The following is a 72,089-nucleotide window of genomic DNA, read 5'->3' on the forward strand; positions in this document are numbered from 1 at the left end:
TTTCTCGAGATAACGAGATAAATTAACCCGTTATCTCGAGAAAACAAGCTTTGTTATCGCGAGATAACGGCATTAAAAAAATAGTGGTTAAAAGATTGTTAGCAAAAAGCCAGGAATAAGTATCTGATCTGATGAAGACATGACATGAAAAAAAGTGATGGTCATGAATTACAACTGAAACGTTTTCTGTTGTGCACTTTTTGTGGTTTTGCACTTTTTGGTCACTGTGAAATGTCAGTCCTTTTTGCAGCACTCGGCCTCTCTTCCTTGTTTTTTTTTATCAGTGTGTAAATTCTTGTTGGGTTGTTTTTGAGATGACATTGAGAAATGTATTGGGCGAAAAGATCCATTCTGTAAAAATGTTGCAATTTCTGATAACCAAGTACTTACATTATTGCATAGCCTACTCTGTTTAGGGTAACATGTTGTTTTCATTTTGTGCTATCAAACTTGTCACTTTTTTTCAGTTCAGTATCAGTTTGGAGCAAAAGTGTTCACATGCTCCACTATTGAAACAAAGGGAATTTGTGAATTGGAGGCTTTGGCTAATTGATCAATTACATTACATATGAGCCAAACAACCCATCAACAGTAACTACAACAGCCTATTTTAAATCTTAACCGCAAACTCTTGCTCTACAAACATTCATTTCGGTTTGCCCTGGGGATACAAAGATAGCCTAAATCCTTTTACAAACAAATAAGTTAACCATCTGCCCTGGAGGACAGAACATAAAATGATTCAGCAAGGTGAAAGTTTCACCTGATGTTTTATATTGCATGATCATGTGATTATCATCCTGCAGACCTAATTTCAAGCCACTTTCCCCTTTTCTGAAATATTATCATGTGACAGATTCATCACATGACGGACAATAACCTAGTAACTGTGGTTTCCCCGTTGAAACTGGTTTTACAAGAACTCTCGCCTGTGATTGGCTGTAAGTTATGGTTGAGCCGGCAGCTCTCTTTCTGATTGGCCAGGAGCATTTCGGTGAACCGCTGCTTCCTGGTTGTCTGCAAATGCGAGAAATAAACTTGTTTTTAAAACTTATGCTACGGTGGGAAACTCTGGCTTGACTGAACTGGGAACCAAAATGTCACTCAGGAACGGCTGCGGTGTCGTTTTGGTCGTCGTGTTCTGTCTTGTTGTAACGGTACATTGCAAATTTTCCACTCTAGACCACCTAAAACCGAAAGCCAGCGACAAGACACAGGGAAGAGCAGTGGTCGAGCTACTGAAACGCCTGCTGGGGAACAGATCTACGGAGTTCATAGTATCAGTCAACAAGAGCCTTTCCAACGACAGCCTGGATGTGTGTGAGCTCCGGTCCACTAAAAACAATAAGATAGTCGCCACCGGCAGCAGCGGGGTGGCAGTAGCATCTGGCATTTATAACTACTTGAAGTATTTCTGCAACTGCCATGTCTCTTGGTCCGGCGACCAGCTGGATTTGCCCCGTCCTTTGCCCCAGCTCACCGGCGTCCTGCGCATCAACACCCAGCACAAGTGAGTGAAGGAGTCCGTTTTCTTATGTGTCACCAAACTCCATTCAAAAACTGTCAATTTCTGTGTTGTTGCATATCGGCGAAGGTACATACATCCTACAGCACGATTTAAGACTGTTTTAGGAGCCATTAGCATTCACTCTTAAATTCGGCATACATTCAACACAGCATTCAGCGCTTATTTAATTAAAATTGTCAACTTCTGCAATTGTTCCCGTTATTGTCTACGTTAGTCTTCTCCGCCAAAATAACGGTGATGAGCGGAAGCGAGCCGTGTGAATTAATTCAAACAGCTGTGATTTTATTTTAATTAAGCGCTGCTTGGTGGATCACTTATATGCCGAATTTTTCAGAAGACCCTAAATATACGTTAACGGTTTTAAGTCGCATTCTACGATGTGGGTAAGGTTGCCGAGCAAGCAAGGTCATATTAAACTGCCATTTTTTTTAAATGGCCGTTGGCGTGAACTTCTACCCTTGCAAGAGAGAGCGGAATGTATGGGGCTTTCCTGGATTCTAAGAGTGGCTCTCATAGTGGGTTCTCCCGGGGGGACTCTCAGGGGTCCTTGAAGGGAGCTCCATGGGGTCCACAAAAATGAGGAATAGATTAATTTTACTTATTTCACTCCCTGGAAGTTATCACAATGAGAGAATGTATAAGGGTGACTGTTTTGTTCATAGCTTTCACTGCCCCTCTCTGCTATTATCACCCCCACAGACATGTATCACACATAGACATTTCTATAGTTCTAAGTCATATCCAACAGCAAACATCTTCTCAGATGGGGTTCCTTGGAGTAAAATTTGAACAAATGAGTGTCAGTGATTTAATGTGGATCTGCTTGGGGGAGACTATTGATATGAAATGATTTGGGTCTAGGTCAGTGGTTCCCGGAGTGGGTTTTGGGGGTCCCCGGGGGGTTTGTGAGGGAGTTCCAGGGGGTCCTTCAGCAAAATGAGTAGTAGTAGTAGTATGGCTTCATTATTATTTCATAGTGTAGTATCAACACAATCTCAATTTTAGTATGAGCCATAAAAACAAGATTAGATGCCAGCCTTTGAGAAATTAAAAACAACTAAACCAAACACTATTGTCTTCTTTAGTCATCTGATTCAGTTCCTCCTTCCTGGTTTCATGTCCTTGATGTGTCACACTAGAACACTCCTTATCATGCCTCACCTTTTTCTGCACATCTCTGAAGAGGCAGGTGACTCCACAGGCTGGTGTTGTTGCATTTTTTTTATACCCCCTGTGTGTGTGTGTGTGTGTGTGTGTGTGTGTGTGGGCTTGTGTATATGCCCTGTGGAACTCCATAATTGTGCAACCCATTGACAAGCCGATTTCACTGACATCAGCAAAACGGCTTCTTTGAAAATGTTGTTCTCCCACCAAATGCATTTCACGCTGGTGTACATCGGATGCGTGCCAACTTCCCGCCGCGGTACCCGTAGAACTGGACTAGATAGAAGAGCCATTCCTCTTCAAATCAACATTACAGAATGGTCATTTGGTATATAGAAGCTGTCCAATAAATGAAGCAGTGTCTATTTTCATGACAGGATCATCAAACCTTCTCGTGTGCCACCAGATTGCCACGCTACACCAAATAACACCCACTCTGTCCCTTCTAATTCTACGGTGGCAGCATTTGGGGGTGCGTACAACCCCCCTCCAAAAGTGTCCCGGCCCCCTCTGCTGCGTTACAGCACAGCCACAGCTAGGAACCCATGGGCGCGTGACAAATGGAGCATTGTCACACATTACTTTTCATTGTTTACTGTGAGCGCTATGGACACTTGTGCGGCGGCAGGGCCCTTTAAAGGACCCTTCCTTTCAATTATCTGTTGTGCATTAGGCTCGCATCAGCTCACCCCAGTTATCTCATGTGCACACTGGTGAGATTGTAGAATCCATGGCGAGCATGGCACAGTTTTTTTTTTTTTTCCCATGACTACTCTACCTTTATTGCCGAAGAGCAAGTCATGGTCCAAAGGTGTACTTTTCTGTATGCTTGTGTTTTCCACTTGCGGGTAATTTAGGCTCATTTATGCAGTGGTGTATAACAGTATCTGTGTTTTTGTCATATATATAACGTTGATATATGTTATTAATTTTCTGATTGTATAAGTTATAGATGATAAATGTGCACAAGTAAGCGCAAGTAAAAGATGTCAGCGCTCTAAGGAGAAGTCCTATGATATAGGAGGTTTATCTCAGGTGCCTGGGTTCAAAATTTAAAAAAATTATAGGCAAAAACAAGCTCACATATTGATTTCAAAAATGGAAGAAATCCAAAATAGGCCAACTGATGCAAAAAAAGCACTGATATTTATTTACACAAAGTTCAAAAGTACATCACAAAAAACATTTTTGCACTTCAATTATGGCTGGGTGATATGGTTGAAATCAATATCATGATAATCATAAGGATTTTTCTCGATATGAGTATATATCAAGATATGGTTCATGTATGCAAAATCACGTTAAATAATCAAATTAATGTTCATCTCATTGAACCGAATGGTAATGTTAGGTGTGGTGTCAAACAAAACAGAAAATTTCAAGTAATATTCCTACCATACCTCATTTTATGAGAGTTTTTAAGTAAAATTTAGACAGCAGAAATGTGTGTCACGATATCAAAATATCTTCATATCATCACGATATGATTCCACTGAAAGACGATAAACGATAATATCGAATTATCACCCAGCCCTAACTTCAATGTTACTGAAACGCATTGCAAGTTTTTTCTTTACCATAACTATTCACATTTGTGTACATGACAAATTGCACTTTAAAGCCTGATGGTAACAAAAGCATGTTAGTTTCTGTTATCCGATTCAGCTGTCTTTGCTTTGCATCTTGATTTGCTTTGCTTGATGGTTTTGTTTCTTTTGAGGTGAGGTGATTTCTAGAAACGCCTTGTTTATTTATTTATTTTTTTTATCTCACTTGCACACATTTCTCTCATTTTTCTTCTTTCTGCATTTCATCACTTGACTGTGTGTTTTATTACTTTCAGAATAAAATAAACCAACTAAACTAAGCATGTTATTTTTGTGTCGTCGTCCAGATTCCGGTATTATCAGAACGTATGCACTGCAAGCTATTCCTCTGTGTGGTGGGACTGGCCACGATGGGAGAGAGAGATCGACTGGATGGCGCTCAATGGCATCAATCTGCCACTGGCCTTCACTGGCCAAGAGGCCCTGTGGCAAGAGGTAAACAGCAAAAGATACACTGTTAAAAAATATCTATTGACAATGTACCTTGCATTTCTGGGTGCATTTTGTTGTTTGGTGGTGTATTTTTCTTATTCCTGTGGATAACTGGCCAATTGTAGACAACGTGACATCACGTCCACATATTTCCAGTGCAGCTAAAATGGACTTTAATAGCAGAAAATGTTTCAAACATTTCAAAATTATAGTAAAGCATCAGCGGTAAACGTCAGATTTTGGTTCAGTCCCTCAGAATCAAAGAGCAAGGGCTTCTTTTTAGAGCCGCCATTTTGCACTGACATTCAACAATTGTACAGGGAGAAATCATCATAGAAGAGGCAGAGAGACCAATTTCTCCACCGGCAGCAGCCTCAATAGACCAGAATGCAATGCAGCTACAAGACGTGTGAGCTGATTATCAAATCCAAGAATGCCAAGTCGATACTTGTGACCTTGTGGAGAACGTTTTTCCCAAGTTGTCTTGGAGAGAACGATCTTCTTATGAAAATCAGCACAGAGACGCTTCCTTACAGTTTGCGTTGGACTGTGTGCTTCACGTTGTGCATGCGATCAATTAAAATACATGGCTGTTTTTCCCAGCTGTTTCAATCGGCTCTGTATTGTAGACTACAGTGCTCCTCTGACATGATGCGTTGTTCGCGCAATGAATCTTAGGGTTTCCCATTCGTTCTTCTCGGTCAAGTCACCAGCCGGTGCTTCCTCGAATGTAAACTTCCGGGATCTTTATCCAATCTCCTTCCTCTCAATCGTTTGTGTTGGAATTGTGCTTCGGCGGTTAAATATTACACAAGAATGCGTATTGATAAAGAGCCATGGTATTTGGAGTAATGGTTGAGGCTGCGATCACAGACGCTTCAATGTTCATGAACTGGGTGACTAGCTAGCTAACAAGTGACGCCCTTACACCCCTTTGATTGGAAGCAACAAGTTAGTGCCCCTTCTCTAAGGGTTACTGAAAGGCATTCAGCGAAACGTAGGAAATTACTAAGTGAAGTAGAAGTATTACAAGCAATCAATAGTAATGGGTGCAAGGGTCAGAGCTTTGGGGCCTGCTAAAATGATCATGTATGATAGAGAAGTGCTAGATATACAGAGTGGGAGCAAAGGAGATGAGGTAGATATTTGTTTCTTTAACAAAGAAGACAGGTGGATTATTTTCAGAGAAAGTCAAGGGAGAGGATGAGAGAGAGGGGATAAGTGATTCAGAAGGAAGAGGAGGACATGAAGACAGTATTACAAGCTATGAAGAATGAATTTCAGAAGCAGGAAAGAAGAGAAACTTTTTTAACAAATCTAACTTGCCTCATTGACCATTAAAACAATTTCTTAGTTTCAAACTCGGAAGCAGATACATGATACTCCACTACTATGCTGATGCCTACCTCGATATACGCAGCAGCATGTAAACATCAAATTCATATCTCTCTACAGGTTTACCGCGCTCTTGGTTTGAACCAGTCGGAGATTGAAGAGTTCTTCTCCGGCCCTGCCTTTCTTTCCTGGAACCGCATGGGGAACATGTTCGAGTTTGGCGGGCCTCTACCGCAGTCCTGGCATGTGAAGCAGCTCTACCTCCAAGTACTGGCAATTCCTCGCTTGTCATGCAATTTAAATTTAACATTTAAAACGAAATATCTAAATATTTGCTGGCATGAAAGTAAAGCACATTGTGTCTTAAGGACTTTTACGTTACGTTTTTGAGGATAAAATCATCTGTGTTTGCAGTTTAAAATCTTGGAGCGAATGAGATCCTTCGGCATGATTCCCGTCTTGCCGGCCTTCTCCGGGAATATTCCCAAAGGAATACTCAGGTGAATCTAATCACTCACTGGATATTGCTACCTGTCCCTTATGGTTGTCAACATTTTACAATTTACATCTTTCTATTGTATACAGACAACTATGCATGAGATTATATACAAGTCAGCATCTTGAAACTCTAAACTCAAGGTATTCCCTGTTTAATAAGTTTAATTTCCTCCGAGATGTGTCCATTTCAGATACCCACTCTGTGAGGATATGGCTACTAATAACTGCCAGCATCACTCCTTACGTTAAACTTCAGTCCATACAGACAAGCCAAGCAGAACACAAAGCACAAGTCGATGTTGAAACCAAAACCTGTGCATCATTTAAGTATTCCTTGTCTTTCAGGTTGTATCCGAAAGCGAATGTAACCCAACTGGGGCCTTGGGCTCAGTTCAACTGCAGCTACTCCTGCGCCTACGTCTTAGACCCCCGTGACCCCCTCTTCCTTCAGATCGGTTCCCTCTATCTGTCCCAGGTGGTGAAACAGTTCGGGACGGATCACATCTACAACACGGACACCTTTAACGAGATGACCCCTCCCTCCTCCGACCCCGCCTATCTGTCCGCAGTCAGTCGTTCTGTCTTTGCCTCAATGACCGCAGGTGAGTTCTGGGTGTCCATTCAGTTAGCATTGCAAGTTATAAGTGTGGTAGTTGCTGTCATTTCTTTCAATGCTGACTATTTTGCACAGATTTTGGGTAACAAGTACAATAATTGCCCTAGTTTCATAACCCATGGTTGACCTACTGCCCAATTGTCTTACACAGACAGCCCCCCTCGACCCCACTAATGTTTTCCGGCCATGTTCAAGAACTGTCCCTTTCTTCTCCCTCATCCGAATCTAATTTTTTCTCCCCAGTCGATCCTCAGGCAATTTGGCTGATGCAAGGCTGGCTGTTCTTTAGTAGCGCAGCGTTCTGGCAGCCGGCCCAGATTAAGGCCCTTCTGCATGGAGTGCCCCTTGGCCGTATGATTGTGCTGGACTTGTTTGCCGAGACCGAGCCAATTTTCTCCTACACCGAGTCCTTCTACGGACAGCCCTTCATCTGGTGCATGCTGAACAACTTCGGCGGCAACAGCGGTTTCTTTGGCACAGTGGAGAGCATCAATTCCGGGCCGTTCAAAGCCCTGAATTTCCCCAACTCCACCCTGGTGGGCTTAGGCATGACGCCCGAGGGCATCGAGCAGAATCCCGTGATGTACGAGTTGATGAGCGAACTGGCTTGGCGCAAGGAGCCGGTGAACTTGGCGAAGTGGGCGTCGCTCTACGCTATCCGGCGCTACGGCAGCACACATGACAACCTGACCGCTGCGTGGAGGCTTCTGTTTACCAGCGTCTACAACTGCACTGTGCCGCATTACCGAAACCACAACCACAGCCCACTGGTGCGCCGGCCTTCGTTTCGCATGAACACCGGCCTCTGGTATGACCCGGCCGACTTGTACAAAGCCTGGAAACTGATTATTGATGTGGCACCATCTCTGGTGTCCAAGGAAACGTTCCGGTACGATCTCGTGGATGTGACGCGGCAGGTCTTGCAAGTACTCACATCAGCGTTTTACCTCGATATCGCAGAGGCCTTCCAGACCCAAAAACTGCCAGAGCTGCTGACCGCAGGCGGGGTGCTGGTCTATGACCTTTTGCCCGAGCTCAACCGCTTGCTGTCTAGCGACCGCAACTTCCTCCTGGGGACATGGCTGGAGCAGGCACGATCCTTGGGTCTGGACGAGAAAGAGGCGCAGCTCTACGACATGAACGCCAGAAACCAGATCACTTTATGGGGTCCCAGTGGTGAGATCCTGGACTACGCCAGCAAAGAGTGGGGAGGCCTGATGGAGGACTATTATGCCCAGCGCTGGAGCCTGTTCGTCAGCACATTGGTGGGGTGCCTGGACAGCGGACGGCCGTTTAAGCAGGACGCCTTCAACCAGGCCGCCTTTCAGGTGGAAAAGGGCTTCGTTTACAACGGCAGAAAGTACCCGACCAAACCTCAGGGAGACACTTACGAGATCGCCCACAGGATCTTCCTGAAGTACTACCCACAGGCCTTGAAGAGACTATAGTGAGTGGAAACTCCTTTGGAGAAAGACTCATCTCAAGTCACAGCAAGAAGAATGTCTCCATCCACCTCCAGTTGTCCACCCCATCCCAAAACATTTTCACAGTAGAAAACAGTAACGGCCTGAATTATCAGGAAAAAAAACAATCTGTTTTTGCACATATAGTAAAACCGGTAGTGGATAGTTTGCATATTCTAGAAAAAATTGATTTGATGTTCAAATTTGCAATGATCAAATATCCAGTCAATCTTTATGAAAGAGGAGAAGGGAAATGTAGGACATGAAGACATGTTAACGGCTCATTGTAGATGACTATATGAAGTTTGTTTGATTGATTAGTCAATCGACAGAAAATTAATCAATTATAATTTTGATAAGCGATTTAATCGTTCTAGTCATTTATTAAGTAAAAATACCAAACATTTGCTGGTTACAGCTTCACAAATGCTAAGATTTGCTTGCTTTTTTCTGTTTCATATCACTATAAAAGGAATACTTTGGGTTTTTTTTGGTAGGAAGCCATTTTAAGACCTGTGGTAAGTTGCAATGGCCATTTGTCATTATCTTTGACATTTTATAGACAAAATGATTAATCGGTGAATTGGCAAAATAATCGATAGATTAATCGATAATGAAAATAACCATAAGCAGCCCTAATAAGGTGTGTATGTGTGTCTTTACTGTGTTTCTTTTTTTTTTTCCTTTTGATCAGTCTCGAATTATGGGTAGCACAGTATCGAACTACAGATAGCACTGGGCCATCAAAAGGTTTGGCATTTAAGGAACTTGTATTCATTAATGACATTGCATTTTTTTAAACTCATAGGATCGTGCCTGTCAATGGGAAGATAATTTAATATCTTGTGCCTTATTTTATGCTACAGAGACTATGATGGATGGATGAATGGTTTTGATCTCGCACCCAAATTTTCTACTTAATTTACAATTTCATGCTTATATGGTCAGTGAAATTGGATCATAACACAATCTGTTTTCGATATAAGTTTTGAGAACAGAGGGATTTGCCTTGTTTAACGCTGAGTAATCGCTCTGATAAATTGGCTCGCGATGCGCCTTTGCTGTAACTTTATATCCCTTGGTATCCCTTCAGGGATTTTCTTTTTATTACAAAATATATTTTTATATGATAAATACAGATATAAATCTAAGATGTTTCGCATGCACAGCAAACAATTTGTGAAAATCATGTCTGTATCATTCAAGATTTTTTTTAATGAAAACTGCATTTGCTTTATTTTGGATTACTAATGTAGATAATAGTATGTGTTTTAAATTTTGTTCACCAACTTTGAATTTGTTTAATTTAGTCTCAACTGTGAACCATTTTTGTACATTTTGGGAGCTAAATTAGTGTTTTAGCGATCACTATATCAGCACAGCTCAAAAACATACTGTGCCAACAAACTCTAGGTGTAGCGGAAGAGAACACATTCTATGTTAAGAACGTTTAGGTTTGATATAAATGATATTTTTGTATTTTGATGAATAAAACTATTGTTGTGATTCCTCAACTCAGGCAGGTCATAAAAGTCTTAAGGCTTTGTGACTAGTATTACAAGTTAATCCATTCTCCACCACAACTTGTGTGTGTTTTCAGTGTTTGTTTTGTACTGCTTACTGAAAGGCTGAAGTAACATTATTGTTTTTGCTATTAGGGTTTGACCAATATGGGTTTTGCCAAGGCTGATACCGATATTTTTAGATGGAAGATAGTCACAGCTGATATTTTATGATGTTCAGTACTTTTGAATTTGACCATTTTCATATAAAAAAAAAAATCACTCCAGGCTAAGGGCTTCCCATAGACAACCAGTGTAGTACTGATCAATTCCATAATACATTATCAATCAAACTGCATCATCATATCAGAGGTTAACCACACTGACTGACTGATATCTGATTTTTAATCTTCGGTCTAACCCTAATAACCCTAACAACTTTTATTTATGATACGCACTGCTTACAAATGTAAAAAGCTGATCCATAAACAGTAATGGAGCGATTGTGTGATGGTACTGTATTAAATATGATCCCGTTGTCATGAATTCTTTATAGCTTTATACCCCCTCTGATGTCTTTATATCCAAGACTGGTCTAAGGCACTTAATCTTTATCTGACAATAAAGTCATAAAGTTATCATAAGGTCCTGTTGGCGGAGTGATGACAGAAGACAAGATGCAGCTCAGTCACTGGGAATACATTTTATTAGTAATAATAGTTATTCATCTGCCAAATATACAGCTTGTTATTGAATCTTCTACATATTGTACAGTTCATAATACAATGTACAAAAAAGTCATAATTAGTAAAATCCCGTTCCGATTGTGATATGAGACTTCCAGATGTGTTTAAATAGGGACGACACTATTTAAACGTGTTGTTTTTTTTAGTGTCATCAGCAGACGTGTGGCATACTTTTCACCCCGCTTTGTTCCAAAATGATGTATTTCATAACATCACTGTTTGGAAAATGTGACATCTCCTGACACCTACACTCAAAATGATCCAAAGTACAAAATGATACAGTATGGTATGGTAGGAAACTGAGTCCACAGTAGACAACATAACACACATTTCGCAGATGTTGAATGATTCTTTCCAAGGTTTTTTTTGTTTGTTATCGAAGCGTATATATAGCATTTTGGGTTATATATTTAGATATATGGGAGGCGATTTGAGGCAGCACTAAGTTGGGGGGGGGAAATGTGAGTTAGTTTACCTGTAAGATGTGTAACTTCTCACCTGACTGCTATGCCACTTGAACTTTAGATTCAATTTACCGGTGTTAAGACTAATCTAACCACCCTCTGTAAGTGTGTGTGCATGTGTGTATCTTTCAAGTTTTGGCTACTCGGATTAGAAGAGAAAAACTGAATATGATGTAGTATTATCACTCTCCGGCATTTCTTTGAGATACTCAAATTGGGGCAAATCTGATATTTTTGCAGTGTCTGTCCTAACACAACAAGAAGTCTGTTGAAAGAAAAGCCTGAAAACAACACTCTTTGAGTTAAACCTCAATGGGCGGAGCCAAACCACATTTATTCAGTCTAAGTATCATTATTGTGCATTCATGTGCTACCGGATATATCGGAAATTTCACATTAAACGCCCTCCAAAGTCGGAAACTGACAAAATATAGCTACAGGGGTTTACGAGTTATGATGCAATGGTGACCTTTAACCTTCTCAACAAGGTGTTTTGTGTCAGTCAATAGTAACAAAACACATACACGTTAGCTTGTACAGCAACTTTGCTGTTAAGCTACAAGTCTGTCATGTCATGTCTGTTTTTTTGTCTAGCCCAGTGAAAAAGACAAGGCGTAAGAGAGGAGCTAGCTAGTATTATGAAGCTTAGTGCTCTGCTACTAACTTGAAAAAATGCAAACTAGCCATACTAAGTTATCTAGGTTAGCTAGTTAGCCTAGCTGACCTTCAAGTTCAAACTAGCCATACTAGCATTTAGCTATCTAGGAAGCTAGTTAGCTAGCTGCTGACTTTCAACATCATGAATGTCATGGTCATGAATGAAAACAAGAAGTCACTGACATTCAGATTTCAGTTCTTTCTTTGTCATTCAAGTTTGCCAGTTAGCTAACTTGTGCTCTGAAAAAATATGTTTTCATGGCTCCACCTATTGAGGTTTAATTTACCAATGAGATTATTCCCAAGAAATGTTTCCATGCCACGTCCCAGACCAAAGAGAAAAATCAAGATAAACAGAAGATGACTGGCAGTCACCAACAGTTGGTGAAACACAACCAGTTTCAGACTGCATGGCTATGATTACCTGCTTTTTTTAAAATGAAAAATTCACATAAATAGATTCTGTAGTCCCAAAAATCCTGAGGCTACCATAGCCTAGAGGAAATATGCACTAACCAACTTAGACCTAAACACTGCCCCACTTGTTTGCCCCCAGTTCAAAATACATACCAGTATCCAGACAAGCCCCACTGAGATTAAGTGTTACTTTTCAAAATAAATGTCTCATTTTCAGGGAAAAAAATGGTTCATCTGGGCTCAACAAACATTAAGGTTGGTGTATGGAGTTAAATCTATGCTGGGAGAGAATATGTGCTTTATGGGAGAAGGCATCTGGACAAACGGGATATGAAACACACTCAAATGAAACACAAACAAAAAAAATACAAAAATGATCATTCCAGCAATCAACCAATTCATTCATCAAACATTTTGATTAATATTTTTATTGTTGAAAAAATAATGAATATAAGGTTTGTAGTACTAGTAGAGGATTTCTTTTGAATATTTGAGTTCCTCTCCTTATGTACACTGATGATATTCTCTGCTTCAGGCTCATTTGTCAGATATATTAAATCCAGTCTATGGAAATGAAAACACTAAAAAAAAAGCCACAATGAGGAACTGAACAGCTTTGCTTCCATTGCAAGGGTCGACCAATCATCCCAGGAGGGAAGTATGCATATGTTCAGCTTTTTTTACACGTTACTGTTAACAGCTTCGGCAATTCCCGACTGTGGCTTTTACACCTGAACGTTGCAGTCAGGCATTAACATGAAGACACTTAAGTGGATAAAAAGAGGAAGTTCTCACCCAGAAGAAAAATGCCGGTGGATATCATGGCCATTCAGAATTAGGGATTTTTTTTTTTCTTTATAAATAATGTTTTTTTTTTATATATACCAAATGGATAGTAATTTTTGAACCACTAGTCTTTTGCTAAAGTACATTCCTACACTGTTTCTTTTTACCTCTACTTGAGTACAGATGCTATGCTGCGTTCATGTCCCGTGGGAAAGAAAGATTAGTGAGTTCTCATGTTCAGGTGACCAGTCAAATGTATGGAATGATGTACTGAACAAAATTAGTATCCTACAATGTCATGACAGGACACTACTTGTTGGATTTTTGCTTTGTGGTTGACATTACAATGTTGAAATGCAGAAGAGGGGATGCAAAATGGCTTCTATGATTCTCTATTGAAAGCGAGGGATTCTGATTGGCCGTCGTCCCTCCCTGCATTTTTCTTCTCGGCCTCCGTTAAGGGAGAGCGACCGCTTGGTTAGTCATTTTTGTTCACAGCAAACGGAAATAAAAACAAGATGTTACATATCGGCTATTCCATTAGTCTTCAGTGCATCACAGACCAATAAAAATGAGAAGAAAAAAAAAAAGAAAAAAAAAAAAAGTCCACCAAACAAACAAACAAAAATCATAAAGTCCTGGCCTTATTGAATGTAAAGATAACTCATTTTATGTCAAACTAACTTCCTGGCCATGAGAAGAGAGAGAAAATATCAAATTGAGATGTAAACAAATTATGTCATTTTTGTCTTTTACATCCTAATCATAACTCGTGAAACAGCAGAAAAGGATGCACCGATACTGACTTAGATATTGTCCTTTTATTAAATATCAGATCTGGTCCAGTCAGTATCATCCACCTCTGATATGATGGATATGATGCAGGTTGATTGATTACATATTTATTGTAGAATTGATGGTTGTGTTATGCGACATTCTGATCAGTCTCCACACAAGTATGCATGAATATGTTTTCATTCTTATTATTATCATGGGTTTCAGTGGAGAGTTTCTCATGATCTAGATGCTGTTTCAGAGGCTTTTCCACCCTGATAAGAATTTAAGGGGGAAAGCAATGAATACTTGTCATTTTTTGGTCAAATTTAAAGATGCTGAGTCTCATTCTTCTTTAACATTCTTCTATATGTGCAAAAGACTGTCACTGACATATTACCAAGGCTCTTGGTGTCAGATTTTAGGCTTAGGGAAAGTCTCTGACAGTGATAGTGACACTGTATCAGATTCCAGTATTGGTAACGGTGCATCCAGACATTACGCTCGCAACATTTTGAGGCGAAGGAGGTGGGCGGTGTTACTCAGACTGTTTTGTCGGACTTCCACATTTTAGACAATTCATGTTTCCATTGGCTTAAGAATCTCTCTAACTCATAAATCGACAAGAATTAACTAAACCCCAAACCCGAATCTGTGTAAAAGCCTGACCTCAAATGGTTCAAACCATTGCTACTGAGTTTGCCATCTGCTATTGGCTGATCTTTGGTGCCAGGTGATGTCACCTTCTATAGAGTACAGGTGGTGACATCACCTGGCACCAAAGATCAGCCAATAGCAGATGGGAATTTAGCTTTTTTGGTCGTAGCTGTTGGTAAAACTGCCCACCTTCTTCATGGCCTGATTTGCGGATCACTTACACTGATAAAATGAATTTACTTCCAACTGTTGCATCAGTCTGAAATTTGATCAATCAATCAATCAATCAATCAATCATCAAACCAATTACATCAACAATGCCCTGTACAAAAATGCACAATATGGTTTTTCTTAGTAAGCAATGATACAACCAGCTAGAAACACAGGGTGGAGTTTCCAATGAGTGTAGATTCACAAAGCTGCCAGAATGAGCAATAATCAATAATCAGTATTCAAAACATTTGACAACACGGAGACGACGACAACAGAAATAAGGCAGTGATAAAAGAAATCGGGCAAAAAAAAAACAGAATTTCTTCTCCAATTCTTGTAAACATCTTTCAGTCCCCCCCTTGATTATTCCAAATATGTAGCAAGTTATCAAGTTTATTAACAAGAAAGAATGTTTAAAGAAAATAATATACTCTAATAGTTCGCAGTCTCTTTTGGTTCCGATCGGATGGAAATCGTAACGCGACGAATCTAGTTCATTTACACTTTGCAAAAGATCAGGATTTTCATATTGTTCGTTATATCCATATATTACAAGCTACATAAACTGAAGAGGCGAGTGCATATTATTGTTTAAAAAAAAAAAAAAAAAAAAAATTGAAGTCGGTTTGTGGCGAACCGGGGCAGTGAGATTTCAAAGACCACAAAGTAAAAAAAGCAGATACGATGTCATGGAAATCTGTACAAGGGCAGAACGCATTGGAACAACCTGGAGACCCTTTTTTTAGTTTTAGTATTATGGGATAGGTAAAGTGAGGAAGTTTTACATAACGTTCGACAAAGATCTTCTCTTGACAACTCCTTAGAAAATTTCAACCCGTCACCTGCGTGCGTCTTATACCTGCTGCTCCGCGCATTTGTCCTAGTGTGTCAAAGATGTAATAGAGAAAAAAAATGCATTTCACACTGGAAAATAGGATTAGACCGATATATTGGGCCATTCAATAGAACTGATATTGGCCGGTCAGTGTCGTCCACTGCCGATATGAACAGTGGAGAGTTTTAGTGTCCCATGATGCTCTAAATGAAGTTTCAGAGGCTTTTCCACCCTGATAAGAATAACATTTTGCGGGGAAATGCTGAATATTAAACTGAAATATACAGAATATCGGCAGCTTCGGTCCAACTCCCTACTGGAAAACCGAACAAATGCAAGTGACGGTTCAAAAGTTGCTAACAGATTGCAGAGGAGATCTGCAGCTGTACTTAGTGTATCCGACATTTGTATACATTTTCGTAAAATGACACACGGACTTCTGTTCCCCTATAGTAACCACTACTTTGGCATTTCTGCTCATCTGACCCAAGCAAAAAAAAAAAAAGAAAGCAAAAAAAACCCCCAAAACATTCAGTCAAGCTAACAGACAACTTTCAAAAGCTTAAATCAAGGCTTTGTCTCTCTCCTGTCTTTCTCTCTTTAGCATTCTGGTCAGTTTTGTTAGTCCTTAGTCATCAAAGCAGCGCATTGCAATTTTTGCTTTTTACAATCTTACAGTCCTTATGACATGTCATATCATATTAGATGACATCATGTCACCTAATCACACCATGTCATGTGTCATATAACATATCGCTCCTGTCGGGTGAAAACCTAAAAAAAAAAAAAGCAAAAAAAAAAAAAAAAAAAGGAAAAATTTTCAAGGATTTTTTGATTTTCATATCGATGCCCGTTTTTAAACTGATTCATTCTTTAATAATATAATAATTAATGGTTTCATTGATACTAGGGTGATGGTGCTTCCAACTTACTCGGGATCAACGTAACCTTTCGATTAAAGTAAAAAAAAAAAAAAAAAATTTACCAAAAATTTGGGGTCACAGGGTTTTCGCATGATAACAGCGATATAATCCCATCCCGCTAACAAGGGCGACACCAATCGAAATTATCTGAGGAAACATCGACCACAAAACACCGCAAAGAGCACAGGTTTCTGGAAGGGAGGGGCCATTTGGCAGCCGACAACGTACATCAACGATTAAACAGTCATGTTAAAATACCACACACTGTCTGTGGAATCACTGCTAAAGGTAAGAGGTCCATAAAATGATTCGGTAAGGTCAAAACAGATGAGATAAGGTATTAAAACAAAAGCATGAACATCTAGTAAAATTAGGTATAAAACAATAGCTCGGAACAACCGGACAGGATGAGGATCGTCTCGATGAGAGAGAATAATAATAGTAGTAATATTAATAACGAAAGTATTTTTGATTACAGTAAATTTACCTGAGTTAGATACCTGTAGACAGTGGTTCAAAACAACAAAACACACAAAACAAACGACATGTCTAAGAGTTATGCCAAAACAACGACCCAATTTAAAACTGGACATACTCCGACTGCTTGGTTTACCGGAGGCTCAGCAAATCTGCGTCAATAAAAACCTTCTAGAGGCCGTCTTCAACCCAACCCAGGTTCATTTTTTACAGAACTCAGTTGCATGTCAATGTTGTTGCAAATCAACAAATCAGTTCGTTGAGTTAGTAGTGACGAATACACAACAGAAAATAGAGCAATTTCAAAAAATCCGAATTCTGAACTGGACTGATGCTCATATACTCATACATCTCTTCATGTGTGCAGTCAAGTCCATCATGCTTAGCTAAAGTCACAGGGACTGGAATCAGATTGGTTTTGACTCTCTAACCTGGCAGGATGACAGGTCACCAAAACTCTGGTGACCTGCCCGACTCACAAAAACTTTTGTTTACTGATTCGATTGTAATTGGGTGGACTGAATACAAAAAACACAACAAAGTCAACTTTTCCTCTACGGTTTGGACCAAAGAAAAGCATAGGTGTGTAAATGTAGGTGTGATCACACCTTTAAGTGTTGGTGGTTAGAGAGTTCATGCCTTAACCAAACCGCTAGTTATTCCAGGCAGCTTTCTAGACCGACTCTAGAGCCTGAGTGTTGTTGACAATTGATTTGATGAGAACGCGACACCTAATCTTAGCTGAAAAGTCTGAGAAATAAACACCTATCCACTGCTTCACTTTGCATTCAGTCGAAACAAAAGGCGGCTTTTGTTATTGGTCGAAAAGTAGTGACTAGTAGTGCCTTCGCATTAGCCAATGATCTTGGGTTTCTGTTTCTATTCGGGTGAGACCAATATACAGAGCCAATAGTGTCCTTTTATTAAAAATCGAATATGGCCCAGTATCAGTATCGCCCACCTCCAATATAATGGATATGATGCAGTTTGACTGATTACACATTTATTGTAGAATTGAACAATACTACACTGGTTGAAGATGTTGAAGATATTGAATGAGAGTCAAACCCCATTTTCAAGTTGGCTTGTTTTGAATGGACTGAAGTGAGGCTCAGGTGAAAATGTGGATGTTTGCTTGAGCGTCAGTAAACCAAAGCAGCTGGAGCCGTGTCCCTGTTTTACGGTCGCAATGCCTTCATGGGTATGATTAGTGCATATAGTGCTGCTGATCACAAGGAAAAAGAGAGTGGCCAGCTGTTATCACCTCCACTCTGGTTGCATGGAACACACACACACACACACACACACACGCATACACACACACAACCGACAAGACCATCAAACTCATAGGTGAGATGACTTCGACGTTTTCACGTTTCACTTCTTTTGATTCCTCCCTCTCTCCTCCGAGGGTTTTTTTTTTTTTTTTTTGAGACGAATGTAAGCGAAACTGCCCAAAAAGAAAAAAAAAGAAAAAAAAAAGAGTGTCGAGAGAGGGGGAGGGGGGGGAAGGAGACAGGCGGTGCAGCTTTTAGAATTGGCAGCAGCTGACGGGAGCGAGAGAGAGAGAGAGAGAGAGAGAGAGGAGGAGGTAAAGGCTTAAGGAGGAAGAGAGAGAGAGAGAGAGAGAGAGAGGGCCTAGGAGGCTTCGTGGAGGATCTGCTCCAGCACTGTCAGCAGGTGTTTCAGGCCGTAGACGTAGCCGTGGTCGCGGCTGCCGCTCGGGAACACGTGGGCAAAGTCGATCATGCGCACCTCCACGTCTCCGTCTCCCCCCCCCACGCCCGCGTCGCTCCTCTGTCCCCCTCTCTCCTCCTCCTCCTCCCCCTCCTCCCCCTCTCCGTCCTCCCCCTCCCCTTCCAGTTGCGATTTGATTCCGTTTCCGTTCGGTTGCTGCTGCTGCTGCGGCGGCGTCTCGGCCGTCAGCTTCCACGCCGAGTTGTCCTCCTCGCTGTCGCCGGTTGCCGCGGCGTCCGTGCCGCCGCCGTTGCCGTGGAGATGCTCCTTGCCGCAGTGGTGGTGGTGGTGGTGGTGGCCGCCCTTCCGGTGGTTGGCGTACATGGTAGCCAGGCTGTAGTCCCAGGGCGCCGCCACCCGGATGTTGTTGTTGTTGTACTCCGCCACTTCCTCTCCCCGCTCCTTCGCCTCCTCGCCTCCTCTTCCTCCGCCGGCGTCCGCGGACAGGGTGCCGAGGAGAGAGGAAGGGGAGGAGGAGGAGGAGGAAGAGGAGGAGGAGGAGGAGGAGGAGGAGGAGGAGGAGGAGGGGGGCAGGCCCTCGTAGACGAAGAGCAGGGAGCTGGCGTAGAAGGCGAGCTGGCGCTGCGACTCGAACCAGCGGAGGATGCGCTGCACCCGGCGGAGGCTGGAGGACACCGCGTCCCGCCTCAGGCCCACGCCGTTGTGGAAGAATTTGGACAGGCCTGGAGGAGAGGAGGAGGAGAGGAGAGGAGGAGAGGAGGGGAGGGGAGGGGAGAGGAGAGGAGAGGAGATGAAAGGACAAGAGAAGAGAGGAGGAGAGGAAAGACAGGAGAGGAGAGGAGGGGAGAGGAGATGAAGGGAGAAGAGAGTAGAGGGCAGAGGAGAGGAGTAAAGAGAGTAGAGGAGAGAAGGCGAGGAGAGGAGAGGAGGGGAGGGGAGTGGAGAGGAGAGAAAAGAGAGGAGATGAAAGGACAAGAGAAGAGAGGAGAGGAGAGGAGGGGAGAGGAGATGAAAAGACAAGAGAAGAGAGGAGGAGAGGAAAGAGAGGAGAGGAGGGGAGAGGGGATGAAGGGAGAAGAGAAGAGAGGAGAGGAAAGACAGGAGAGGAAGGGAGAGGAGATGAATGGAGAAGAGAGTAGAGGAAAGAGAGGAGAGGAGAGAAGGTGAGGAGAGAAGAGGATGGGAGGGGAGAGGAGAGGAGGAGAGGAGAGAAAAGAGAGGAGAGGAGGGGAGAGGAGATGAAAGGACGAGAAGAGAGGAGGAGAGGAAAGACAGGAGAGGAGGGGAGAAGAGATGAAAGGAGAAGAGAGGAGAGGAAAGAGAGGAGAAGAGAAGAAAGGAGGAGAGGAAAGAGGGGAGAGGAGGGGAGAGGAGAGTAAAGAGAAAGAAAGAGAGAAGGAGATGAAAGGGAGAAGAGGAGAGGAAAGAGAGGAGAGGAGGAAAAAGGAGATGGAGGAGAAGAGGGGAGAGGAGAGGAGGAAAAAAGAGAGGGAGAGGGGGTAGAGGAGAGAGGAAAAAGGAGGAGAGGAGAGGTGAGGAGAGAAGAGGGGATGAAGGAGAGGAGGGGAGAGAAAAAGGAGAGGAAGAAAGGAGAGGAGAGAGGGAAGGAAAGAGGGTGAGGAGAGAAATAACATTGAAGTATTTGAATAAAGGCAAAACATATAAAAGACTGTAATTATACATATTACATTATTATATTATACATTTTTATTATATTATTTGAAATATTTATAATCAGCCTAAAGAGGTGGCTGTTTTCATATATTTGTTTCCATATCTCAGCCTGCTAAGTATCTTTAAACTAAAGCAGGACACAGAGGTTTTGGAAAGGTTTTGGTTTATTTGACAATTAATCTGACAATTTGTAGATTCAATTTATTTCTAGATTCTTGACTATATGCCAATTTACAATTGCAATGGAAAGTACAATGCTATTTGCTGATGTAATGTCCCTCTCTCTCTCACACAGACATACACACACACACACACACACACACACGTACCGTCTTTAATAGTGCTCTTCACCAGTCCCCTCCCGTAGTGCTGGTCGTAGGATTCAAAACTGTCACTGCACACCTTATATACCTGAAACACAACAATACATTACTTTTAGTGTGTGTGTGTGTGTGTGTGTGTGTGTGTGTGTTGATCACGGCTAAGTGAACACACCTGCCCGCAAACAAGGCCAACAGTAGAACAAGCTTCAATTTGTGCATCACCGACCTAACAAGCAATTAATAGGAAGTAGGTCAGGGGTCAGAGGTCACAGCGCCATGACAACAGATGTAACAAAATATTCCTGTGACCCTGGAGTGACAGTTGGATGGATGGCAGTTATCTCTTATTATCTCTGAGCAATAGGTGCAGCACTGCCTCCATCTTGTGGTGAAACACCGTCACTGCGGCTACACTCGCCTATGACTCCTTATGATTCAGCGAGTCAACCCTAAAGATCCTGGCTTCTTCAGAGCTGCTGCATTAATGTGCCCTCGTGTGACTGGATATTAAAAGACAAGCGTAGAGGTTGGGTGGTAACAATGATATTACAGTGACCAGTCAAAAAATAAGTGAATGAATGAATGAATGGGTAACACTTTACAATAAGGGTCACTAAGTTAAGGGTTAGTTAATGCTTAATAAGGGTTAGAAAAAATAATAATTTTAAAAAAGTAACTTGTGGATTACCACTTTAAAAAGTTATTATTCTTAGAACAAGGGAAAAATCTGCCTATGGGTTGAGATAATTTCAGTGATTTCTAATACAAATCAAAAGATATTGTCCAAGTGACAATTTCAAGATATTGACACTTGTTTCAAGAAAATTCTATTGTATTCTATTCTATTCAATTCTATTCTATCCTAGCCTACTCTTTTCTACTCTATTCTATTGTTATAATTCAGAACAGGTGATTTGGTAACACTATACAATAAGGGTCACTAAGTTAAGGGTTAGTTAATGCTTAATAAGCATTACCTAACCCTTAATTAACAGTTAACTAATGTGTAATTTACTAATGGTGTTCATGTTAACTAAAGTATTCATTTATACATTATTTAATAGTTTATAAAGATGACTATTAAATAATGTATAAATTAATACCTTAGTTAACATGAACACCATTAGTAAATGATTACCAGACACATTAGTTAACTGTTAATTAAGGGTTAGTTAATGCTTATTAAGCATTAACTAACCCTTAACTTAGTGACCCTTATTGTAAAGTGTTACCAATGAAGGAATGAAAACCAGATCCTACCCCCATCCCCCTCACCCCATTAGATTTCCTCATCGTTAGTCACCCTCCTCTCGCACTAAACTAGATGTGAAACGGTAGAAGTTGACTTTCTCATGGTGGAAGTACTCCCACTATGATTTTATTGAGCAAGAAGACAAACAAGAACTTTGGACATCAGCGCCGTTTGGAGGTTTGATTTCAGAAGGAAAGATGCAATCACCAATTTTTCATGTGTAACGGAAAAAGTACTACAACAAACCAACTAATTACTGCTTCCAGGGAGTCATAAAAAGAGGAATATTACTTTTGCATTTTACATTTTTGGAGTAATGAGCCCAACATTGAACAACTGCATCAATTATTGCCAATAGCCTATTATTACTGTGTTAATGTAACTCATTTAAACTCGTTTTCTAGGCACCTGTGGAGGATATTCTAATACATTTAAGCCGCTAAACCACTACAGAATGGAACGTTTCAGGGTTTTCCGCGGAGATCTTGTGACAAAATGTGCGTGCGTCATTGAAGATATCGAATGACGCTCGCACCCAAGTTACAAAATGTAAGATCAGCTGATTGAGATCAGAGATGCGCACGCAAAGCCACATACTATCAGCGGCTATTATAACATGTAATACCTCAGTATACTCAGGTTTCAGGCCATTGGATAATGGGAAAATCGGATGTAGACCGGTCCTGCTGCCACAGTTAGTCTTCTGTCTTACTTACGACATCTGGATCAGGAATATTCTCCCCCGTCTCGGTCTTTATCTTTTCCTTTCAATCTCTCCGCAACTCTCTCCTCCCCGACTATCACTCCTTCATCGGGAACATCATTACCGCTAATGAGTCTCCTCTCTCTCTAAACAAACACACGGCAGCGATAAGACTGGGAGTTTTCCATGCTCGGTGCCAGGCAGATACAGATGCTTCAAAAAAAACAAAAAAAAAACTGATCCAAGGTGCACTGTAGCTCCATTTGCACTGTTCTCTCTGTTTGTGAAGGAGGGAAAGTCTTGTCAAACTGTATCTTTGATCTTCCCACAAAAGCAAGGTGCCATACATCTCCAACAGCTGCTTTTGTAAGAGTGTTTAAGTGTTTTATGGTTGAGTTTTCCTCCTTCCTTTTCCAAATCTTCAGGAGCCACTGGTAAATTCCGCATTCATTCACTTCATTTCAATAAAATATCAATTATTATCATTGGTTCGCACTCTGCCCTCCACAGTGTATGATGATGGAAGAGGGGTGTGGGAATAAGAGGAGAACCAATTCTAAAAGTTGAATTGAAATAAGTAAAGGTTGGTCTATTGGATGCATGCAGAACTGATGAGTGGATCCTAACAGTTTGTAAAGGGTCGTGAACAATGTGTACATAGGTTTAATCCAACAAGTGACACTTATTTCAGTAGCAACTTTTAAAAACTGCTATTTGATGTAATATTCTCCCAAACATAAAGAGGGAAAGAGAGAATGGCACAAATGAGGGCTTAAGATCCTTGGACTAGCTGTGGTTGAGAAGGAACCTCCATTATATCGGAGGTGGAGGCCAGCAACGGGCCGATATCTGGGGCCGGATTCACAAAACCCTCTTGAGAAAAAAAATCTTCTCAAGTGCCATTTTTTTCTTAACTTTAGTCTTAAGAGAAAAATAATAATAATAATAAACTTTATTTATATAGCACCTTTCATACATAAAATGCAGCTCAAAGTGCTTTACATTCAAAGCACTAAAACGAATAAATATGGCAAAAACAAATAGGAAAAAATGCTATTCTCAAAAACAATTCTTATATATTTTCTTAACTTTCTTATGTTTCTTCCTAAGAAAAAACGTACGACTAAATGAAAGTTCTCAAATTTGTTCTTGATTTTTTTCTTAACTTTAAGACGGCCCTTCACCTGTCTTAAAACTTCTACAGTGAAAAGGTAAGCCTCTAATATCATATATTTAAACACATTTTAGACAAGTAGGTTATAGTTCAAAGTCTTCATAGGTTCCCCTACACCTAACATTAAGAAGAACATTTATTGTAAAGCTTTATTTGGTGTAGGGCCAGGTAGGCCTCTGTCTCATGTCTGTTGAAAATTTTACAGTTACCAACAGTAACCAATGTTTAAAATATGTTGTTCTAAATAGGTTTTTCCCCAATTGTTTTGTAGATGGAAGCACTTTGGGTTGCCTCCTAGCCTCATCTCCTAGTCTCCTAGCCTTGTCTCCTAGGCTCAATGGCAGTAAGCCTAAAGTTTATTAACCAGAATTAATTCAGGCCCTATTTTGAGAAGTTCTTAAGTTGGAAAATTAAAGAAATTCGTAAGAAATGAGACCGTTACAAAGAAAATATTGAGGAATTGCACTTAAGAGCCTTCTTAAGAACTTCCTCAAATTTCCTCTTATGTCATTTCTTAAGAACAATCTTAAGAACACATTGGTGAATCCGGCCCCTCATTTCTATTAAGAGACCAACATTGTCCCGATATGAGTATTGACGAATCAGTACATCAGCCTAATCCAAGTCACCTGTGTAACAATCACATGTAGCTTATACCCACCACAAACGAGGGCCTGTCTTCTCCTCAGCCTATGCTATAGCAGGGAAGATCAAACAATTGCATAAGTCTTCCTCCAGGCTCCATATGGGCAAACGTCACCGCACTTAGCTGATCCATAGGTAAACAGCAGCTTTATGACGGGTTTACAAAGGGTCGGACACGCCGTGATGAAATTGGCCCCGAACAATGGCTTGACTGTATGAGGTAAGACAAACACTATTAGGCCTATTAGGACAATCCTTCATCACTCAATAGGCTGGTTGTACTGGATTCACAAGGTGGGCTAGACCTGCATCTCTTCAGGAAACACTTCAGAGCTCCTTCAGGGTGATCAGGGACACCTCTCCACTCTTCAGGGAAACTTCTCAGCGATACATTGTGATCGAAATATCGCGATATTTTGTGAATATCGCGAAATTCCCGCGATATTGAATACCCCCCAATCCCCCCCAAAAACAAACAAACAAACAAACAAAAAACAAACATTACCCACCCCTCCTGGCCATGGCACCATGTGTTGCTTTGATCACAAATTGTGCAAGCTTTTAATCTTATAAACCTATAACCTACTTGTGGTAGGCTAAAAAACAAAAATAATAATACTTTAAGCGATAATATCGTATATCGCGATATTTTGGCGGGACAGTATCGTGATATTAAATTTTGGATATCGCCCAAGCCTAGTGCAGACCCATCAAACTATCTTCAATTGAGAGATAGTGTCATTTACATGGTATCTGATATATATGGAAATTCACTTCAGAACGTGTGACAGAAGTGATGCTTTTCTTGCCGATCACACTCCACTTATTGTATTTCTTTTTGGTCCGATTGCAGAAAAACGTCGTGCAGCGTACCGAAGGAGAAGTACTATCCTCTCTTGCTGCCCCTGAGAGATAGGGCAGGAAACCCCAAAACAGGGCAGATAGCACTAATGATGATGATGGTGATGGTGGTGACAGCAGGTTATGTAGGAAACTGATGGAGGAGATATCAACCCTCTCTTTTATGTGTCACTATCTCAGCCTCATACTTTCCGACAGATAAGAAGCTCTCCATTTCCTGTCCTCTCTCTCTCTCTCTCTGTCTTTCTCTCTGTCTGTCTCCCTCCTACCCTCTCTCCCATGCGGGCCCTATAATGAGACAGTGGTATAATGTGTGTTTTCTGCTCCATAGCCTGGGAAAGCACCAGATAACCCACACAGAGCATAGCATGTACAATGGCTATTTGCATGGATGGAGATAAACTCTGTGTGTGTGTGTGTGTGTGTGTGTGTGTGTGTGTGTGTTTCGAAGCTAAGGGCGATCAGGGCGAGTTAGTTTCATATTCGCTTAGCTCGCCTAGTCAAGGATGTCGCAATGAGCTCAGTGTGTGTATACAGTATATATGTACATATATCTATTGTGTGTGTGTGTGTGAGTGTGTGTTCAGCTCAGCAAAGAAACCAAACATGGTGCTATATTTTACATATCACATGGGCAAGTATGAAATGGGTTAAATATTGACTATAAAATATTGAATAATAAATACAGAGCAATACCAGTGGGTTGTACAATGTTTTGGGCGCTTAGACAACTGGTTTGGTTTGTTTTTGACACCAACGTTTGCTGGCCGGGGCGGTGTTTGGACCTTCTGGCCAATCACAGCGCTTGAAAACGGAAGACTCCCCCCGACTGGGAGGCCGGGCCACGTCAAACAAACGCACATTCAAATGACAAGTGAAGGGAGTTAAACGGAAAAGAAATTGGATTCCGGCAGTAAAATTAGTCAGCAACTGTTACCAACAGGATATAATTGTTTAGTGTAATGTTATGCTGGGGATGTTTTAGACCAGTGGTTCTCAACGTGGGGTCCGGGGACCGCCGGGGGGTCCTTGAGGGGGTTCCAGGGGGTCCCCAGCAAACTGATGAATTGTTAAACTTCATTTACAAGAAGTTAAAACAATTAGAGAACGTAGAAGAATGACTATTTTGATCATAGCTTCTCTGTTATCTCTCTACCTACAATACAGACAGTAAAGGAATTCTGGACAAAATCATATCTAACAATAAAAATATTCTCAGATTTGGGTCCGAGAGCCCAGAAGGCCATTAGGGTTAGTTAGCTTTAGGTTTGTTTAACCTGAAAATCAAGTTACAATTCCCTTGAAAAACACATTAAAATGAAGCAGCACCATGAGTATACACATTCTTAATATGGGTGATTCAGTTGGTATCAAACCCCCAATCCTGGCTGTGTTAGTGCCTTGCTCTACCCATGGAGCTATATAGTGAAAAGCTGTGTCCACATGTATTGACATATGTATCGCAATCAAAATATTTAGCAAAACAGTTATGAGCGATATGATTTTTTTTGTCAGTATTCAGAATAGTAAAACGGGTTCAACAGGCTCCTAAAGTTATGAAACTTAACCGTACTTAACAGTCAGAGTAAGAGTTTCAATGTTTTCATATAACAACTGATAAGAGAAACTTGATAGGCACCAACTTTATTTTTCCTACAACCCACAAGTAATGAAGCTGATCCTATCTCTCTCTAATATACATACATATGCATATATATTTATATACGTATCTTCCCCACTTCTCCACCCCCCCCCTTATTACCTCTCTCTTTCTTTTTTTTTTTATCTATTTCTATCCCTCTCCAATGTCAGGGAAGCAGCGGGACAGTGCGTGTGAACCTCGCCGGGGTCAGACTCGGACCCGCGCTTTTAAAGGGCCGCTACACCCAAAAATATAGAAAACCGAGACTCCGAGACTCCCCGGGTCTCACTCACCCTCATGCCGAGGACCAGGAAGCCGATCTCCTCCATCAGCGGGTACTTCCGGATCTGCTGCTCCCGCTTCTCCTGCGAGGCGAACGGGTCGTAGCTGCGCTGGCCCAGCTTCACGTCCATGATGCACGGCTTGACGAAGCGCCGCGTCACGTCCTCCAGCTTCAGGTACAGGTCTGAGTCACGGGGCACAAAGGTGGTGGGTCAGGTCATAACGTGTGGCTATTAGGGCTGGACCCGAATATTCCACTATTCGGATATTCGTTTCGTTGGGTAGGTATTCGGTTTTCAATTTTGGGATTCGGATATTCGTTTTTTTTTTAAATGTTAATTTTGTATGTAATCCGTAAGCCGGTTGCCATTGACGCTGAGAAGCAGTTTGTTTTTTTCTTTTTTTTTTTAACTTGCATTCAAATGTCAGTCACATTTGCTGATCGCCATGGCGGCACAGAGAAAAAAGTACGACCTGAAATTCAAGCTGTCAGTTGTCAAATTTGCTGAACAAAACTCAGGAGAAGCAGCAGCAAGACATTTCTCCGTTGATCTTTTTTTAAAATCTTTTTTCTAAGGTAGGCTAACCGGTATTTTGATACGGGGCTCTCTCTCTCTCTCTCTCTCTCTCTCTCTCTCTCTCTCTGCGCTTTAGAATGTAACCACTGTGAAACAATCAGAAAATAACGTTTTATTTCTCTGATTCTCCGGCTTTCTCGCTACTACCGCTCCCTCTCTACATTCACTTTCTAGCTCGCTCGACCATCTCTCTCTCTCTCTCTCTCTGCGCTTTAGAACGTAACCGCTGTGAAACAATCAGAAAAGAACGTTTAATTTCTCTGATTCACCGGCTTTCTCGCTACTACCGCTCCCTCTCTTCATTCACTTTCTAGCTCGCTCGACCATCTCTCTCTCTCTCTCTCTCTCTGCGCTTTAGAACGTAACCGCTGTGAAACAATCAGAAAAGAACGTTTTATTTCTCTGATTCACCGGCTTTCTCGCTACTACCGCTCCCTCTCTTCATTCACTTTCTAGCTCGCTCGACCGTCTCTCTCTCTCTCTCTAGCTCGCTCGACCATCTCTCTCTCTCTTTCTAGCTCGCTCGACCATCTCTCTCTAGCTCGCTACATGTCAAGTATGTTTTCAGCGCTGTGTTTTTGTGAGGAGGAACTAACTTTGTCGGGTGAACTGTTACCCGTGTATGGAAAGCCAAGCAGTTTGAAGGTGCGTGACTCTTAAACCCCGCCCCCCCCCCCCCGCTGTGGCCGAAGCTTTGAATATTCACTGTTGATTACTACTGAAGCTCCGAAGCCCAAAATATGGTATTCGGGACAGCCCTAGTGGCTATAGGGTTAGACTGATGATGGGTCTGCTGATACAGGTTGGTCTTTTATTAAAAAAAATCGGATATCAGCCAGTCAGTGTTGTGTACAACGTATCTCTGATATGATGCAGGTTCCGCCCTGACCACACTTGGTGAATATGTTTTTACACACACACACACACACACACACTGTTTTTGTTACCGTTGGGGCTGTCAGGAGACGACCAGGTGCCGTAGTATTTGGGCAGGTGGCTCTGGAGCTCCAGTAGACATGGATCATAGCAGTCCTCCGCATACACCTAGGACACACACAGACACACACACACACACAAAAGTTATTGAAGTTTTATAGCATTCCTGGCTAGTTCAAGTTAAAAATGTCAAAGGCAGTGTCAGTGTTTCCAGTATAGCATCCTCACACCAGCATGTAACAGCATATGCTTCATGACTGAGGCTCATTTATTTTAAATGAGAAAATTCATAACCAATTCAGGACTGTGTTGTATGTGCATATGCTTTGTGGTGTAGGCGTTGCCCAAGTTGAAAATGCTATAATCAAACTCTTTGTTATTCTTATGCATCATTTATACAGTCTTTCTGTGATCATTTCATGATAACATTTTACTACTGAGTCAAAGTTGCAGTGAGAAATGATAGCTGTAATTCAAGTTCTACTGAACAGGGATGATCCAGTAAAGCTTCTATTTTCCTTTTTTTTTCAAACCTTTCTTTCTTAATTGGATTTGAAGATTTTGGTCTGTGTTATCTCGCTGAAATTTGACGTAAAAAGTAAAAATACTGGTGTAAAAATCTACTGGAGTAAAATAACCTTTATTTGTATAGCACCTTTCATACACAACATGCAGCTCAAAGTGCTTTACATCAATAGAAGGCAGATAAAAGACAGATAAAAAGATACAATTCATATAAAAGAACAAGCAAAATGCACTGCATTAAAAGAATCAAATCAAGTAAAATAGAAAGATAAAAGAACATAACAAATACTCCCACTTTTAGATGCACATTGTGAGTGAATCCATGTTTTTCTTTAATTTCCTTTTCCCCTGTCCTTCCTGATTCTACCCTTGATCTGATATTTACGTCAGATCTCACTGCCCAAGGCAGACGAGAATCATAGATTCTCCTCTTGGTCAAAAAAAAAAAGTAAAAGTAAGAGTAAAAGTAAAAAGTAGCTCATTTAAAATGTCTTCAAGAGTAAAAGTTACTGAGTTACTTTTTAGAAAGGAGAACGTTGTCAGCTGTGATCTTTTCTCTGCGATTCTAAAAAGGACGAGGACAGAGTTCAAACTACATTCTTTCCATTGGAAAACATAAAGTGCACAAACAAAGATTACTCTTCTCTTCTTTGCTGACTGTCCCTTCACTGTGAATGACTCCTCAATTAGCCAATTTACAGCAGTCCAGTTTCTGCTGCTGATGGAGAGCCACAATATGTGTACTCTGTTACGGATAATTAGCTACTTCCACCCTTGGTCTATATGATGTCAGCTGATACCGGCTGGGTAATTTATCAACTCGACCATATCACAATGTTGAGCTATATCACTATAGCTCAACATTATTCTACACTACATGTAAGTTGGCCTATGAGAAGTACTTAACCTGAATTGATTCTAATGCGACATTTTCATCAGACTCCACACAAGTGCGCATGAATATGCTTCATTATTATTATTATTATTAGCCTGGGTTTCAGTGGGGAGTTTTAGTGTCCCATGATGGTCTCAATGCTGTTACAGAGGCTTTTCCACCCTGACAAGAATAGAATCCTGGGGGAATCACAATTTGAAATGACACTGTGGCTCTACAACTACATAAACTGTTTATTCACCAGTGTGTTAGTTAATGTATGCATTGAGATTTGGTTTTATTAGTTTGGTCAGAGCTGGGCAGAGATAATGCGGTGACTCACTCTTGGTTGTATGGGAGTTGCTGAGGCTGACAGCTTTGCTAAGCCCTAAAGCAAACAGCTAGAGCAGTAGCCTGCAGGCACACGTCACTCAGTGTGTGTTGTCATGCTACCTGCGAGTGTGTGTGTGCGTGTGTGTGTGTGTTGCACTTTGTGTTGTACAGGCTGTCAAACAAGTCTATATGTGACTCACAAGTGTGGTGAATGTGTGAATCTATGAATGCGTGTGTGTGTGACTACTTGTATTGTGTGGGCCAACACACACACACACACACACGTATAAGCAATGGACTGTGAATCAAGTCTATATTTAACTGACAAGTGCTATAAATATCTGTGTTTGTGTGAGGTGTGTGTGTGTATAAAGTGTATGCATAATGTAGATGTGTGTGTGTGTGTGTGTCTATATTACCATGCTGTAAAACTGCATCTCTCGTGGACCTCTTGGTGGAGGCTGTAGCTGCTTCAGGACTGTGCCATCTGGATGCTGCAAAATACCTTCAAAATAAAACAAAAAAAATAAGGTTATTTTCTTTTTTTTTTTGGAAAGGGAATATCTATGACCTCTCTGAATTTACCAGACGATGTATAATAAATCAATAAACAAGCGATGAATAAAGAAAATTCTTGATCATTCAGTTAAAAAATATCAGAATAAATAAACCCTAACCCAAAAAAGTTGACACAAATAACTAATTTGTGCCCTTTTTTATAGATTTTTAAAGGTTTTACCTGCTTTTACATATACATTGGTGTAAAATACCTGAGACAAAGAGAAAAACAAAATAAAAAATATATATTCTGCTACCAATAGCTGACCAATATGACCAATTTCTGTGCTTTATTGGAGAGTACATAAGACTGGCCCAGTTATTTGGCTTCATGGGCAGCTGGTCTTTTACTTTTTGGCCTCAGGGAAACAAGACCAACAGTCTTTTTCAATCACGGACAGTACAACTTTTGTTTTTTTTCATAATATTCTGATAATTCGAGCTCATCTTCGAAATGATTTTTTCCCCCCAGTCAAACTTGAACAAATCACGTCAAACTGATTTTATAAAGCCGAAGCGCGTGTGTGTGCCTGTCTGCTGCGTGGGCGGCTATGAGAGGAAGATCTTAAAAAATGACAGAAATTTGTCCGATTCCTCGAAAAAAAGAATGAAAAAAAGAAAGAAAAAAAGACAAAAGCTGTAGCCTTTGCTATTCCGATCCGTGACGTTAACTAGTTTCCCCGGAAAACAGAATGGGAATGCTCAAGTATTCTACATTTCTACATGGCTGGAAAGACCATTTTCCTGCCTTGGCTGGACAATAAAGTTCTATTCTATTCTATTCTATTCTATTCTATTCTATTTGACCGTTGACAGTTTAACAGTCCAACGCTTCCAACGGTAACACCGCTTAGCCTAATGTTTAACATGAAGCCATAAACTCTCTGTCATTTATCAAACACACATAGAGCTTAACCACCGGGCAATAAAAAAAACAGAAAAAGAGAGATGAAGACAGAGAGAGAGAGAGGGAGAGAGAGAGAGGTACGAGGGACTTTGCCCTTAATCTAGGTAGGGCGATGACATGCTGTAGGTCTTCATGAGCTGTCAATAAGAAACTCGACTCTGCCTTTACTGCCCCCGACTCTGAGACCTGATCACAGAACTAGACTAGAACTAGACCTGAACTAGAACTAGACCTGATCAATGAACAGAAAGGGCTTTGAAGGGGAGACCAGTTCTAAGAAATTAGATTAACCATCAAAAACCAGAAAAAAAAACAAAAAAAACATACTCCTCATGTTAGAAGTCCATTGAAATTGCTTGACCTTTCATGGAAATGTCCATTCTATGTGTTGCCATTCTGTACTGGTAAGCCTTCAGCCGGTATAGACAGATATAAGAGGAACGCTCTAAGGAAAACATGATTCTCCTCCTGGTTACATCATCACAGACTGACCACGGCTGATTACAGACGGACTGAGTCAACTTGGGAAGGAAAGGATTAGTCTGCTCTTGCTGATCTGTGGATTCTCTTTACAACACACACACACACACACACACACACACACACACACACACACACACACACACACACACACACACACACACACACACACACACACACACACACACACACACACACACACACACACACACACACTCAATCTACAAAAACCTAGCATGTTTGCATACACATATAAAATTTCTCACATATAAACAGGAAATGTGCAAGTCACCTTTGCGGTTGAATATGAATTATAGATAGACATAAACACATTAGCACCCATACACACAATCACACAGAGCAGTTATATTGTCTGCCCTATGTCATGTAGCCTAATTTCTATTTCATAATTATCCTTTTTTCAAATTTTATTGAAGATTGTCAATCAATGGTCATTGCATCATTTGATCAAATGAATAGGTAAACGCAACGGACACACTTGTTGCTGTAATTGTTTCATAATAGGCCTATATTAAGCGGCATTAATGAAATTAGGCTTGTGCCGATATTCAATAATATCGTGTATCACGATATTTTCCGCGTTATCAAATATCACACGTAATAATAATATTACTAATAGTCTAGAAATTTGAGGTAATTTAGAAGAAAGAAAAAAAAGAAAAAAAAGAAAAAAAAAAAAAAGAAGAAGAAAAAAAAATTACTGACCCCCCCCGAAACCCTGCCGATAATATTGTATATCGCAATATTTTGGCGGGACAGCATCGCGATATTACATTTTGGATATCGCCCAAGCCTACTGTGAATTGAGTCATACTTGCAAGATGCAATATCACTGTAGATTTGAAAATGATATTGTGATATAAGCTAAGGCTGGGTATTGGCAGGGACCTCACGATACGATACATATCACGATACCTGGGTCACGATACGATTGTATCACGATACATTGCGATATGATACATATTGAGATACATGGCAATACTCTACATAATTTCCTGAAAATGTAAAAATAGAGCTGAAAATACAACTTGCTGTGTACCACCTGGGTAGTCTAATATGTACATCACATTATATTGATAACTCAGTGGACAAATTGAGTCAAAACTATTTAATTCAAGGGGATTTGAGGGAAATTTAAGGACATTTTAAATCCGTTTAAAACATGAATAATTTTTTTTAATGTATCGATACGAGGGGCTGGAAAATCGATACAGTATCATGGAAAAAAATATTGCAATACTCAGCTGTATCGATTTTTTTTGCACGGCCCTAATATAAGCACAATCAGAACTGAATAACTACACCTAAACTACTATTACAATTTTAGGGCAAAGTAGCGAGTCATTGTCCACTTTCATGTATTTATTGTAACCCTAATATTAGGAAGAATCAAGTATCTTAATGTAACCAGGTTCCATTACAAGGTTCAATGTTCTACTGTGAATCCAGTTGGGTGAATTCAGGTAAACTTCCAATTATGTGATGGGAGTGTTCATGAGTATGCGTATCTATATGCAGGGAGGATATTATAATTAATTGAATAGAACAATTGAATTGATATTGGATTGTTACTATTGCATTATTGCTGATAACACTGATATTTATTGATATTTGTTTAATAATTACTAGTCATCTGATAAGGTTTATAATATCACCTAACCTGATGCTACAGTATAATGCTTTGGTATTACAGGTTTCTTTCCAGTCACACCAATGAAGCAGATTTGAATTGAAAGAGACTTGCAGTATAGAAAATTCAAAGACAGAGAAATCAGCTCTACATATTTGCTTTTATCATGTTGAGTTTCACAGCAGTGCGTATAACTTGCATCAGATGCTGACTGCAAACTGAAACACAGGCTACGCCACCTACAACCAGGGTGGGGAATTAATATTGATATGTCAGTTTGCTGATACTGGCCTTTTATTCAAATTCATCAGATCTGGTCCAGTCGGTATTGTCCACCTCTGATCTGATGGATATGATGCAGTTTGATTGATTAAATATTTGTTGTAGAATTGATCAATACTACACTGGTTGTCTATGGGAAGACCTACACCGGAATTGATTCTAATGAGAAATTTTGATCGGATTGCAGTATGCAAGAATATATATATGCAAGAAGTATGCAAGAATATATATATAATCATCCTGGATTTCAATGGAGAGTTTTAGTGTCTCATGGTCTAAATGCTGTTTCAGAGGCTTTTCCACCCTGACAAGAATAAAGTTCTCACTGAAACACTGAATACTTTCATTTTTTGGCCTTCGAAAATCCCATATCAGTCAAAGCCTAGTGACCAGCCATCTTTTGGAGGTTCTATTACAATCTAAAAACTAACTTGACTGACATGTAACTGTAGCTTCCAGGTCAACAAACTTCATGTCTTACTGTGATGCCTACAATGCTCCCCATCAACATTAAGGTAAAACATGTAGCAACATGTAAGCTAGGTCTGCTGGAGCACTGCTGCTCTGTATCAAGCCAGGAGTTTCACCTCTGCCTGTCTGTCTTGCATCAGACGCTGTAATTGCATTAAGTTCAAACATCACGCATGAACCAGTGATGCTCTTTAAAGCCGATTAAAAACCCATTGTATAAATTCAAAAATACATGTGTGAATTCTTCTCTCCCTTCCCAGAAAACCTGCTTCTGCAGGTTGTGGTTTCCATCCGACAGCAGCACCACATTCCCAAATCCTAAATGATAGCCTAGAGCTATAATCAATCCACAAAAAAAGGGAGGCATCCTCCAATGTAGGTCAGGCCTATTTGTAATCTAAAGGCCCCCTGATAGCATTTCATCACCAAATAGCTTTGTTGTTGTATTAAGTTATTGGCATCTGTTAGTATCGCCGATACCAAGCACCACTTCAGCTTGGCTTCTCAAACACAGCATCTCTCCAAAACCCAATAATTATGTATTAGTACTCCAACAAATACCTAAAATGTAATGTGAATGTGACAACAGCTTGCAGTGTGTGCTAGTGGTGTTTAAGATAAGATAAGATAAGACAAGACAAGTTTGATCCCCTTGGGGAAATTCAGGTGCCACAGCAGCAATTGGCAGACAATGCCAAGGAAATGTATGAAAAGTATGACCCAAGTACAGCAAGGTAATAGAAGAAATAGGTACTAAAATAAGATAAAGGTAACATACATGTAGAGACAGTGCAGTGCAATAGAGACAGTGCAGTGCAGACAGTGCAAATGAATGCAGGTAAATGCAAATAATAAATGCAAATGAAATGCAAATCATAATAGTCAATACTTGTAGTTAAGTTATTAGTGCCGGTTAGGAGGAAAAGGGGGTAACTTTGTAACTCTGGATGAGACAAATCCGATTCCAGTCCCTGTAATGATAGATAGATAGATAGATAGATAGATAGATAGATAGATAGATAGATAGATAGATAGATAGATAGATAGATAGATAGATAGATAGATAGATAGATAGATAGATAGATAGATAGATAGATAGATAGATAGATAGAGTAGTTCTTTTTGTTACGCCAGGCTTTCCAAGCATGAGGAACTGGTGGCTGTCAGATGTCGACACCCTTCTTCTTCTACCCGTAAACCCTTGTGTTTTGGGGTTGTTTCCTGTAGTTGGTTGGAGTACGTTCTCACTCTTCACGAAACGCACTGTGGTTCTCTTGTTAGAGGACCGAGGCTCGCATTTTGAGGCTCCGTGCCGTTATTTGGTGCCACCCGAGTTCGAATGGCATTGTTCTCACCTGGCCACATGAACCCAACTAGAGGAGAAGACGCTCCAGAGTTGAATTAAATTGCTCCAAACATGCTGAGTATGAAGGCATCCTAAGCTTATCATCCCACAGGGTAACTTCATGTTGAGGTTGAGGTTTTCCTTATATTATACACACAATACTGAACCGTCTTGCTGTGACGGTTCATTATTGTGTGTATAATATAAGGAAAACCTATGCTAAGGATAAAATAGAATGATGACAAGAACTGAGATATGGATTGTGCAATAGGACAATGGTCTTATTATTTTCTGCACTCAGTAGAAGTATTTCTTTCCAGTCAGTTAAAAGCCAGTTAGTCCCTCGAATAGTAAGTGAATCAGTTTGTCAGTCACTGAAGCAGCCAACTAACCAGTTAGTCAGCCATTCAAAGAACCAGTCAGTCAGTCAGTCGATCAAAGTAAAGTCTACCCCATGACTGGGATCACATGTTAGTCATCAGGTTCCTCATTGATGTGCCAGCTTATCAGATGGAAGTTACTTACCATCCTATCAAGTACTGTCCTAAAGTGTCAATGCTATAAAATGATAATACAGCTAACAGCTAAATAGGCGTAGGCCTAAACTAAAGTGCAATTCAGTGCTCTGTCCCATTAACACTGTTAATGGGACAGACTGATATATTGGGATGAGATAAAACAGATATCGGCCAGTCATCAACCTCCAATATGATAGACAGATATGGATATGATGGTTTGTTTGATTATATTGTAGAATTGATCAATAATACTACACTGGTTGTCAGTGGGAAGCCCTTAACCTCAAATAATTCTAATGAGACATTTTTATTGGACTCTATTACAATAATTCTACTACAATCTAAAAGCCTACGTGATGGGTAAAAAATGGAAACTTGCAGCTTGTTTGGAATAGACAGAAGAAGAACTGGGTAGTTAGTGTGAGCAGTGATAGCCACCGTGGCTGAATAGAGAAAGAAAAGAGAAACTCAAACTGCATCAACAGAAAATCCAAAGAAAAAGACGTCAGATTTGGAATTATTTAAAGACTCACAAATGTACATTAAACTAAATGTAAATTCAACTAACTCATTAACTAAGCCCTTCCTACCTGATGTAAGAACCCACCAGTCAAAGGCTCGTGACCCCTTTTGGGTCTTGACCGGGGGCAGGGCAGGTAGAGTATGCAGGCTTTTCATTCCGACCAAAGACTACACTACACCGGGTGATTTCCGTGACTAAGACACCTTCGAGGAAAGAGCAAATCAGTGGAGCCGCATTTTAAGAAATCCTGCGGTGCGGTAACCGGACTGTAACCCCTGGGGAAATGGAGCGCTGGGAGGGGGACATGGCAGGGTCGGTGTCAGGCTTCAGGCATTACAAGCTAAACAGGATTCCGGTACTTGTTCAACAGAAAGCATTGACTATAGGAACTTGCAACACTGTGTCACAGCTATTGTATCTGCCTGTTAACTTGATTGTACGCGGTTGATGTCAGGTTTCTTCTCTCAGCGAGTGAGATGTGAAACTTCCAAAATATTACCTTGTCAAATATAAATTGTACCGATGGCTTATTTCTACTTTATTTGGGAGGTAGACAGTGCAGACAAAGAGGAAGGACATGCAAAAAACACAACAATAATAACAAATTGTGTCTTAAAATAAAATCTCAAAAAGCTGAGTGAGTGGTTTTTTTTTGCTTTATGTGGTTTGTACATAACACAGGGAAACTGTGAGTTTGAGTCCTGCACACATCCTTAGTCATAACCATTCTCTCGTCTATCTTTCCAGTCTCTCTAAAGCCTCACTATCTTACAAGTAGATCACAGTGCCAGACAGTATATTATAAGCATGCACAAACTATATGACATGGAGGTCCGAGGGCATAACTTTGTGCCGGGAGTAGGGCCAAAAAATGCAACATACTCACTCATTTAGCTTCTTAGGCCGTATGTCATTGTGGTATTTGTTAATATGCTAAGTTATTAATGCTCGGGGCGGTTTATTCGAACTCTGGAGTTTTTGCTCCTTTAGTTCGGTTTGTTTGAGCAGGTGAGAACAATGCCATGTGAACTCTGGTGGCACCAAATACTGTAACAGCACCGCGACGCCTGAAAATGCAAGTCTCAGTCCTCTAACAAGAGAACTGTGGTGAGGTTTGTTAGCAGTGAGAACCAGGTGAAGAATATAATCTGAACCCACTACAGGAAATTACCCTAAAATGCAATGGTTTATGGGTATAAGGAGACAGAAGTTGACAACTGATAGCCAGCAGTTCCTCATGCTTGGAAAGCCTAGCGTAACAAACCGCAGTCTGGACTGATGCTCATATTCAGCTGTTTCTTCGTGTGTTCCTAACTGGTATGAGCACCAGAGAAGGTCACTTGGGGGTAAAGAGTGCAGACAAGTCCATCATGCTTAGCTACACTTACAGGGGCTGGAATTAGATTTGATTTGAATAGCCCGAACAGAATAAGGAACTCTTTCCCAAAAAGAGCTTTGTGGATGGACAGGTTTGGCCTGCTGGCCGCACCCTGGGTGACTGCAGGCCCCCGAAAGTATGTTCAGACTAGGTTCATCTTTATTCCATTGTAAACGCATGGAGTGAAGATGAACTTTTCTGTCCCAAAACATAGAGATGCATGGTCCAGGATTTCAGTAAGGCTGACTGAACCAGCAGCTGACTGACTGTGATGACTAAGCCAGCCGAGATTGTGCCGGACCTGACATGTTACCGATTTATCATCCACAATCAATTCAGCTCAACACCTCACCTGATAATGCACAATGGAGTCTTTGATAACATCAGGTGTCCTGTGTGTAGGAGTGTGAGTGTATATACGCGTGTGTGTGTGTGTGTGTGTGTGTGTCAGCGAGAGAAAATATCAGGAGGAGAGAGACACCATATACTATCAGGGGTTTTCAACGACTTTCCCATGGCATCCATAGCCTTTTCTCCCCATTTGGTGTTGCACGGTTAGGTTAGCAACGTGAGAAAAGCTTCCCATGATTAATTCAGAGTGAAGAAGTAAGTGAGAGAGAGAGAGATGCTTCATTTCCACAGGTGCATAAATCATAGCCCTGACATGTGCCGTTCCCTCTTGTAGAAAAAAACAACGGCATGCAAAACACCGTTCAAAAATCTGTCAGTTAAATGTTGCCTCACTTACAGCAAATGTACGTACCTGGTAGAACATGACTTTCACCTTTTCTGAATCGTTAGGACACGCTCATTAATTCGGCATACATCCAATACAGCAAACAGCACTTATTTCAATAAAATGTCAACTTTTCTATCTCCGTTTACTTCCCACAGCCTTCTTTCAACTAAATGCAACGTGATGGGCGGTAGAAACTAGCAAGTAGTGTGAAACAAGTTGCTTTTTGTGCAAGGAGTTGCTTGGTGGATTACATGCACGCCGAATTTACAATTTGATCCACATGATTTATAATATGCCTTAAATTGTGTTATATGTGGCTTGTACGCTCGTCGTTAAGCAAGACCACATGGAATTGCCAGATTTGTAATAGAATTTTGGCATGACGTTGGAACGGAACGTATCGTGGCTACATAAAATCCCTCATATTTTATGACTGAAGCTTGCGATCATTGAACCTGTAGAGAAATCGGTCTCTTGTCCGGTTAACTTACCCACTTTATCCACCCCGTACTTGTGACCCGCCACCTGATGTGACAGCGGGACGCAGCCGTTCAGGTGTGCCGGAGCTTGGGGCCCCAGAGGCCGCTGGCCGCTCTTGTCTTTCGCCGGGGGTCCGCCGGAGAGCCGCGGCGGCAGGCTGACCCCGACAGCGGAGGGGCTGGGGGTCAATTCCAGTCTACCCAGGGCTAGAGAAGACTCCATCATCACTTGATGCTGAGTTGTTGACATTCGTACAAATAAAATAAAAAGAAAATAAAAAAAACAAAGTCTTTTGTCCAAGACAAAAATAAAAAATAAAAGTCAAGGATGTGACTTTATCGATTCACATATTGATATTACGTAATCAGAGAATATAGTCCCGCACACAATTTTGAGAAATTATTGTGTCGTGAGGTTGAGAAGCCTTCATGGAAATGGTCCAATGCAGACGAGCCAGCCCAGCAGCTTTGGTCGTTTTCGGTGTTGCTGAGCACCGACAACAACGACAACAGCACCGACGGAGAGTCAACACTGCCGTAACCTCCGGTGTGTCCGATAGTGAAGCAGAGCTCCCAGAGCAGCGCCGATTCAATGATTTTCATATCTCGAACAGCAGTAGCATAAATACATCCTGGCCACATCCCACTTCCTACCAGTGTCAAGCCAGTTGGAATAAAAAAGCAAGAATTCCGACCACAGATTCCAAAATAAAACACCTACGCACGAAGGTGTTGTTTTACAGTAACACAAACCACCAAACTGAATACAGACACAGATACATCCGTAATCAGTGAAAACACAGTTGTTGTTTTCCTCCCAAAGGTTGTTGCTCTGCACACTACAAAACTAAATTCCATCTTAGAAGAGAAATATATTGCGCCTTTATTGTGAAGGACAAATAGTTCTGCTTCCAGTGTTGTCCGGGATAAATTCAGCTACCTTGCCGCAGCTCCACTTCCTCGCTTGGAGAGACGTAAACACTCCTGTCTCTCGTTAGCAATGATGGTAACGACACGGAAGAGGTACTCAGTCAGCAATTACCGAAGCAGGTGGGATGACAAGGAGAAAATTATCTTCCGAAACCGCACAAAGAGGCTATTTAGTCCCAGTTTCGATAGCTAGCTCGATATTGTACATTATAAACAAGCCCCTTTCTTTCATTACACGTCCCACAATAGGGCAGTCGAACGGAACATCACACCTGCCGTGCAACCGTCTTCAACGCGAAAGGTTATTCGTTGAAAACACACGCAAAAACGACGCATTATCGTATTGAAATCCATTATATTGGAGGAGGTTTGTAGATTCCTCACCAGCGATAGATATTCAGGTCAGTGTAGGCGGCTGGCTATCTACGTAACGAACAGCACCTAGCCGCCTACTCTTTTGCGACACTTGCCATCACTGTTGCAAAAAAACATACGTTTTTCATACCTTTGCGGCAGCTTCGATGCCGTAGATTTGCCATCGCTGTAAATCACTCCTACCAGTGTCGCGAAGGCTCGAGGTCCTGTCTAGTGTGTGTGTGTGTGTGTGTGTGTGTGTGTGTGTGTGTGTGTGTGAGAGAGAGAGCGAGATAGAGACAGATTTATTCTGCCCTAAATTCCTTCTCACTCTACTGTGTGGATGGAGCAAACGAGGGGTATTAAACACAACTGACAATTACAACACAAGTATTTATTCATTTAGGAATATTTTTAAGTTTTATGAATATTGAAGTTCATATCCCCATAGAGGAAAACTAAGGACCTTTTTACTTTGCAATTTGTGCCCGCATGAATAAACTTCCCCAATCCAGTTTCAACCATGTGCAAAAACCTGTTTATGAAGTTGACACCATATAAATAAAGCCAAGACTTTGAAGGGGGCCTCAGCCAATAAGATCCATCTTTTGCTGTGGGTGGGCCTTCCCCCGACAGTGCTTTTGATTGGTTTTGTGAAAGTAGAAAAAAATACATCAGAGCATGCTTGAGGCCTGAGGCATTTGCCTATTCAGCCTATAGGGAGAACCGCCTGAGTCTGCTGGAGTGTCTACAGGGCGCTTCTTCCTGTTGTCAATTTCACTTCTCTATGTCCTTGGGTTCCCCGGGGATCGCAAAATGTTTGATCAGTTCAATACTAAAATGAATCATATTAAATAAGCCTACCTTGTATTTGAAAGCCTTGGGAACATGACTTGTCAATAGCAATAGAACAGAAAGTTGCTTTTTGGATGCCATTTTCACCAGAATAATTCGGAGACCGGAACAGACTCTGGCCAAATCTAATACACAACCTGAATCACTGTCCCTTTAGTTCAAGAGGATGCTACTCAGTGTAAGAGTCATATTATCCTTTAGCCCTGAAGCAGTTCAATGAATATATCTGAACCTCAGCAACTGTCACCAAAAGCTAGAAACCCAAGAACCAGAGGCTCCGATCTGCGTTTGCATCTAAATGTCCAGCCTAGAGCTGCTCCATGGGGATGGGGGGTGGGGGTGGGGGTCTGGATTGTTGGAGTGGCATAGAACAACGGCATCTAGTGTCTCATTGGGTGTGTTCACATCTAGTTCTTTTTAAAGGAGCCAAACTCAGTCCTTTTCTATGGAAGCCCATTTGTGTGATGAAAAAAACGGTCCTGTAAGTCATTATAATAAGAAACTTTCTCAAAATAATGCCTTAGTATCTGAAAATAATGCCATAGTATCTGAAAATAATGCCATAGTATCTCAAAATAATAAGAAACTTTCTCAAAATAATAAGAAACTTTCTCAAAAATAATGAGAAACTCTCAAAATAATGACTTAGTATCTCAAAATAATGAGAAACTTTATCAATATGTTGACTTAGTATCTCAAAATAATGAGAAACTTTATCAATATTTTGACTTAGTATCTCAAAATAATGAGAAACTTTATCAAAATGACTTAGTATCTCAAAATAATGATTTAGTATCTCAAAATAATGAGAAACCCTCTCAAAATAATGATTTAGTATCTCAAAATAGTGACTTAGTATCTCAAAAGAATGAGTTAGTATCTCAAAATAATGAGAAGCTTTCTCAAAATAATGACTTAGTATCTCAAAATAATGACTTAGTATCTCAAAATAATGACTTAGTATCTCAAAAATAATGAGAAACCTCAAAAGAATGAGTTAGTATCTCAAAAGAATGACTTAGTATCTCAAAATAATGAGAAACTTTCTCAAAATAATGACTTAGTATCTCAAAATAATGAGTTGCTTCGGTTGCTTTGGCGCATATGAGGAAACAACACATAGTTTCTCATTATTTTGAGATACTAACTCATTATTGAGATACTAACTCATTGTTTTGAGATGTGTATCCTCCTTTGTAGGATTTGTAAATGTTTTTGTCATCAGATCTCCTTGAAAAGAGATTGCAATCTCACTGGCGTATACCTATTAAAATAAATGATTATCAGCCATACATGCATTTATGTTTGGATTTGACTGCAGGTGAAGGAACAAGCACACCATGTCCATGAGTCACTTTCATTCCTCTTTCACAGATATGACGTGGTATTGAGAGCTGCTCTACCCGGGACTTGTTCTTTGCAGCAATGCATTGCGAATTCTAACTATTCAAACGTGTTCTGAGGGCAGAAAGAATTATGATTGGTCCAGAGAGATGACCAATGGAATCAGAGGTGGGAATCACGGCTTTCCACTCCATTTGAAAAGGTCACATTAGTGATACTCTCCATTTCAAGGTGGAAACACATTTCTTACAAAGGTGAGTTTTTTTAGGATTACTATTATGTTAAAACATTATAGCTGGCTAAGCGAGTTAGCTAACAGTGAACAGTAGTTTATTCTGCCAAGTGAGGTGACCTTAATGTAGTAAACATTAGCTAACAGTTAACAGTGAGCAGGCTCTGCTAATGTAAGCTAACTAACATTTTAGGGATTTCACTTTTAACTTAACGATTTGATTTCATTGGTCATCTCACTGGACCAATCATAATTCTTTCTGCCCTCAGAACACTTTTGAGTAAGTAAATCTATGAGCAAATTCTACTACGTGGAAAAACGTTTTGCAAATGATTTGATAGGCTAATGCGACAGTAAGTTAGCTTATGCACAAAACTACATCACAGTGTAATGCGGTGCAGAGCATTGTCAGATTTGTAGTCATTGGGCCTCATTCACGAAACATGCGTACGATCAGATTTGGTCTTAAAGTGTACTTACGAATGTTTCCACGAACATTTCAGCATTCAGCATTTTTTCTCTTACCTGAATTTGTTCTTTGGTACGATCAAAATCTACGTGTGGCTTGGAAACATGCGTGGGGCATTACGCATGAAGTGGTTTCTACTTAAAATGCCTTACTCTTTAAGCAAAATCTATTAAAGCAGTCCCAGACCTCATATCAACAACAAAATGTGTTTCAGTCCATTTGTAAGCCTAGTGATAATAACCATATTAACAAAGCTAAAGGCCGATATGAACAAATTCATAGGCAATTCTATTCAATTGGAAAACTGAGTGATTAAAGTGATTAATAATTATCGTATATATATATTATCATACATATATTATTATATTATATTGGACTGAATGGAAGTTAAATTAACCAGAGTCTCAAGACTAACTAGTTTGTCTATGTGATAGAGGTTATGCCTTGACCACATTGCTAAAGCCACACCTGATAAACCTTCAGACCCCTCAGCAGCGATACTATTGAATTAAACCAGTGTCCAACTCCGCTGATGACTGGACACCTGACAGCACAGTCTCCATATTATTTCTCCAAATATTTTTGGCAGCGCCCTTCCATCCGCCTGGAGCTAATAACTGCATCTATTTGGAATTAGACTATCGCCCTCGCTTTTTAGATTCTAACTTAAGTCAAAACGTTTCTTTTTCATTTAATTCAAGGTGTGTGTTTCTGATGCAGAATGGCCCATTTCAGAATCATATATATCATGTTATTGGACTATAATTACTGATGCATTAATGTGTTCATCACTTTAATGTTGCAGCTGGTAAAGGTGGAGCTAATTTTAATTACTTTATATACTGCTGGGTAGCTTAACCTATAAAAAATATATCATAATTTATTAGTTGATTTATAATTTGTATTTGTTGGAGCTATTCGTTGTTTTTGTAATATTTAATAATTAAACATTCATTTATTTTGTTGTTGTTTTGTTTTGAAGAATATGGTTGAGTTAGTTTGATTATAATATTAGTATCATTATTTTAGTACTTGTTAATGCTTTTATTTTGAAGGTACTGGGCAGCTTGGGCACACCAGGTGAATCTACATATATGGGGGGCAGGTATAGGACCAGCAGGCACCGGGAAGGGTTTATGGTTTTTTACCAGGGCAAGAGAGGCGGCAGAAATGGTAAAATAAACCGCACAAAATATTATGGTGGCCTGGACAATGGACTTATTTTCCCTGTGTAAGATTCGTTCCTTAGGTGCCTCAGTGGCCGTTTGATTTCAAGTTTGTTTCCTTTTTTTTGTTATTATTATTTAGTTGAGGACAAATCGCCACTACACAAGTAAAAAACCTCCCTTAAAGTGGATATTTTTGTTGATGGATTTTGTGGAAGTTTGGATCACTCACATGTGAAAGAGGATTTTTTTGGATTATCATGTTGAAAGACACGGCGGCGCCTGGAGAGTCAAGTGGCCTGCGGAAATCGCACAAAACTACCCAACAACATCGGTATGTGAAAATATCTACTCTGGATGCTGTATTGGAAAACGGCTTAAACTATTGGAGTGTTCGAGTCATTGTTTCACTGGATGAATATTGGGAGTTTTAAAAGTTTGTCAGACTTTCAATGGTGCGCATAGTGATGGCGCAATACCTCACTGGAGATATTCATCCATTCATTCATTCATAATATCTCTGATGATGAGGCGTGCCTATGTAACAAATGACGTTTCATTGTATTTTCCGAGTACTGCAAGCCAAGAGTGTGGAAATTAAATGAGACTTAAAAGGGTTTGAGACAAAAGAGACAATGTCCGACATCGCATCAAAAGCTAACAGTGACACTCCGTCAGTGCCCTCTGTAAAACGGAGCGTCAAGTTTACTATAAAAGGCTTGGCATTTTATGCTAAAACGTGCCAAGAAAAGAGGTCTTTGAAACGCAAACAAGCCAAGAGGAACATGGAACAAATGCGTGTCTTGATGGAATCCACTGACAATGTGAAGTCAGTGCAATCTCAGTTGGGTAAATTCATTAAGTGTTATGAGGAAGCTAATGACATGCATGAATCTTTCTTAAATCTGAATTTGCCAGAGGATGAAGTTGAAAGGCAAAATAAATATTTTCATGCAAAAATGACCATGTTTCGTGATTTCACTGAGGATGTGAAGGGTTGGTTATCTGATGCTGGTCATCCATATGTGCAATCAAACGACAATGATATTGAACCCCCGGACAACCAAAGTGTGTCTTCTGATGAGATTAATCCTGAGGACAGTGCTTCAAATATTTCATGTCTAAAGGAGAGTCGTTTCAGATCACACTCTCAATTATCCAGAGTATCATCCACCTCATCTGCAAGAATAAAAGCAGAAGCTGATAAGGCAGCACTTATGGAGCGCATGGCTGCATTAAAAAGGAAACATTTATTGGAAGCCAAAGAGGAGGAATTAAGAAAGGAAAAGGAACAGTTGGCTTTGGAAACTGAACTGGCTGCAGCCAATGCAAAACTTCATGTGCTGGAAATCAATTCAAAGTGTGGTTCTAAAGGATCTGATGGAATGAACTCATATCTTGAAAGGAACAGTGCTCAAAGAACAAGCCGTCTGAATCCTTATACTGATCATTTTGTCTCAGAAAAGGGTGATACAAATAATATTCTGAGTGAATTTCACCCTGAGGCCCAGGCTGTGGCTGTCAGGCCTGAACAAACAGCAGTAACACAAACCGACATCAGACCAGTAATACGTAGTACTCAAGCACAAATGACACAAGTAGTTCATGATGCTCCACAAACAGGAAGTCAATCCTATCTGAACCTAGCACGCAGCGACAACACCCAGAATGATATTGTGAATATCATGCAACGACAGAATGATATCACTGCATTGTTGGTTCAGCAAAATTTAGCATCTGCTCTGCCAGTGAGAAATATTCCTGTGTTTGACGGTGACCCTCTTCAGTTTCAATCCTTCATTAGAGCTTTTGAAAATTGTATAGAAGGAAAAACCAACAACTTGAGTGACTGCTTGACATTCTTGGAGCAGTACACCAGGGGTCAGCCAAGAGACCTTGTGAAGAGTTGTCAGCATCTACCCCCTGGTCAGGGATACCAAAGAGCTAAATCCCTTCTTGCTGAACATTTTGGCAATGAGCACAAAATTGCTTCTGCTTACATGGACAAAATTCTTAACTGGCCCCTCATTAAAGTAGAGGATGTTAAAGCACTGCAATCATTTTCTCTGTTTCTTCGAGGTTGCTCCAATTTGACACAGCAAATCATGTACATGAAGGAGTTGGACATGCCATCCAACCTCAGAAACATTGTGATGAAACTTCCTTACAAGCTAAGGGAAAAATGGAGAAATGTTGCATGTGATCTGCAGGAGCAAAGGGGATGCAGAGCAGTGTTCACTGACCTTGTAACCTTTGTTGAGAAACAAGTCAAAGTTGCCTCTGACCCACTTTTTGGTAATATTCAGGATCTACAACCTCCCAGCCACAGTAAAGCCTCCAATGCTAGTCATGCAAAGCAAAGGAGAAATGGAAGCACTTTTGCCACCAGTGTCACCACAGTGAAAGAAAGAAATAAAATCTACACGGACAATAAGATCAAGTCCTCTTCTGCCCAAAGCAACCTCAAATGCTGTTTATTTTGCCAACAAAACAGTCACTCACTGGATAAATGCTCACACTTTAAGTTGAAGATGCAACGGGACAAGATACATTTCATAAAGGAAAATGGAATTTGTTTTGGTTGCTTAAAGGTTGGTCATACAAGCAAAGACTGTAGGAGTCGTTTGGATTGTAGTGTATGTCACCAGAAGCACCCGTCAGTCCTTCACATTGAGGAGAAGGATATAAGTACATTCTTCAAAGAAGCACAGGAATCTGTGAGCCTTCCACTGAGTGTTTCACCTGGACAGTCTCAGACATGTGGTCATATAGGGGCCGGTGATGAGGACAATGCTGTTTTCTCCATTGTTGCAGTTCAGGTTAAAAGCCAGATGAGTAATAAAGTTGTGCAGACATATGCATTTTTGGATCCTGGGAGTTCAGGTACATTCTGCACTGTCAACTTGGCAAAGAGACTGGGCCTAAGAGGCGAACGATGGGCCAAAAGAAGATTGTGAGCACCACTGTACTGTCTGGTTTGGAAGTGTCTGGCATGGATATGAACGATTTTATTGAGTTGCCTAACACCATAACTCAAAGGACTATGCCAGTGTCAAGGTTGAACATTCCACGACAGGAGGATGTTGCAAAATGGTCTTACCTGAGAAACATAAAGCTTCATGATGTGGATGCAGAGGTTGATTTGCTCATTGGAAATGATGCAGCAAAAGTGATGGAACCTTGGGAGCTGATCAACAGCCAAGGTGAAGGACCATACGCAGTCCGAACAAGAGTCGGCTGGGTAATCAACGGACCACTTCATGGTGGGGACAGCAATGGAGTCAAGACTGGCTGCTCTGTTGTTACAACCAATCGTATTTCTGTGGAACATCTGGAAGAGATGCTCATCCAACAATATAATCATGATTTTAATGAAAAAACATCAGAGGAGCAGTTGGAAATGTCAAGAGGACATTAAATTCATGAAGACTGTGAGAAGTACAACAGAACTGAAAAATGGACATTACTGCATTGACTTACCTTTCAGAGAAGAAGACCCTGTCTTACCAAATAATCGCTGTGTCGCAGAACAGCGGCTCCAAGGCCTGAAGAGGAAATTTGATAGGAACATCAAGTATAAGGAGGAGTACATCTCATTTGTCAGTGATATGTTGGTCCAAGGCTATGCTGAAATAGTACCCACTGATCAGCTGGAACAAGATGATGGAAAAGTGTGGTACATTCCCCATCACGGAGTACATCACCCCACCAAAGGAAAGCTAAGGGTTGTGTTCGACTGTGGAGCCACATATAAAGGAACGTCACTAAACCGCCAGCTTTTGCAGGGCCCAGATTTCACCAACTCCCTTATTGGGGTCCTCATTCGGTTCAGGAAAGAACCTGTTGCAGTCATGGCCGATATCCATGCCATGTTTTATCAGGTACGGGTGCCTGATAAACATGTGAACTTCCTTCGCTTTCTTTGGTGGCCTCATGGCAACACTGACCAAGAACCAGCGGAATATCGAATGAGGGCACACTTGTTTGGAGCTGTATCGTCCCCAAGTTGCGCCAATTATGCCTTGAGGAGAACTGCAGAGGACAATGCATCTGATTTTCCTCCTGAAGTGATCAGCACAGTCAACCATAACTTTTATGTGGATGACTGCCTGAAGTCCACAGCCTCAGAGGGAGATGCAATTCAAATTGTAAAGGACTTGACTGCGCTCTGTGACAAAGGCGGATTCAGTCTCCAAAAATGGGTGACGAACAGCCGTTCTGTGTTGATGTCAATCCCAGTTGACATCAGAGCAACAGAGATGAAAGAACTAGATTTGGACACGGACCAGCTTCCCGTGGAAAGAGCGCTTGGACTGCAGTGGTGTGTTGAATCTGACAAGTTCAAGTTCAAGGCTTCAGTACAGGAACGGCCACAGACCAGGAGAGGTATTTTGTCTGTGGTCAGCTCATTGTACGATCCATTAGGATTTTTGGCCCCCTTTATCATGTCAGCCAAGTTAATGTTGCAGGAGCTCTGCAGAAGAAACCTGCGGTGGGATGAACAAATTTCCCCCTCCTTCTCCAAACAATGGTCTGATTGGCTGAGTGACCTCCAAAAAATTTGTGGATTCAATGTGGATCGCTGCATTAAACTCCAGGGCTTTGGAACATCCATAACAGCACGTATTCATCATTTTTCTGATGCCAGCCAAGTTGGTTATGGTGTGGTGTCTTACCTGAGACTGGAAGATGGTGATAATGTGCATGTTTCATTTCTTGTGGGAAAAGCCAGAGTTGCACCCCTGAAGCAAATCACCATTCCTCGTCTGGAGCTCACAGCAGCAGTTCTCGCTGTCCGACTGGATGGAATGCTTCAAAAGGAGCTACAGTGGCAGCCGGAGAAGTCAGTGTTTTGGACTGATAGCACGACTGTCCTCAAGTATATCTGCAATGAAAAAAGACGCTTCCATACCTTCGTTGCCAACAGAGTCTCTGTTATTAGAGAAGCCACAGATGTTGACCAGTGGAAGTATGTGGGCTCCAAGGTCAATCCTGCAGATGAAGCATCTCGTGGACTGAGAGCTGAGGAATTTCTCACACACGGAAAATGGATTGAAGGCCCAGAGTTCCTCTATTTTTCAGAGAAGGAGTGGCCTATATCTGACATGGATCCAGCTGTGATTCCCGCTGATGACCCAGAGGTCAAAAGAGAGTCAGCAGTGTATGCCATTGTCAAGCACTCGCAAGATCCCACAGACCACCTCATCAACTACTTCTCATCTTGGAGGAAACTCAAAACGTCTGTTGCCTGGTTTCTCAAGCTTAAAATAGTTCTTTTGCTTCTGAGCCAAAAGAGAAAAGAACTTAAAGCTATGGAGAGTGACAAGGACGCAGGAGTCAAAGGTTCTGTTGAACAGAAACTTCGGAGCTTCAAAGCCACACTTGGAGGAAAAAATTTGACTCCAGAAAGTTGTGATGAAGCAGAAAAGGCAATAATTCGTTTTGTTCAGAAACACAGGTTCAAGAGTGAAATTGCCTCACTAAAACATGGCTCGGATAACGTCTCCAAGGACAGTCCACTGTACAAGCTAGATCCTATACTGGAGGATGACATTCTAAGAGTTGGTGGTCGCTTGCATAAGTCAGCATTACCATCAGAAACCAAGCATCCTGTTATCCTTTCAAAAGACCTGCATGTTTCCCAGCTTATTTTACGTCATATCCATCAACAACTAGGACATGCTGGTAGAAACCACATGTTGTACAGACTTCGCCAGAGATATTGGATAATTAATGCCAACTCTGCTGCAAGAAAGACAATTACAGAATGCATGGTGTGTAGACGTTACAGAGGAAAACTTGGAGAGCAGAAGATGGCAGACTTACCTGAGGAGAGGGTTATGCCAGACAAGGCTCCTTTCACAGATGTGGGAGTTGATTATTTTGGCCCCATGGAGGTTAAAAGAGGAAGAAGCCTTCTAAAAAGGTATGGAGTGCTTTTCACCTGTCTGACCAGTCGTGCTGTACATCTGGAAGTGGCACATTCCCTTGATACGGACTCTTGCATTAATGCTGTGCGGAGATTTATTTGTAGAAGAGGTCCTGTGTCAAGTTTAAGGTCTGACAATGGCACGAATTTCGTTGGCGCAAACAAAGAGTTAAAGCGAAGCCTTGCTGCTTTGAATGATGTGAAAATCCAGGGTGCCTTGATTCAAGATGGGATTAAGTGGAGCTTTAACACGCCAGCGGCCTCACATCAAGGTGGCATTTGGGAGCGTCTGATTCGCTCAGTAAGAAGCATACTCTCCTCTGTTCTTGGACAGCAGGTATTGGATGATGAAGGCCTGCAGACGCTGTTTTGTGAGGTAGAGGCAATACTAAACGACAGACCCATCACAAAGGTCTCTGATGAGCCCAATGACCTCGAGGCCCTCACGCCAAACCATATTCTTCTGTTAAAAGGAAAACCCATCTTCCCACCAGGACTCTTTGAGCAGAATGACCTGTATATCAGAAGAAGATGGAGGCAAGTACAGTATATGGCAGAACTCTTTTGGAAAAGATGGACATCTGAATACTTACTTGTGATGCAGGAAAGACAAAAATGGGCTAGGCCAAGAAGAAGCTTTTCTCCAGGAGATATTGTCATCATTGCTGATACTACAGCTCCAAGAGGATCCTGGATGATGGGCCGAGTTCTGAGTACCAAGTCCGACTCCAAAGGATTGGTCCACTCTGTGTGCCTCCAAACTAAGACCAGTGTCTTGGAGAGACCTGTAACAAAGATCTGCTTGCTCCTGGAGGCCACAGTGTAGGATCATGGACATTTATTCTTTCTTTTTCTCTTTCTATCCTGTTTTCCTTCTGTCTGTTTCTCTCCTAGGTAGCTATCGGGAAGAAGACAGAAGACAGAAGAATTTATGTAGTACAGTTAGGGTACAGGTAGAGAGAATAGCTCCCTTATAGAAATACAGTAATTGTGGGTTTATACTTTTCACAATTAGGGGCCGGAGTGTTGGAGCTATTCGTTGTTTTTGTAATATTTAATAATTAAACATTCATTTATTTTGTTGTTGTTTTGTTTTGAAGAATATGGTTGAGTTAGTTTGATTATAATATTAGTATCATTATTTTAGTACTTGTTAATGCTTTTATTTTGAAGGTACTGGGCAGCTTGGGCACACCAGGTGAATCTACATATATGGGGGGCAGGTATAGGACCAGCAGGCACCGGGAAGGGTTTATGGTTTTTTACCAGGGCAAGAGAGGCGGCAGAAATGGTAAAATAAACCGCACGAAATATTATGGTGGCCTGGACAATGGACTTACTTTCCCTGCGTAAGATTCGTTCCTTAGGTGCCTCAGTGGCCGTTTGATTTCGAGTTTGTTTCCTTTTTTTTTGTTATTATTATTTAGTTGAGGACAAATCGCCACTACAGTATTAATAATCTAAATCTTCAAAGTAACTAGTTACTAAAGCTGTCAAATAAATGTAGTGGAGTGAAAAGTACAATATTTCCCTCTGAAATGTATAAGTATAAAGTAGCATGAAATGGAAATACTCAAGTAAAGCACAAGTACCTCTAAATTGTACTTAAGTACAGTACTTGAGTAAATGCCCTTAGTTACATTCCACCACTGGGTGTTGGTTTGTGGTTTTCTGTTTCATGATCTTAGAGCACATTCTTTTCTTGCTGTTGCTCCATTATCTTTACATTTGTCAACAGGGTTTACAGCAAGGGCCAACAGAGGAACATGAAAATGTCACTTTATGCAGAACAGACAGCCTCCTTCTCACCCAGTGAAACCACAGAAGGGGAGAGGATGCTGACTGCAGGTCAGATAGTGTGAGCTGTTTGTCCAGGCATTAGTCGTTCAATATCAGTGATCTTCCACCTCCACAACATGTACTAAAACAACAGAGAAAAGATCTAGGAAGAGTGTGTTATGAGAGAGAGGATGCAAGACTGCAGGTCAAATAGTGTGACATAATAACATCCAAAACATTCTGATGGAAATATGCTCAAAGAAAAGTTTTTTTTCTCCATCTGTTAAAGTTGATACCATTCTACCATGAGTTGAAGAACGCACTTCAGACTTCAGTGGAGATGTTATTGGCAGCACGTTATAAACATTATTATTCATATCAAATCATATGTCATATTGTTGACATAAAATCACAGACATTATTAGCAGCACATTATAGACATTATTGTTTATTGTTTTATTGTTTTATTTAGGATCCCCATTAGTTATTACCGCAGTAGCAACTATTCTTCCTGGGGTCCACACAAAGACAAGACAATCCACAATATAAACAAAATAAAATAAAAATAAGAGAAAGAAAAATTGTTATCTCACATTCATAATAAATGGTTAACAGTAAATGGTTAAACATAGTTAAAATAAACAATAGAATAAGTAAACTAGGTATATATCAGTATATATATAACTGCCCAGTACTACTAGTGCACAGTGAAGCATTACCTAAGTTAACACCACAAATATAATCAGCCTTCACATACAGAATATCATATGCAGCCTAAACCGATTATGGACACCCCATTAATGATAGTTAATGCATTTCAAGGTACTCAAAGACGCTTCACAGCACAAAACAATGTCAAAAAAGAGAGAATTACAATTTAATAACATGAATAATATGAATTGACTGCTTTCAGTTTTCAGTAATCACAACTATCATAACTGATAGTAAATGAGTATCATTTAAAAGGTAATCATGACACTCCTTTTACATTACTTAGTTCAGTGATTCTCAACCTTTTTCATATCAAGGACACATTTGGGCCTCGGACCCCCATTTGATGAGATTTTGTGTCTCGGACCCAAATATGCGAATATTTTTTATTGTTAGATATGATTTTATACAGAATTCCATGACTAACTGTATTGTAGGTAGAGAGATAACAGAGAAACTATGATCACTTTTCCATACTTTTTCCCATTTACTGCTGCTCCCTCTGAGAGAAGAACTCAGAAACACAAATATAACCAGAAACACAACTTTTAAAGCTCATATATGTTGTCTATAATATCCTCTACAACAGCCATTCCCAAAAGATGAAGTATTTCCCTATATATTTTTTATTTCATAAACAGAACGTGAACGTGGGCATACAGCAATGCAGTGCAACGTAATAATGCATCCACATACACGTAACAATGCAGTTATTAATTTACAATCCATCACATCTGAGCTCATTGCCGCGTAATATTTTGAGGCGTTTAATGGCACAAAAAAATCTGTGAGGGTTACAAGAGGACAGATGCTAAATCTGTGTCCTCTCTGAATGCCTCTACCAGCCGCACACTGCAGCTAAGGAAGAGTCAAGTCAAGTCTGCATCACATCCCATGGCATGAACATTCAACCTAAAACTTACATAGAAAAATTGAGGCAAAATACCCAAAAGCAGAAGTATTTGTGTGCATAACACAGATGAGATATTTGTTGAGACAAACTGTGATGAGCAACAACAGAAACAAATCAATCCACAAGCTATTAATCCTATTTAAAGTGGGTACAGACAACTTTTCAACTTCCCCCCCCCGTTGTCCCCCCCTAGTGTTTCCAAGTGGTATTGTTGTTTGCTCTGCTGTCGCAAAGACAACCGGATCGCTTTCCGTTAGAGCCTACCTCTGTGCCATAGAACAAACCATCTGTCTGCTTATCAACTCCTTGATCATAACACAATATAGTAACTTTCACCACTGCTCATTTTACAAAGGCCACTGCAAGAAAATGTGTTCTTTGTTTAGATTATCAAACGGACAATGGATCATTTGTTTGTTTCTGGCTGCTAGCCTTAGCAACATGGCTAACGCTCACTAACGCTAGCAGCCAGAAACAAACATAGTTTGATGTTTGTTTCTTTTGACAAACATCTGGATATGAATCACACATTGGGTAGCATTATATTGCATCACCTGCAACTCACCTAATGAGAAAGGTGATGTTGCTGCATAGCAGCTGTCAAAGCCTTGATGTCTGGCTCAATGGACGTCAGCTTTATGCGGAGATCAGGCTCAACATCCAAATTATTCCTGTACTTTGTCTTTAAAGCCACAAGTGCTGAAAATCCAGCTTCACACAGATAAGTGGTAGCAAAAGGCATCAGAAACATCAATGCCTTGTTGGACAGATCAGTGTATTCCGAGTAAACATGCATCCAGAAATGTTCCAAGTCCTTCTGTGTAAAGATCAGTTTCAAAGCAGTATCACAAGATAAGTCCACAAGGCTGTCCTGCTCCTTGGAACTGAGACCTGCGATGGCATCCTCATTATGGGGGGCAAATGGATTCTGTATCCAGCTGTCCTGCTCCCTGAGCACAGGGAAGTATTCCCGGAGCTTCTTCCTCAGGGTTTGCAGGTGCTCTCTGATGGCAGCTGCCACGGAGTCCGGGATCTGCCTCTCCTCTTTGTTGAGAAGTTCACACAGATTGTCAAAGGAGTCGTAGTTCTTCTTAACCATTCTTTTGTCCCACAGCTCGAGCTTCTTTATTGTGGCGTTTATCTTATCGTGGACATGAAACATGGTCACTGCTTTTCCTTGGAGGGACAGATTGAGTCTATTTAAGTAGCTGAAAATGTCGGCCAAATACGCCAACTGACAAAGCCACTTGAAGTCACAGAATCGATCTGACAGTTCAAACTGGGAGTTGACGAAAAATATCCTGACTTCGTCACGCAGTTCAAAAAGTCGCGTGAGCACCTTACCACGTGAAAGCCACCGGACTTCAGTGTGCAGGAGAAGATGCTCGTGGTCGCTTCCCATCTCCTTGCATAATTTGTTAAACAGGCGTGATTCCAGTGGAGTTTTGATGAAATTTACTGTTCTCACTGCTTCCTCCACAACAGTCTTTAAATCCGCAGGCATCATCTTTGTGGCCAGTGCCTCTCTGTGGATACTGCAGTGGACAGGTGTAACGTGTGGGGCCACTTGTTTGGCCCTTTCCACCACACCGTTGAGTTCCCCCATTGTCCGAGCTCCATCAGTGCTTAGTCCCACGCACTTTGCCCAGTCTATCTCATTGGAAACCATGAATGCGTTCAGAGTTTCGAAAATGCTTTCTGCTGTGGTACGTGAGGGTAAAGGTTTGCAAAACAGAAAATCTTCATGTATTTCGCCATCATATGCATATCTGACAAAAGCAAGCAAATTTGCCAAGCTCGCAATGTCTGTCGATTCATCTATCTGGAGAGCATAGAAACGGCTCGCTCGAATTCTCCTCACTAGCTGCGTCAACACATCTTTAGCCATACTATCAATACGGCGCTTTACTGTGTCATTGGACAAAGAAATCGGGTTAAGTTGTTTAGCCGCTTTCTCTCCGATCATCACTCTAACCATCTCTTTGGCAGCAGGTAAAACTAAATTTTCTCCAATGGTGTGCGGCTTTCCGGTTTTTGCGATTAGCTTTGCTGCTATGTAAGAGGCCTCCACCGCCTTACCATTTTCACTCCTAGTGACACACCTGGATTCAACTACTTTCCTACGGCTCTGAAACTCTCTCAGCTTGTTTTCAAAAAAACCTAGAGGCTTTGATGAATGTTTTCTATGTTTAGTTTCTAGATGCCGGCGCAGCTCGCATGGCTTCATTGCCTCGTTCGATAGCGTGGTCGAGCATATCACGCAGAGAGGGCGAGGACGGTCTTCCGGTCCCACACTTGTAAATCCCAGCGATAGGTAATCGCTTGAATACTTTCGAGTCTTTCTTTTTGTTTTCACGGATTCATTGATCTTCTGATGACTTGCTTGTGGAGGTTGATTCCGGAGCTTTACGATTGCAACCCGACAGCCACCGCTCCATTTTGACGTGTACCCCGCCGAAAATGGGGGACGTGCCCCAATTCCCCACCAAACACGAGATATAAGATACGTTCCGGCCGTACCATAAACCAGATTAGGGCTGCACGATATTGGGAAAGTGAGTGTGAGTGAGTGTGTTTTTAGCCGCAGCCAGAGTGAGTTGCAGGATGCTAAGTAAAGTTAGCATAGTTAGAACGTCACAGAGAGGCCGTGCAATATGTTCACTACTGTACCGAAACAAAGTGCCGGTTCTCCATCGCAGAGTCGGTCCAGACTCTTCGTAAAAAGCTTGTTACCAATTACGAGCCAGGCTCAGCTAAAATAGGCTAGCACAACACCAGAGGCTTCCCAACTACGGTTCGGAGCCACGAAAGCTGGAAAGGTAACACACGCTACTCTTAGAACAAACCCTTAAACCGGAGTAAATTATGTTATATCAGACAGACGTCTCTTGTAGATTAGTCATGGAAAATGAGAACCGTTCGAGTTATACTTTTGTATCAAGCAGCAAAAGTTGTAGAAGTTGTAGCTTGATGTTTTGTCGCACTCCTATGACGTGACTACTGCGCATGCGCACATCGCGATGCTGAAACGATATATTGTGCAGCCCCGGGTCAGATAAATGAAGAATAACACATCATTTCAATCCCATGGCTTTGTTTTATTAGTCCTGATTACTTTTTTTTTAATGCAAATATTTAATCATAAATGTTTTATAGCAGTACCTTCACGGCCTACACTTTGAGAATCACTGCCATATACTATCAGGGGTTTTCAATGACCTCCCTTTTCTCCCAATTTGTTGTCGTTGCATGGCTAGGTTGGCAACGTGAAAAAAGCTTACCATGATTAATTCAGAGTGAAGAAGTAAGTGAGAGAGAGAGAGATGCTTCATTTCCACAGGTGCATAAATCATAGCCCTGACATGTGCCGTTCCCTCTTGTAGCAAAACAACGGCATGCAAAACACCGTTCAAAAATCTGTCAGTTAAATGTTGCCTCGCTTACAGCAAATGTACGTACCTGGTAGAACATGACTCATTAATTCAGCATACATCCAATACAGCAAACAGCACTTATCTCAATAAAATGACAACTTTTCAGGGTGCCCCGGTGGCTCACCGAGTAGGGCACATACCGTAAGGCTCAGTTCTTCCTGCAGCGACCCGGGTTCGATTCTGGCCCACGGTCCTTTGCTGCATGTCCTCCCCTCACTCTCTCTCTCCCATGTTTTCCTGTCTCTCTCACTATGTCTATCCAATAAAGCATAAAAAGTCTACTTTTCTATCTCCGTTTGTTCTTCCCACAGCCTTCTTTCAACTAAATGCAACGTGATGGGCGGTAGAAACTAGCATGTAGTGTGAAACAAGTTGATTTTTGTGCAAGGAGTTGCTTGGTGGATTACATGCACACCGAATTTACAATTTGATCCACATGATTTATAATATGCCTTAAATTGTGTTATATGTGGGTTATATGTGGCTTGTACGCTTGTCGTTCAGCAAGACCACATGAAATTGCCAGATTTTTAATAGAAATTTGGCATGACGTTGGAACGGAACGTCATGCTGAAGCTTGCAATCATTGAACCTGTAGAGAAATCGGTCTCTTGTCCGGTTAACTTACCCACTTTATCCACCCCGTACTTGTGACCCGCCACCTGATGTGACAGCGGGACGCAGCCGTTCAGGTGTGCCGGAGCTTGGGGCCCCAGAGGCCGCTGGCCGCTCTTGTCTTTCGCCGGGGGTCCGCCGGAGAGCCGCGGCGGCAGGCTGACCCCGACAGCGGAGGGGCTGGGGGTCAATTCCAGTCTACCCAGGGCTAGAGAAGACTCCATCATCACTTGATGCTGAGTTGTTGACATTCGTACAAATAAAATAAAAATAAAATAAAAAAAACAAAGTCTTTTGTCCAAGACAAAAATAAAAAATAAAAGTCAAGGATGTGACTTTATCGATTCACATATTGATATTACGTAATCAGAGAATATAGCCCCGCACACAATTTTGAGGTTGAGAAGCCTTCATGGAAATGGTCCAATGCAGACGAGCCAGCCCAGCAGCTTTGGTCGTTTTCGGTGTTGCTAAGGGACTGAGAGGGGACGGCTCAAGGGAAAATATTTAAGTCTATATAAGTCACACCCCAGCCACCCCCACCCCCCACCCCCCCTTCTCATAAATAACGAACAGTCACTAATTGCAGCGACAATTACGGTTATCTGTCGGAAAGATCGAGCTATCGCCCTAATTGTGCTATATTCACATAAACACGAATAGTGGGATCGGTAAACAAATTGCAGCCGTGTTTACAGTGAAGTGAAGCTCTAGTTCCTCCTGGATCTGCTCATGTCAACATAATGGCGGTGTTTATGCTGTGAGCATATGTCAGCTTATGACAGTATTATTAGGCTGCCATCATGCATGATGTCTGTCTGTATTATACAAGGTGGACCTAGAGGTCAAATTCCCTCCCTGACTTTACATGTAAAACTACAATTGCTTGAAATATCACACTAAGATATAGAAATTCAAACAGGAGGAAAGTAGTTTTCTTTACTGCTCCACAAGCAGCCAATAACCTGGTCATTTGGTTTGTAAATTACGTTTATTGAAATTTTCATGACTTATTTTCATCTTACAGCTGAATACATACAGTATTATCATACATGTACAGTCCACACTGACCAAGTCTACCTACAAAAATGCAAACATACCTGTCCACCCCGCTAGTCACAGCATATAATACAGATAAAAACTAAAAAATAAATAGAAAATATAGAGCACCAAAGATTTGACATGATTTTCGCCTCAGCAGTTTAATAAGTTTCTCCAGTAGAGGTGTTGGCAGTGGTGGAAGAAGTTTTCAGATCTTTGACTTGAGTAAAAGTAGCAATACCACAGTGTAAAAATACTTTGTTGCAAGTAAAAGTACTGCATTCCAAATCTTACTTAAGTCAAAGTACAAAAGTATTAGCATCAAAATATACTTAAAGTAGCAAAAGTAAAAGCAGTCATTATGCAGAATGGCCCATTTCAGAATCATATATATCATGTTATTGGACTATAATTATTGATGCATTAATGTGTTCATCACTTTAATGTTGCAGCTGGTAAAGGTGGAGCTAATTGTAATTACTTTATATACTGCTGGGTAGCTTAACCTATACAAATACATCATAATTTATTAGTTGATTTATAATTTGTATTAATAATCTAAATCTGTAACTAAAAGTAACTAGTAAGCTAAAGCTGTCAAATAAATGTAGTAAAAAGTACAATATTTCCCTCTGAAATGTAGTGGAGTAGAAGTATAAAGTAGCATGAAATGGAAATACTCAAGTAAAGTACAATAACCTCTAAATTGTACTTAAGTACAGTACTTGAGTAAATGCCCTTAGTTACATTCCACCACTGGGTGTTGGTTTGTGGTTTACTGTTTCATGATCTTAGAGCACATTCTTTTCTTGCTGTTGCTCCATTATCTTTACATTTGTCAACAGGGTTTACAGCAAGGGCCAACAGAGGAACATGAAAATGTCACTTTATGCAGAACAGACAGCCTCCTTCTCACCCAGTGAAACCACAGAAGGGGAGAGGATGCTGACTGCAGGTCAGATAGTGTGAGCTGTTTGTCCAGGCATTAGTCGTTCAATATCAGTGATCTTCCACCTCCACAACATGTACTAAAACAACAGAGAAAAGATCTAGGAAGAGTGTGTTATGAGAGAGAGGATGCAAGGCTGCAGGTCAAATAGTGTGACATAATAACATCCAAAACATTCTGATGGAAATATGCTCAAAGAAAAGTTTTTTTTTTCCATCTGTTAAAGTTGATATCATTCTACCATGAGTTGAAGAACGCACTTCAGACTTCAGTGGAGATATTATTGGCAGCACATTATAAACATTATTATTCATATCAAATCATGTCATATTGTTGACATAAAATCATAGACATTATTAGCTGCTCATTATAGACATTATGGACACCCAATTAATGATAGTTAGTGCTTCTCAAGGTACTCAAAGACGCTTCACAGCACAAAACAATGTCAAAAAAGAGAGAATTACAATTTAATAACATAAATAATATTAATTGACTGGTTTCAGTTTTCAGTAATCATAACTATCATAACTGATAGTAAATGAATATGAAACATCATTTAAAAGGTAATCATGACACTCCTTTTCCGTTTCTTAGTTCAGTGATTCTCAACCTTTTTCATATCAAGAACCCTAATTTAGTCCACATTTAGGCCTCGGACCCCCATTTGAGGAGATTTTGTGTCTCGGACCCAAATATGCAAATATTTTTATTGTTAGATATGATTTTATCCAGAATCCCATGACTATCTGTATTGTAGGTAGAGAGATAACAGAGAAACTATGATCAAAACAGTCATTCTTCTACATTCTCTAATTGTGTTAACTTCTTGTAAATGAAATAATGCTGAAGTTTAACAATTCATCACTTTGCCTGGGGACCCCCTGGAACCCCCTCAAGGACCCCTGGTGGTCCCCGGACCCCACGTTGAGAAACACTGGCTTAATTGACTTTCCATACTTTTGTCAACAATCTCTTTCGCATCTCTCGCATTTACTGCTGTTCCCTCTGAGAGAAGAACTCAGAAACACAACTAGAGTTAAAAAAAAATGCCAATCACACTGTGAATAGAAAGACCTATACACCATGATTTGTTGCTAATCAATCAGCTGTAGTTAAGATTTGCACTAAATGATGGTGTAAATATACTGTAGGTCTTTTTGGAACTCTGAAGAACTGGTCCCCACTGACTTCAGTTGTTTTGGAGAAGGCTGCTATGGAGTTGTGCTGCAGCCTCCCTGTGTGTTATATGGACAAACTTCACCTGTGTTTCAACTGGCATGAGGGGGAGGAGATGATGACAGAGTTTTCATTTTTGGGTGAACTATTCCATTAACTCAACTTTCTTAACACATGATTTCTCTGATCCATTAAGATTTGCCTGGATTTTTTTTTCTTTTTCTGTTGCATCGGTATATTTATGTATCGTGAAAACTGTGTGTGTTGTGTGCATCTGCTAAGTTCCTCAGACAAGACGCCTTTCATGCTTGCCATGCACTCATGATACTGATAACGAATGCAGTAGACATTTATTGATCTATTTTTCTGGCTGCAAACTGAGCCTATGCAGAGGCCCATAGCTACTTATCCTGCACTGCTGTCTATAGCCTCCTGTAGATGGGGAGAGTCCACATAAATAGCACCGCCTGTTGGGAGACAAGTACAATTGCATTGCGTTTTAATGCTGCATTCAAGTCTTGGGAAAGATGTGAGATACCTACTTGAAAATAATGTTCACCTCAGCTTTCAGGTGGTAAGTACTAGAAAATACTGCTCTCTTCAACTTTCATCTGTTAAATACAACTTGAAAATCACATTGACGTCAGCTTTCAGATGGTTTGGTGGACACTGATTTCTCCAACTTCCTAAATTCTGAATGTCACCAACAAGGACCTACCTGTGGTCAATATAAACTGACAATATCAGGACTAGAACATGCAAGTAGAAATGTATGAAAGAATGAAAGTATGAATGAACAGGAACAGATAACATCTGTGTGCATATCACGTGCATAACGTGTGTGTATAATATACCAAATATATGGCATTTGTGCAGTATGAAATATGCTGTAAAGTTAGGAATATAGGCCTAAGTTATAACAAATGAGAGGTTATTTAATGTAGGAGTATTCAAATGAAACAAATATGATTGAACGATTTTCATTCATATGAGTCATTTTGTGATGGCAAGTTGCAAGTAGGCCTACTTACTTTTACTTGACATTTCAATGTTTGTTTTGCTGTAAAACATGAACTCAAATGTATCACTCACAAATTTTGCATATGCAATAGAAAATAGCTGACCAGGAGCAACCAAAGGCTACATGGAACGTCAATTGTTGTGTCTGGACGGCCTCGGACGGTTTTCGACGGTTTCTCCCTGAATGCAACATAGAGAACTACATTTCCCATGATCCACTTCAGAGGACCAACCGTAAACAGAAGCGGAAACAAAAGAGGTCTTCATAAAAAAACACAAACACATCCCCGGTGAGCTAGCAACTCAGGGAATAAATTTGATTCATTGAGCTCCCCAGCAATAATAAAACGGCTGAACACAGAGAACGAGTCGAAGTGAGTTGAGGCGGCAAGTTGTATCTTTCACCATGGCACTGAAAAGAATACAGAAGGTAAGTTTGACTAGCTAGCTATGGTTGCCAGCTAACGGCAGCTATTTGGCCCAGCAGTGGCTTGGAGTTACTAACCGACAAAAGGTTTATTTACGAATGTTTCAGTGTCGCCCGTGTACTGAAAAAACTTCTGGCGGACTTTGTAATATTTCTGGACACAGTTCGTCTGTTGACACGGCCGAGAAACGACACGACGTCCGATGACAACTTCAAAGTTTTCGGGCTAGGTCGCTAACAGTTAGCGAAGTTAGCTTGATAACTACCCTGGATGGCTGCCCTCATGTCAATCTGTCACTGTTTTCCAAGCTGTCACTGTTTGTGTTCTCTAACCTGTCTAAGTAACGGGACAACAACCCGGTTATCCTCTTGGCGGTGGACAAGCAGCACTGCAGAGACCCAGGGAAGTTAATTCACAACACACACTGTCGTTAATTTCTAACTATGAATGCCCTGTTCCCCTGCTTTTCCCTGCCATTATTTCCTGCTCATGTAGCGCTGCCCAGATCACATCCCCGGTAGATGTGGCATAACGAATATATCCAATTGCTTTCAAAGGGAAAATACACTAGAAGCAGATATCATCCAACAAACTCTGGTACTCTTGGAGGCCAGGAATTGTACTGGAAAATGAAATGATGATGATATATGATGTCATAGCACAGTAGTGATTCGACCTATATGCAGTTCATGGAAGATTTTACATTTGCTGTGTCAGACTCAGTGTCAGGTAGGTCAAAGTGGGTGTAGCAGAAGGCAGACCACTCACAGTAAGTCCATAATGAATCGGGGTCTATGGAGGATTTCTACAAAATGAGAAATTATGACTAAGTCATTTTGGGGCGGAGTGTCCTCATAGATACTGTTAACAGCATGTTTATTCACAAAGTCCAACTTGGCCAATCAGTGTTGGTTAGCTATAATGCTAGGGAAGATGTGTCAAGAAAAAAATCTATTGAAATTGTAAGTGGCCATGCAAACTGGTATTCTGAGATGCTGGGACTGACTTAATACCAAAACCACTAAAACATTGGGGCCTGATAGCTGCAGATTCACATGAATTGGCATTAGCTATGTAGCCCCCATTCACGCTTAGTCATTCTTTGTACTCCTTTACTTACTGTGCCAGGGGGCACTCATAAGCCAGTAGGTAAAATCGGAAGTATACAAAGTGCCGAATCTCCTCTCCATTTTAGAATATCTCTGGCTAGAACTTTCCTGGGAAAACAAACCTCTGGCGCACAGGAAGTGATGCGTTTTACGTTTCCAGTTTGTTTGGAATACAGTAAGTAGAAGAAGAACTGGGTAGTTGGCATGAGCAGCGATAGCCACCATGGCTGAACAGACAAAGAAAAGAGCGACACCTACAGAAACTCCAACTTCAACAGAAAATCCAAGGAAAAAGACGTGACAGTGCTGGACACACTGTTTGATTGACAGATGATGTCAAGATGTCGCCAATATAAAAAGGAAAAAAAAGAGAATCTCAAGGATATCTACCTGACTGACTGGCTGAATGACTGACTAAATGTCCTCTGTGTTGTTCAGGAGCTGCAGGACCTGCAGAGAGACCCTCCGGCGCAGTGCTCTGCTGGACCAGTGGGAGAAGACTGTGAGTACACACATTGCTTTCATATTATCAAAACCTCTGTGAAACATATAAAATATTGAAGGATTATTTTCAACCCGGGCCTTATTTTCCCAGTTTTTGATAGTACACACTTGAGTGAGACAGGAAAGATTGGAAGAGAGAGAACGGGGGTGACATGCAACAAAGGTCCCAGGTCAGATTTAAACTCAGGACGTCATGGTATGTGCCTTAGCCAACTGAGTCAATAGGATGCCCCCGCAGCCACTACTTTTTGTGTTTCTTCAAGGACAGTCATGACTACAGCTTCGATTTGAACCGGGACTAAATATGTGTCCCAGAAGTGAATTTCTCCCACAGCTCCCTAACATTTTTCCAGTTGCAGCGCTGCCACCAAAATAGGTTTTCTATGGAAAAAACCCCTGTGTTCAGTTGGATTGGTTACCTTTTAAATAATCCAAATGCAGCCAGAGACCGGAGAAGGGAGTGGCTGTTGTTAGCAGCCCTGTGATCTGCTGGCAATAGATGTAGGCCAGCTCCCCACCATATCCTAGAATCATACTGAAACCTGGGCAAAGGCATGAGGTCATGCAGATGGAGTCGAATTGAGTGAATGATTGATGAACATTTTGTTGGAGACTTGTATAACTTGCATTCTTCTGTCTGTCTCTCTCTCCCTTTCTCTCTCTCTCTCTCTCCCTCATTTGCTTCTAGTGTTTCATTGGCAGGCTACCATAATGGGTCCGGTAAGTATTACGCCATCGCTTTAGTCTTTCAGTCTTCTGATAAAGACTCACATGGTGCATTAGGAACTGTCCATTAGCAGCTATGGAGATTTTCTGTACCTGTACATGGTTTATACACAGGGTGAGACGTTTTTATTTCTACAGGCCACAATGACGAGTAAATGACAAAATTCACCACGCCCCTTTCATTGTTTCACCAGCCAAGTATGTGTTTACAATGGAATGGTCTTTAAAATGACGGTTGGTTACATGTCAAAGTGGCTGGTGGCTGATGACTGGTGTTCATTTCCCACCTTCATCATTCACAGAGTGGAAAATTAGGACCGCTTACGATCCAAATGCTGGTAAATTTTGGCTTTGGCTATTAATTACATTTACTCAACCTGCCACATAACCGTTTTTTCTATTTTGTAACCTGTCAGACACCATTGTTTTCCAACTGGGGCTGGTAAACAACTTTCCAGCCCCAGTTGTGCAGTATTTGGCAACTTCATAATATTATGAAAGTTTATGAAAGCTTTTAGTTGACGCCAACTAGTTTGTTTTCTGAAAATAAATTTTTTGTCAATATTTGAATTGCTTCCAAAAAATCATAAACACTTCTCTTTCATCAGAACAATATTCACAAACACGTCTTGATCTTATAACTAAAGTTCAGATTATTTATTCTTTTGGTTACAGTCAGACTATTTTGTCCCGAATTATAATAATGAATAACCACATGTGTTGCTTTTTACTAGTTATTGACTAAGGCAGTGTTTGTCAACGTGGGGTCCGGGGACCACCAGCGGTCCTTGAGGGGGTTCCAGGGGGTCCCCAGCAAATTGATGAACTGTTAAATTTCACCAATATTTTATTTACAAGAAGATAACACAATTAGAGAATGTAGAAGAATTATTATTTTGATCATACTTTCACTGTTATCTCTCCTCCTACAATACATAAAGTCATGGAATTCTGGACAAAATCATATCTAACAATAAAAATATTCTCAGATTTGGGTCTGAGAGACAAAATCTCATCAAATGGGGGGTTCAGTGGGGGGTTCAGTGTAGATATTTATTCTTCAGCGAAGATAATTAGGCACACCAGTGATTAGTGAGGGTAAAGTTAGCTGTGACATGCACACAGTCCTATCCAACATAACACAGTCCATCAATTTAGGTTCTAGTTCTCTTTTCTCTGCCTTTTTTCCTCAACTTTTTTTCCACACAAACCTCCAATTGCTCTCTTGTACCTGTTTTTGGGCGACAGCATCCACTGTACATTCACACGCATGGCTACAGCAAAGATTCTGAATAATAATGCTCAAAGTGCAAAATGTTTTTATGACACACCTGTCTCTTGTCTCTTCATGTCAGGGTGACAGTCCTTACCAAGGAGGAGTTTTCTTTCTCACAATCCACTTCCCCACCGACTACCCCTTCAAGCCACCAAAGGCAAGAACTGGTTTGGTTACTCAAAGCTTTGTGGTCTTGTACTGTGTAATTTATGATGATCCATGTACAGTCAGGGTGTTTTCAGGCCCTGAAAGTCTTCATATCTTTTAAATCATATCTGAAGATCTTAACCCAAGGCTTAAAAGGTATTGAATACAGTTAAACGGACCAATTTAAGTCTAAAATGAACTTTTAGAGGTTTTAAAAATGTTGTGGTTTCTTAGTGAGCTGTTTTTCTAGTGAGAACAAAGGTTTATTACCAAAGCATGACTGTTTCCTATATATTCATGCAGCAGTGGTAGGCATAATGTGTTCAAATAAGAACAGGTTCTGTGCTGTAACCTGCACTAGGACCAAATCTGGGACTAAAACTGGCAGAGATATGAAATTAAAACCAAAAGTTACAGCCTGTCTGCTGCTGCTATGTGGCTGCTACAAACGGCTACCTAGGAAACACTGGAAACCTCTCAGCTTCCACAGTGCTATGTGAATAAAATTGGATTGTTTGGTTTTGTTTTTACAGGTAGCATTTACAACAAAGATCTATCACCCAAATATAAACAGCAATGGGAGCATCTGCTTGGACATTCTACGGTCACAGTGGTCTCCAGCACTAACGGTATCTAAAGGTAACTACAGTCTTAACAGTATCTAAAGGAACTACTATATCATTAGCTGTATCTAAAGGTAACTACAGCCTTAACAGTATCTAAAGGAACTACTATATCATTAGCTGTATCTAAAGGTAACTACAGCCTTAACAGTATCTAAAGGAACTACTATATCACTAACTGTATCTAAAGGTAACTACAGCCTTAACAGTATCTAAAGGAACTACTATATCACTAACTGTATCTAAAGGTAACTACAGCCTTAACAGTATCTAAAGGAACTACTATATCACTAGCTGTATCTAAAGGTAACTACAGCCTTAACAGTATCTAAAGGAACTACTATATCACTAGCTGTATCTAAAGGTAACTACTATAGCCTTAACAGTATCTAAAGGAACTACTATATCATTAGCTGTATCTAAAGGTAACTACTATAGCCTTAACAGTATCTAAAGGAACTACTATATCACTAGCTGTATCTAAAGGTAACTACTATAGCCTTAACAGTATCTAAAAGTAACTACTACAGGTTTAACAGTAGCTAAAGGTAACAAGAGGATGGTATCTATAGGTCTAAGTTATCTCTAACTACACAGTGCTTTCTCATTTAGACGTGGTGTAAGTTTTCAAATACATTTGAGTATACTTGAAGAAACAGGCAGTGTGTCATATAGGCCTATCTTATGTGTTATTTTTTGTCTCTTTAAGTGTCTGGCAAGATAAAAATCAAGCAAGCAGATAAGACACTGCAAACTATTAGTACTTTGAAGACAAATGTCCTGAAATAGTTAATGGCGTCAGCGTTTATGGTGAGGCCCCCGTAAACTTCATTGGAAAAGGAGGTTGCGCTTCAACAATGGGATTCTCAGTGGAGTGCTAATCCCAAAATCCAGATCATCTTCCAAAAACTATGAAAAGGTAGCACATCTTAAATTTCCAAGTCAAGGAGGACAAAATACAAACATTTCACTTATTTATTTGGCTCACATCACAATAAGACAATAATACATCAGAGCTTACGCGTTCCGGCACAGAGCCTTCTTCAGAGCGTTTGAGCTGTTGTCTTATTGTGATGTGAGCCAAATAAATATGTGAAATGTTAGTATTTTCATCGTTTTTGGAACATGCCCCCGTAAGCTTCTTCAGCCTTCATGGTCGGACCCGAGGTTCCTTCAGAAGTCTTGAAAACAATAGAAAATAAACAGAATAATGTCCCGATATTGAAGAGTTTTTGGAATTGGAATCTAGTTGTAAGTCATACTGAACACCGGCCAAGATCTTCTCATGCAGTCAGGAAATCAAAGTTTGGAATTTGAGATTGAAAATGTAACACTGAGACCCATCTGAGAAATGTAGTCTCCCACCCTGAGACAAAGGTTCCTCAGACATTATTGTCACTTTAGGGGACCAGAAGTAGACCCGTTCCATACATATTTTGTGTCTATATATTCCTCTTACATGTTACTAATGTAATGATTTTGATACTCTGTTTCAGTTTTATTGTCCATATGTTCATTGCTTTGTGACCCCAACCCAGACGACCCCTTAGTTCCCGACATAGCACACATCTACAAGAACGACAAAGACAAGTGAGTATACGAAACTCAGACTTCACCAGCAGAAAATAAGTCACACAATATGTCACAATACTGGATAGGGATGGGACGATAAAGAAAAAAAAGTTCTATGTGTATGTGATGCTGCCATTGTTGATAATGCATAGATGCACTCACGTTTCTCTCTTTTCTTTCCCCCTCAGATACAACAAACTAGCAAAAGATTGGACCCAAAAGTATGCCATGTAAATAAGAAACGCAAAAAAAAAAACATGCAGAGAAATTTTCTTTTTCCTTTCTTTTTTTTTTTTTAAAGTCACAACACACTGTAAATTATAGTAAGGAATCATGAAGTAATCTTAGGTAACATCCATCATACCGTACTGTCATCATCATTAATAATAATCTGAGACCATGACTTAAGAGATTTTTATTTTTGTTTTTATTTTTTCGAAAAGGAGGCCGGGGATTTTATTTTGCACAGATGATAAATGTTGCGTATCATCGTTTTAAGGGACGCCTTGACATTTTGAAATTTAGCGCGTTTATGATTCTTCGTCAAGTAAGATTTATTATTAAGTATTTATAAAGCACACTGACAGGTTTCTCACGAATTTTACAGCTTTCATCGCTAAAGCCAGGAAATAAGTATCATCATATGTCCTCCAACTACAAGCCTTTGTTGGAGATACTGTCCCGTAACTGGAAAATCACAGGTTCAGTCCCTGCTATCGTGTCCCATAAGTAGCTAAAATTCAAAACGTCAAAATATTCCCTTCAATATTACACCTCCTCCTTCATTTACTGGCGGGTGGCGGAGGTTTTTCCTTTTCTTTTTTTTTCCTTTCGCGTCTTGTAGCAGATGAAATAATGTACTGTTAACGGTTGCCCTGAAAACGGGAACGGTTTCCGAAATCATGTATTACTGTTTTCTTTTTTTCCTTCATCCTTGTAGGTTTATTATTATTTTCATTCAGATATTTTTATTTTATTGTATAGTATTAAAAAAACAAACAAAAAAAACACTTCTGGACCTATATTATTGTTTTATTCTTTGCATTTAAAAAAAAAACAACAGAAAATCATCCAAGAACCATGTAAAGCTGTCATTAAAAACTATTTATGTACCCGTTTCCCCTGAGAATAGCTGTGATGTTGGGTCTTTGGTTGGATTTACACAGGCACAAAAAATCGGATTTTTAAATATCTGAGGGTTATATTCGTTATCCTATGTTTGACCTGTAGTGAAACTAGCTATCTAGCTGTCCATCTATCTAATGTTTAACTCTATGTAATGCAGATTGAATGGTTTTTCAGATCAGATCTGCACTACAAAAGGGGTAAAAAAAAAAAAAAATCCAATTTTCTGTTCCGGTGTAAACAGAGTTTCTCAGTTGTGTCTTTGAGGCCTGTTTGGCACCTTTTGTACTGAATTAAAGAATGGTACAGTTTTTATCATTACTTTATGGTCGAACTCAGTTTTTGTCACACACATGTTGATGTGATGGAAGCCATTTTTTTTTTAATCATGTAACCATGTGATCTCATTCTGTTCATGCCCTTGTGCTTACGTGGTCTAATTAAAGGAATAGTTCACCCAAAAATGAAAATTTGGTCATTATCTACTCACCTTTATGTCAGGTGAAACACTGGTGAATTTTGTATGTCAGTATAACACAGTGAGTTTTATTAGGGCTGCTCTGTAGCAGCTTTCTCCAAAACAACTGGAGTGAATGGAGACTGTTTCTTTAGAGTCCCAAAAAGGCAAAAAATGAGCATAAAATTACTCCAAATAGCAAGCTGAATATTGGACTTTTTGGATTTTTTTTTTGCCCTTTTTGGGACTCAAGAAACTTCACCAGTGTTTCAACTGGCATGAGGGTGAGTTATGACAAAGCATTCAATTTTGAGTGAACTATTCCTTTAAGCATTAATAAGATTGTTTGATTTGAATGTGGTCTAATTCAGTTTTGATTATGGCCTGCAACATTAACTATTTACTGTACAATAAATATGCATACAAATACATGCTCGGAGTTACAGGAAGGCTAGGTCATTACAGAAAACAAGAAACTTCACAAGCAGACCGAAAAAGAAGTGTGTACTGGCTTGCAGAGAGCATTACTGATACACAAACTGATAACATTGTATCAACACCTGTTTGACCATCATTCCATGGCTGTGTTAGTGTTATATAGTGCCAGCTTTTGTGCTGAATGTACTGCTGCAAATCACAAATTACTCAAACCAAAGACGATTTTTTTTGCATCTTCATTCCAGCTTTTGGAAACCTTTGCCTGCCAGACTGGATCACTGCACAATAGAGCTGAAACGTGTTGCGGAATTAAATTTCCCATTCGTTTTTCAAGATTAATTTTCATGATAGAAAATGCATACTGCAGCTAATTCATGCAAGAGCCTTCATAAATCACATCACTACGCATGCGGGAAACAGGAACACCTGCTAAATGAATTGAAAGACATGCATAAGTCTCACAGTATTGTCAGTTGCCTATAGCTTATGAAGGCTGTATTCACACTATTGTGCTGTTTTCAAACTCAGTACCTTGTTTTATATGAAAGTCAAGGAGGAGCAGGTGGTTTGTGAAAGGCACTAATGAGAAAAGTGTGTTGACAAGTAGGCTACATATTTTTTTTCATCTTTTCTTTTTAAAATGAACAATGCAAATGTACAAAATACAGGCGTCAGTATAACAATGAAGAACATATCACTGCATTGCATTGACGGTTAAATAAAAATAGCGCAAAAGTAGTAGAATGTAATAAACAATTAAATACATAAAAAAAAATCGTGCCTTTCCGTTTAGTCTGCCAACAGGATTTAAGCGAAGACGGAAGTGAGCCGGAGTGAAA

General features: G+C 40.6%; 3 protein-coding genes across 5 annotated transcripts; 2 read left to right on the plus strand and 1 right to left on the minus strand.

Annotated features, from left to right (window-relative positions):
• The first annotated feature begins 1,054 nt into the window (after positions 1 to 1,054).
• naglu (N-acetylglucosaminidase, alpha) lies at positions 1,055 to 10,554 on the plus strand. Of its 2 annotated transcripts, XM_071547202.1 has the most exons (6): positions 1,055 to 1,510; positions 4,587 to 4,734; positions 6,187 to 6,333; positions 6,481 to 6,566; positions 6,910 to 7,166; positions 7,424 to 10,554. In XM_071547202.1, the coding sequence occupies exons 1-6, from the start codon at positions 1,098 to 1,100 to the stop codon at positions 8,626 to 8,628; spliced, it is 2,256 nt and encodes a 751-aa protein (XP_071403303.1). In that variant the 5' UTR covers positions 1,055 to 1,097; the 3' UTR covers positions 8,629 to 10,554. The 2 variants fall into 2 exon arrangements, with proteins under 2 accessions (XP_071403303.1, XP_071403304.1); XM_071547203.1 differs by lacking the exon at positions 1,055 to 1,510 and having other exon boundaries at positions 4,561 to 4,734.
• An 8,178-nt stretch (positions 10,555 to 18,732) lies between these two features.
• Positions 18,733 to 40,466, minus strand: ipmkb (inositol polyphosphate multikinase b). The gene is made up of 6 exons (XM_071547211.1): positions 39,938 to 40,466; positions 31,014 to 31,099; positions 28,874 to 28,970; positions 27,360 to 27,532; positions 20,796 to 20,877; positions 18,733 to 19,514 (listed from the first exon to the last, which is right to left on the minus strand). The coding sequence occupies exons 1-6, from the start codon at positions 40,173 to 40,175 to the stop codon at positions 18,733 to 18,735; spliced, it is 1,458 nt and encodes a 485-aa protein (XP_071403312.1). The 5' UTR covers positions 40,176 to 40,466.
• A 22,632-nt stretch (positions 40,467 to 63,098) lies between these two features.
• Positions 63,099 to 70,676, plus strand: LOC139667711 (ubiquitin-conjugating enzyme E2 D4-like). 2 transcript variants are annotated; one of them, XM_071547206.1, is made up of 7 exons: positions 63,099 to 63,275; positions 64,821 to 64,884; positions 65,575 to 65,606; positions 66,968 to 67,045; positions 67,569 to 67,674; positions 69,155 to 69,248; positions 69,419 to 70,676. In XM_071547206.1, the coding sequence occupies exons 1-7, from the start codon at positions 63,252 to 63,254 to the stop codon at positions 69,462 to 69,464; spliced, it is 444 nt and encodes a 147-aa protein (XP_071403307.1). In that variant the 5' UTR covers positions 63,099 to 63,251; the 3' UTR covers positions 69,465 to 70,676. The 2 variants fall into 2 exon arrangements, with proteins under 2 accessions (XP_071403307.1, XP_071403308.1); XM_071547207.1 differs by lacking the exon at positions 63,099 to 63,275 and adding an exon at positions 63,637 to 63,672 and having other exon boundaries at positions 64,818 to 64,884.
• Positions 70,677 to 72,089: the final 1,413 nt, after the last annotated feature.

This window comes from Centroberyx affinis, unplaced genomic scaffold (genome assembly GCF_046629955.1).
Source record: "Centroberyx affinis isolate AG114_WGS23_722 - 3 ecotype Tasmania unplaced genomic scaffold, CSIRO-AGI_Caff_v1 ptg005718l_1, whole genome shotgun sequence".
Classification (NCBI taxonomy): domain Eukaryota; kingdom Metazoa; phylum Chordata; class Actinopteri; order Beryciformes; family Berycidae; genus Centroberyx; species Centroberyx affinis.

Excerpts from the sequence above, each read along its gene's own strand:
- naglu (XM_071547202.1), top strand. The coding sequence starts at position 1,098 with ATGTCACTCAGGAACGGCTGCGGTGTCGTTTTGGTCGTCGTGTTCTGT. Across the intron at positions 4,735-6,186 it reads AAGAGGCCCTGTGGCAAGAG|GTTTACCGCGCTCTTGGTTT; the intron begins GTAAACAGCAAA and ends ATCTCTCTACAG. Across the intron at positions 6,334-6,480 it reads TGAAGCAGCTCTACCTCCAA|TTTAAAATCTTGGAGCGAAT; the intron begins GTACTGGCAATT and ends CTGTGTTTGCAG.
- ipmkb (XM_071547211.1), bottom strand. The coding sequence starts at position 40,175 with ATGTCAACAACTCAGCATCAAGTGATGATGGAGTCTTCTCTAGCCCTG. Across the intron at positions 31,100-39,937 it reads GTACGGGGTGGATAAAGTGG|GTATTTTGCAGCATCCAGAT; the intron begins GTAAGTTAACCG and ends TTTATTTTGAAG. Across the intron at positions 19,515-20,795 it reads GAAGAGCACTATTAAAGACG|GCCTGTCCAAATTCTTCCAC; the intron begins GTACGTGTGTGT and ends CCTCTCCTCCAG.
- LOC139667711 (XM_071547206.1), top strand. The coding sequence starts at position 63,252 with ATGGCACTGAAAAGAATACAGAAG. Across the intron at positions 64,885-65,574 it reads TGGACCAGTGGGAGAAGACT|TGTTTCATTGGCAGGCTACC; the intron begins GTGAGTACACAC and ends ATTTGCTTCTAG. Across the intron at positions 67,046-67,568 it reads ACCCCTTCAAGCCACCAAAG|GTAGCATTTACAACAAAGAT; the intron begins GCAAGAACTGGT and ends TTGTTTTTACAG.